This window comes from Coregonus lavaretus (genome assembly GCF_964263955.1).
Source record: "Coregonus lavaretus genome assembly, chromosome: 6".
NCBI classification, from domain to species: domain Eukaryota; kingdom Metazoa; phylum Chordata; class Actinopteri; order Salmoniformes; family Salmonidae; genus Coregonus; species Coregonus lavaretus.
The window spans coordinates 53,805,108-53,855,847 of NC_139993.1; the positions used below are offsets into that span (position 1 = coordinate 53,805,108).

General features: G+C 48.0%; 1 protein-coding gene and 1 pseudogene across 2 annotated transcripts; one reads left to right on the forward strand and one right to left on the reverse strand.

The window, feature by feature from the left end:
* Positions 1-426: 426 nt before the first annotated feature.
* On the forward strand, positions 427-9,604 carry LOC311130214 (TBC1 domain family member 7-like; annotated as a pseudogene). Its single transcript has 7 exons — positions 427-539; positions 740-820; positions 7,628-7,819; positions 8,522-8,659; positions 8,900-9,035; positions 9,266-9,395; positions 9,518-9,604. The product of its transcript is annotated as a TBC1 domain family member 7-like (transcript).
* Positions 9,605-10,190: 586 nt separating this feature from the next.
* On the reverse strand, positions 10,191-43,392 carry LOC311130213 (phosphatase and actin regulator 1-like). Its single transcript, XM_084162912.1, has 13 exons — positions 42,817-43,392; positions 41,069-41,233; positions 21,589-21,669; positions 21,201-21,326; positions 20,722-20,928; positions 17,977-18,250; positions 15,662-15,825; positions 14,647-14,803; positions 12,986-13,041; positions 12,807-12,868; positions 12,312-12,452; positions 12,066-12,142; positions 10,191-11,956 (listed from the first exon to the last, which is right to left on the reverse strand). The coding sequence occupies exons 1-13, from the start codon at positions 43,097-43,099 to the stop codon at positions 11,941-11,943; spliced, it is 1,809 nt and encodes a 602-aa protein (XP_084019038.1). The 5' UTR covers positions 43,100-43,392; the 3' UTR covers positions 10,191-11,940.
* Between the last annotated feature and the right edge of the window lie 7,348 nt (positions 43,393-50,740).

Consider the following 50,740-nt stretch of genomic DNA (forward strand, 5'->3'; position numbering starts at 1 on the left):
CGCAATCTATATCACTTTTAATTGTAGAGGTAGATTCAATGTTGATCAGTGTTTTCTTTAATATTCAAGCTTTTAGACGAGGGACGTAAAAACCGTCATACCGGTCGATATGCAGAAGGTGGCGGAAAAAGCAAGCCAGCAGGAATGTATGCGTTGCTATCGTGATTTCAGTAAACAAACAGTGCAAATCTACATCCGGTAGAAAACAACGCTACGGCAGAAGGCAAAAGTTGAAATATTTGAAATCAATTCCCGTCTAACGTCGTGCTCTCGTTAAAAACAATGACATCCGGTTTGCCGTCTACCTCCTACCATCTAAACGCAGCATTACTGTCAATTAGCCTGCCTGATAAACTGTGCTGTGATGTTGATGTGATTTTCAGGAGACACATCATTACCCTTCTGTGATTTGTCTAGGTTGTCTGTATGGAAGAAGACCCCCAGAGGAACTTCCGTTCTGCATATTATGAGAAGGTGGGCTTCAGAGGGATGGAGGAGAAGAAATCACTGGAGATTTCTGCTGAAGGAAAACCCACTGTGTATGGGCAACATGGACATAGGATTATTACAACAGTGACATTACAGTATTACTGTTACAACAAGTGCACCATAACAACTGCTAGTACTGATGCTTCCACCTTCTACCTTTATTGTTATGTAGGCCTATGCCATTAACCTTGCCTTGCATGTGTGTAATTTGCTTACCTTGTGCTTTTTTACTTGTGTATTTCTCTGTCAGATGTGGAGAAGCTGAGCACATTCAGTCAGAGGTTCCCTCTGCCCTCCATGTACAGGATTCATGTATGGAAGGTACTGCTGGGTAAGTCTCACACACAAACTACATCCAAAACAGGTGAAACTCTGGAAGACTAAGCTTTTAACACCTCTCACTATTAAACCCATAGACACCCTGTCTCTCACCAGACAGACAGTAGAGAAGAGAACACACCAAAAGCACAGCTATGCCTAGGGCTGTTACGGTGACTGTATTACCGCCAGACTGGCAGTCACGAGTCATGACGGCAGTCAAATTCCACGTGACCATTTAGTCACAGTATTTAGGCTTCTCCAAGCTCTGATGCTGCTGATGGTCATTAGTAGCCTATCAAACGTACTAACCGCCTGGTACTCAGCACTCTATTGTCCCTCTAATCACTCTGACATCAATGCAAATGTGATCGAACATCTAATCAAACACAACAGCGCCGGAGAAGATGGCTGCCGTTTTACAGCCCTCTAACCAATTGTACTATTATGTGTGTTTTTCCGCGTTATTTGTAATTTATTTTGTACATAATGTTTCTGCCATCGTCTCTTATAACCAAAAAGAGCTTCTGGATATCAGGACAGCGATTACTCACCTCGTATTGGACAAAGATTTTTTCTTCAACGAGGCGGCCGCGAAGGATATCATACAGACACCCGACAAGGCCCAAATCCCCGTCATTCGCGTGAGGAAGAGACGGAGATATCGTGGACGTAGATCGGGGTGCCTTGTAAGGATCCGACGGCGAGCGAGTAAACTGCCTCTTCCATCAATCCTATTAGCCAACGTTCAATCTTTTGAAAATAAAGTGGACGACTTAAGATTACGGTTATCCTACCAACGGGACATTAAAAACTGTAATATCTTATGTTTCACCGAGTCGTGGCTGAACGACGACAATGATAACATTCAGCTAGCAGGCTATACGCTACATCGGCAGGACAGAACGGCTGACTCCGGTAAGACAAGGGGTGGCGGTCTGTGTATATTTGTAAACAACAGCTGGTGCACAAAATCAAATACTAAGGAAGTCTCGAGGTTTTGCTCGCCTGAGGTAGAGTATCTTATGATAAGCTGTAGACCACACTATTTACCAAGAGAGTTTTCATCTATATTTTTCATAGCTGTCTATTTACCACCACAAACCAATGCTGGCATTAAGATTGCACTGAATGAGTTGTACAAGGCCATTAATCAACAGGAAAACGCTCATCCAGATGCAGCGCTCCTAGTGGCCGGGGACTTTAATGCAGGGAAACTTAAATCCGTTCTACCTAATTTCTACCAGCATGTTAAATGTGCAACCAGAGGGAAAAAAACTCTAGACCACCTTTACTCCACACACAGAGACGCATACAAAGCTCTCCCTCGCCCTCCATTTGGCAAATCTGACCATAACTCTATCCTCCTGATTCCTGCTTATAAGCAAAAACTAAAGCAGGAAGCACCAGTGACTTGGTTAATAAAAAAGTGGTCAGATGACGCAGATGCTAAGCTACAGGACTGTTTTGCTAGCACAGATTGGAACATGTTCCGGGATTCTTCAGACAGCATTGAGGAGTACACCACATCAGTCACTGGCTTCATCAATAAGTGCATCGATGATGTCGTCCCCACAGTGACCGTACGTACATACCCCAACCAGAAGCCATGGATTACAGGAAACATCCGCACTGAGCTAAAGGGTAGAGCTGCCGCTTTCAAGGAACGGGACTCTAACCCGGACGCTTATAAGAAATCCCGCTATGACCTCCGACGAACCATCAAACAGGCAAAGAGTCAATACAGGACTAAGATTGAATCGTACTACACTGGCTCTGACGCTCGTCGGATGTGGCAGGGCTTGAAAACTATTACAGACTACAAAGGGAAGCACAGCCGCGAGCTGCCCAGTGACACAAGCCTACCAGACGAGCTAAACCACTTCTATGCTCGCTTCGAGGCAAGCAACACTGAAGCATGCATGAGAGCACCAGCTGTTCCGGACGACTATGTGATCACGCTCTCCGTAGCCGATGTGAGTAAGACTTTTAAGCAGGTCAACATTCACAAGGCCGCAGGGCCAGACGGATTACCAGGACGTGTACTCCGAGCATGTGCTGACCAACTGGCAAGTGTCTTCACTGACATTTTCAACATGTCCCTGACTGAGTCTGTAATACCAACATGTTTCAAGCAGACCACCATAGTCCCCGTGCCCAAGAACTCTAAGATAACCTGCCTAAATGACTACCGACCCATAGCACTGACGTCTGTAGCCATGAAGTGCTTTGAAAGGCTGGTCATGGCTCACATCAACAGCATTATCCCAGAAACCCTAGACCCACTCCAATTTGCATACCGCCCCAACAGATCCACAGATGATGCAATCTCTATTGCACTCCACACTGCCCTTTCCCACCTGGACAAGAGGAACACCTACGTGAGAATGCTATTCATTGACTACAGCTCAGCATTCAACACCATAGTGCCCTCTAAGCTCATCACTAAGCTAAGGATCCTGGGACTAAACACCTCCCTCTGCAACTGGATCCTGGACTTCCTGACGGGCCGCCCCCAGGCGGTAAGGGTAGGTAACAACACATCTGCCACACTGATCCTCAACACGGGGGCCCCTCAGGGGTGCGTGCTCAGTCCCCTCCTGTACTCTCTGTTCACCCATGACTGCATGGCCAGGCACGACTCCAACACCATCATTAAGTTTGCCGACGACACAACAGTGGTAGGCCTGATCACCGACAACGATGAGACAGCCTATAGGGAGGAGGTCAGAGATCTGGCCGTGTCGTGCCAGGACAACAACCTCTCCCTCAACGTGACCAAGACAAAGGAGATGATTGTGGACTACAGGAAAAAAAAGAGGACTGAGCACGCCCCCATTCTCATCGACGGGGCTGTAGTGGAACAGGTTGAGAGCTTCAAGTTCCTTGGTGTCCACATCACCAACGAACTATCATGGTCCAAACACACCAAGACAGTCGTGAAGAGTGCACGACAAAGCCTATTCCCCCTCAGGAGACTAAAAATATTTGGCATGGGTCCTCAGATCCTCAAAAAATTCTACAGCTGCACCATCGAGAGCATCCTGACTGGTTGCATCACCGCCTGGTATGGCAACTGCTTGGCCTCCGACCGCAAGGCACTACAGAGGGTAGTGCGTACGGCCCAGTACATCACTGGGGCAAAGCTTCCTGCCATCCAGGACCTCTATACCAGGCGGTGTCAGAGGAAGGCCCTCAAAATTGTCAAAGACTCCAGCCACCCTAGTCATAGACTGTTCTCTCTGCTACCGCACGGCAAGCGGTACCGGAGTGCCAAGTCTAGGTCCAAAATACTTCTCAACAGCTTCTACCCCCAAGCCATAAGACTCCTGAACAGCTAATCATGGCTACCCGGACTATTTGCACTGCCCCCCCACCCCATCCTTTTTACACTGCTGCTACTCTGTTAAGTATTTATGCATAGTCACTTTAACTCTACCCACATGTACATATTACCTCAACTACCTCAACTAGCCGGTGCCCCCGCACATTGACTCTGCAACGGTACCCCCCTGTATATATAGCCTCCCTACTGTCACTTTATTTTACTTCTGCTCTTTTTTTTCTCAACACTTTTTTTGTTGTTGTTTTATTTTTACTTTTTTTGTTTAAAATAAATGCACTGTTGGTTAAGGGCTGTAAGTAAGCATTTCACTGTAATGTCTGCACCTGTTGTATTCGGCGCATGTGACCAATAAAATTTGATTTGATTTAATGAGAGCTCATGTAGCGCAACATTTCTATAGGCTGCAATTGCATGAGAAAACAGAGTGATGGCCTCTATTAAAAAGAGGAGGATCCCATCAGCTTTCTATAGGCTAGGCCTACTATATTTATTTAAAAACTTTCCTAATATTAAGCACATTGCTTCTCTTTACAACAGGCTACCTGGCTGGCTGAAATGAAAATGAACCACGGGAAAAGCGTCCTCCATTCGCTATTTAAGTGCATAGATGACATGTATTTTTTTCCGCTGCCCCTGTTTCGAGACAGGTGCATGATAATGGTCCATTCTAAATCAAAACAAATTTCACACATGTTATTTAGTATATGTAAAGACAAGATTAAATCAAGAATAGTGTGATGGGTGACAATATTAGGTTATCACTTGTGAATGATATACTGTATTATCACTTGAGAATGATGCCCAGCTTAAGGCAAGAAACAGCGATATGCTTTTTTGCGACTTTTTCAAATCATAGTCGCACACCTCATGTAGCCTAGCACATAGGCCTAAGGTTTGTATCACAACTAAAGTGGCCAAATAACTTGTTAAAATGAAGCACATTAATCCGCTTTACAACGGGTGTAGAGCCTAACTGGAATACATACGCCGCGTGTGAGTTTCAAGTTTGGGGAAGATAATTTTCATCATAGAAATTCATCTTTATATTAAAAGCATTAGATGCATAATCGCATTTGTGGTCACTTTTGAGAATGGTGTTTTCCTGCAAATGGAACATTCATGCTTATAGCCTTCTGCCGTGTGTGCATTGCTGCGCTTATAATGTGAAGAAATAGCCTAATCGTTTATCAATGTTTTAAGCTAAACGTTCTCATCTGTTGCGTCAGGCTCATTGCTCTTAAGGATCGCACCCTTTTTTTTCAATTTTCACCTAAAATGGTATACCCAAATCTAACTGCCTGTAGCTCAGGACCTGAAGCAAGGAAATGCATGTTCTTGATACTATTTGAAAGGAAACGCTTTGAAGTTTGTGGAAATGTAAAATTTATGTAGGAGAATATAACACATTAGATCTGGTAAAAGATAATACAAACAAAAAAACATTTTTTTTAATTTTTGAAATGCAAGAGAAGGCCACAATATACAATTGCAGATTAGGCACAATTTAGATGTTGGCCACTAGATGGCAGCAGTGTGTTTGCAACGTTTCAGATTGATCCAGTGAAGCATTGCAATACTGGACTATTTTGTATCAAGTCTGCCCAAATGTGCCAAATTGGTCAATTGATACATTTTCAAGTACATAACTATAGAGAACATACAAAAATGATATGGTAATACAAAATGTAAGTTTACACACTCCCAGGAATGTCATACATGATGGATCATTAGCTTATACACTAACTTTCACACATCTAGATGCGGGGTGGGTGTGGAGCCAGAGACAGCAGGGGTTCAAACTGTAGAACCCAGTTCCAACATTTAAATATAAAAATGGATTTGATCAAACAAAACTATGCTACATTTTATCTCTGGGACCCTTAGGATGACAAATCAGAGCAAGATTACTGAATGTAAGTACATTATTTACCTTCAGAGGTGAATGTATCAAACCAGTTGCCGTGATACGTTTTGTTGTTGTTGTGCACTCTCCTCAAACAATAGCATAGTATTTTTTTCACTGTAATAGCTACTGTAAATTGGACAGTGCAGTTAGATTAACAAGAATTTAACCTTTCTACCCATATAAGACATGTCTATGTCCTGGAAAGTTTGCTGTTACTTACAACAGTCATGCTAATCACATTAGTGCACGTTAGCTCAACCGTCCCGTATATGGGACACCAATCCCGTAGAGGTTAAAACAGTTTTTTTATGCTAGTGGTTGTATTAATTTGGGATCTATATCATCCCACAACTGTCCCCGACTATGTTTGGAATATTTATTTCTTGCACAGAATAGAATAGGTCAACTTTTGTACTATGGGGGATAGCAGATTGACATAGGCTAGTGCTTTTGTTGTTTGATAGGCCTACTCATCTTGTTGGCTGACGAAAAGTAAATGTGGACAGTTCTTCCAATATCTTCAATATGCACCTCTGAATTGGATAAGGACACGATCAGTTGCGTCCCCGATGTGTCTGTCTTCCCTTGTAGCCTGTGAGAAAGATCTGATCACGTGACGGAGAGCCATGTGAGTGAGAAGTGCTTCGGCACGCAGCCGGGAGAGGGGAATTATAATTATTATATTCAGCCCAAGGGCACATGGGCCACTGGGCGCAAAAGACATTGATATTTTTAGGGGGCATTACGGCCACACAAAGGGGATGCAGACGGGAAATTCAAGGCATTATCAAGTGCTTGTCAAATTGTGAATGAGAGACTGATGAAGTGTGTACAGCCTGCGCAAAAAAACAAAGCAGAGCTCATGCCTTTCATGCAACCTTTTTCAAATCATCATTAGTCATGTCATGCAGCCTTAGAATGTATAAAAAATCCAAACATATAGCCCAACATTTGTATAACAACTACAGTTACATAAATAACTCTAAATTAAGCATATAGGACTACCTGTTTCTTTGTTAACCGCTCAACACAGAATAGCCGGATGTGCAAACTCCCTCAAATCGTTTGGAGAAAATATCCTTTCTATATTATTCAGCTATGTTCAATTGTATTCTTCATACTATAAAATAATGCCATGGAATTTTAAGCAAATCTTGTCTTTTAAATGAACTAGTATAGCCCACAGCCATATGGCATAGCCAGATCAGGGCCTAACATAAGGACAACTTAGAGTATGCTATTCTGTTCTTCTGAATAGACTACATTTTCTTCATATCATGTTTCTTTAGACCTGTCTAAAATAAATAATGGGTTTATTTTGTAATGGGTTTATTTTGATGGTGTAGGCTATATTACATTGATTTATTAGACTTTAAAAAAAGTAGATGTTATAAAGGTCTGCATCAGTGGCTTGTAGGCTATGAGTGGAAGCCAGGAGATGCTAAATGTGTTTTATGTTATTTAACGGTCAATTACCGTGAGACCGGCAGTTATTTGCTTGACAATCACCGGCTGCCAAAATTTCATGACCGCCACAGCCCTAGCTAAGCCCTGTGTCTTCTCTCTAGGCATCCTGCCTCCCCATGGTGACTCCCACGCCCTGGTGGCATGGTACAGACGGGAACAGTAGAAGGACGTGTTGGAAGCCCTGAAGGTGATGAGGTTCGTCCACATGGCCACGCCCCCACACGCAGGTGTATCTACACATGTTCCAGCTGGAGAGCCATGTGCTGCCCCGACGCTCTGAGACCATACCCCTGGTAAGAAGAGAGAGAGAGAGGAAGATACCTGATTTGGATAGAGAGAGAACCTGGGGGGCTTTTTTAAATTATTTTTTTATTGTATTTTTATGATTTTCCTGTACTTTTGTATACTTTTTTGCCAGTAGTTCTGAAAGTAGTGCTCATGAGACAAAAGTGGCCCCCAAAAATGTTGTACTATGTCACATATATGCAGATATGTGCACCATATCATTGCTCTCTTGCTCTGCTGTGTGTGCGTCTTGCTAGCTGTCACTCAAATGGCGAAGGGCTGAAGCTCATTGGCTAGAACTCGAATTGCTAGGGGGCTGGCCCACATGGGAGGAAATGTAGGGAAAATGGCGCTGCACAGCTTCCAGAAAACTAGGGATTTCACACTAGGGATTTCATGGCTAATTGAGGTAAGACAGTATTTCTGCTAATAGATTATGCATGTATGAACTACACATTGCCACATCCAGCCCAAAGTGGGAGATTTAAAAAATAGTTACTAGTCGCCAAAGTTTCGAAGTATGTCTTTAACAGAACATACAAACATTTGGAGAGAGGTGAAAGAATCAGATCCTTGTCCTGAACGTATAACTTACCTCTGCCTGGTCCAACTCAGAAACTTGATTTATCTTATTCTTTGTTCTTAGTAGAATCATTAGGTTAGGTTACTTAAGTGTGAGACTGACAGGTGTGTCACTGTGTTGGTTTAAGGGAGAGGAAGATGAGGACTTCCTGTCCATAGCTCAAGCCATGGAGGAGATCGTAGAGGACCCTGTGGACTGTTATTGGATGATCAAATGCTTTGTCAACCAGTTCAACAACAAGTTTGGAGATTCCATACCCCATCTGGTGAGTAGTGGAGTGGGTAAGGGGATGGAAGGAATGGGCTGGACTACACTTTTGTGGTATTACCTTGCTTGTTGTTGCTGCTGCTACTCTTATTGTTGTTGTTTTGATTGAGTCAAATAACCAACAAAGATTCGTACATGTAGCAGATGTGTGTGTGTCTACACTTCATCTATCTTTCAACACATCTAACCCTGTGTCCTGACTCTCTCTACCCCCTCTTTCTGTGGCTTGTTGGTTTAGCCCAAGAGTCTGGAGCACTATTTGTGTGTGGAGGAGTCTCGGCTACTGAACCATCTGAAGAATACAGGGGCCTGCCATACAGCCTATGGTTCAGACGCTGCTTCGCTGGCTGCCTGCCCGAGTCTAGTCTGCAGAGGTTAGACACACTGATGCTTATTTCTCTCAACAACCCAGCTGCGCAGGCGTGAGAGGTGTGATCTTTGTATATGCAAACAAAATTTGTCAAATGACGCACTTTGCTGTTCTGTGAGTGGCGTGGGACTGGGACTTGGTTAGAGAAGTAACGTACCATGTTAGCTATGATGTTTGTTAAATTCATCGCTGTTCGGTTCTGATGTGTCTCTGGACTGAATGTTGGTCTCTCAGGGTGTGGGATAAGGTCATCAGTGGATCCTTTAAGATCCTGGTCTTCGTTGCTGTGGCGATCCTTCTCAGCTACACGATCATGGTGATGGGAACCAGCCGGCCGGAGGGCGTGGTCAACTTCCTGTGCAAGGTGAGTGATGTCATCCTCATGGGACGATCTGTTTTATTGGTCACGGTCTCAAACCTGCAGCCAATCAAAATGATTTATCTCCTTTCTCTTCCAATCACATTGATTTGTCCTTCCTCTAGCAGGTGCCACAAGAGAACACAGATGCCATAGTGACTAAAGCCATTGAACTGTGGCACAAATACTGTTGCACTCGCATGCACTCTGTATAGAATCCCAGACCTCCAGATCCCCTGCCAGCCACTCTTGATGGGGGTCATTGACATTGGGATACGCTTGGACTCTCCCTCCTCTCAACTGGAGAACATCCAGAACTCTGCCATTACCAAAACATCCAATGAGTTTGGACTCAATGGATAGAATGACTGTACGGTACTAAGGACTGGTCCAGGGCCTGTCATATGGTTGGGGAGGCTTACTAAGCAGACTGTGATTTTGGATCACAGCAGCAGTCCACTTTGTTTTTTATAGCCTGGTCCCAGATCTGTTTGTGTTGTCTTGCAAACTCCTCCAACCTACTCCAAATGAAGCCCCTTTCCTTGAACATGTCCTGAAGGAAGGAAGTTGGAGGTGGCTTTGCTTTGCATGTGAACATCTAGCTGAAGAGCACAGTTGAATCATGTATTTATGTCAATAAACATACATTTATTGACAGAATGTTGAATGCATTAAAACCACACAGATATACTGTTCTACTTCTATTATGAAAACAGTATGGTTTCATTTAGTAAAGGTGAGTTAAGTTCTCACTGTTCGTGATGCTATGTATGTATGGAACAGAGATGTTTGAGGAAAAGTAGTTTTGAATGTTTTTTAATAAGTTTCCTTTAGATAAGAAACTGCATACATGATAGAAGACAAACAATAAGTTAACAATCACATGCAGTTTCCCTCTACAAAAAAGAAAAACATGTAGTTTATTTTGTATTATGTACATATAATTCCCAAAGAACGTCCTCTTTCTTTTCTTAGTTTGGACACGAGAGGCACAGGGAGACAGTCCTGGGTCGTGTTTGGTAAGCACTCCGTTGTAAAACATTTTCCATGTTTTGTGCCTTAAGAACACGTCCCTGTACAAACACACATACCAGGATACACCACAAGTCAAAGGGTTCTGACTAAACGATCAAGACCATCAACTGCATGTGTTTATTGTAAAAGAACAAGAATGTTTTCCTCGTATTTTGAGATGTCTGTCTCCTGTCTCATTCACAGCCAAAGGGTTGTCTAATGTGTCGGTTCTCCATTATGAGGCTGAACCAGGCGGAACCATGAGAACAGTGAGAAATCTAACAATTCCATTCCCTTCATAACTATTGACCGTTAACTTGCCAGTCTATGGAGCACTCTGCTGAAGCATTGTATAGACAACATACTTTATCAAATGTAATTCAAACAAAGTACATTTGGCAACGTTTTCATCCCTGTAAACAATATGATAGGCACAGTGACACTAAACAGAGGGTTGCAGAACTCTCAACAATAATAATGGTGATCTGGGTTGCATTCAAGATCACAACTCACAACAGCGTTTCAAAGTGTATTTGGTATTGAGCAGGCAGCTCTCTGAAACGTTACCAGTAATTGTTCACTTGAATGCAGCCCCGGAAGAGAGACAGACGGAGGAAAAATATATATTATTGCTAGGTTCATATTTCTAGACTGTATCACAACATGGACAGGAGGGTTTTGTGTTGTATTTCAACATTTTTAAGGGTATATATTCTGATCATATTCTCATACTACAGTTTCTTTCAGAGTAGCACATAGCGTATATGGTATTGTAAGTAGTACTGCAACACACTTATTACAGAATCCTATCTGCAGTCCTATCTGATTGAAAGGGCTTGGTCCCTCTGTTTTGGAAACAACAGCCCACAATGGAAAACAGGAAAAATAAGAATGTATTAAAAAGGCAGGAACACAACAACCCTTGGAGGATAATAATTTTTCCCAATCAGTTGTAGGAGGTCTCTGTATTTTTTTACAGATGCCCTCCCAAACTCAATCTCCCACAATCCCAAAGTCCCATTGGCACAGATATAGGAGCAGAGTTCTATAACCCCTCGGTAGAGTACTGTCAAAAACCAAAGTGCAATAAAGTAAATTTCATTATTAACAATTATAATAAAAGGCTGTTAAAAAACAATACTTTTTAGTCCATATAATCTCAGTTTAGAGATAAGTCAGTCAAGTGCCTTCTGTCAGTTTCTCTCCATGTGTATGATGGTCCCTCTCCCCAACCCGACCACACTGTGACCGCTCTCTGACCACTGGACCAAAATACTGTTGTGGTTGGTCCAGTCTGCCCTTTCCATTCATTGGCAGCCATTTTGGGTCAACACTGGAGCCTGTAGCAGTGTAAATTGCCAAGTTCTGTACACACCTCTCCAGGTTCAGATTAAGTTTATGGTCAGGTTCAGATCACGTTCTACTCTGGTTCTAGTGTAGTTCTGGTCTGGAAGGGGAGGGGTGTGGTGTGGTACACAGAGGCAGCAGTTTTGAGGTCCAGCACTTGAGGTTCTTGTAAAAGATGGCATAAGAATAACTATGGTCGATGAAACCTACAGGACAGAGAGAGGGAGAGAGATAATTAGTTACTGTATACACTGCTTGAAGTATGGGCAAGTGTCTCTGTGTTGTGTTGCAGAGTGTAGTATGGCTGTGACATACCTGGTTAGATGGCGACTACCCTCATGCACTTCCATCTCTGTGCTTTTAAATTCATTGAGTTCTTTACGTATGGCAGCCTACGAGGGACAAACAGAACCGGAGATCAGTCAGAGAAAACACGCATGTATATACGCATGACTGCATTTGTGTATGTGTGTGAGTGAATAAAGTGTTTGTGTGTGAGTGTATATGTGTGTGAGTGTATATGTGTGTGCGGTGTGAGCACCTGCTTGTGAGTGTTATTACCTTATCAGCAGCTGTGAGTCGCGTCCACGGTTTGTCTGCTCTCCTGTCGTAGTCCTGGGCGTCAGCTACCTCTACATAGTCACTGAAGCGGGTCAGGATCTTAGCATCCCTCAGCTCCTCCACTGTAGGCCTCTGACTCAACTGGAGACGGGAGAAAAGGGTTGTCAGAGTGTGTGCAGGTGTGTGTGTGTGGTGACTGAGGGTCTCGGGGGCAGCAGATCTGGATTATTGTGGTAGCTGTCCTCAACCGAAAGACAAAGATGGCCTCGCAGGCAATCATCCAAACTGTTAGAGATATAGACACACACACAACCGTTAGAGATATATACACACACACAGACACACACACACACACACGGCTTATGTTACACAACAGAGGATGAGATAGCATTACCTGTTATGACATCAAGTTATCATATTTCAAATAGACTGCCATCTAATGGAAAGTGATACCCTATTCCCCTCTCTCACCCTCCTCCTCCTCCCCTCTCTCACCTTTCTAGACAGGCGTTTCTTGAGCTCTCTCATCTCATCCAGCTCCTCCAGCTCATTGCGTGCTGAGAGAGGGAGGGACAGGTTAGAATGGAATAAAACAAAATAGAGAAGTCACTTTATTGTCCATTTTGTGAGAAACTGGAAATGTGTCTTCTGCCTATCTAGTCTGTTCTACTTACGTTTGAGTATGTTTCTCTGTTCCAGCTCCTCTGTAGTTGGCCGTTGACTCAACCTCCTGAGAAAATAGAACTAGAGTCAGTCACCAGCTCCTCTGTAGTTGGCCGTTGACTCAACCTCCTGAGAAAATAGAACTAGAGTCAGTCACCAGCTCCTCTGTAGTTGGCCGTTGATTCAACCTCCTGAGAAAATAGAACTAGAGTCAGTCACCAGCTCCTCTGTAGTTGGCCGTTGATTCAACCTCCTGAGAAAATAGAACTAGAGTCAGTCACCAGCTCCTCTGTAGTTGGCCGTTGACTCAACCTCCTGAGAAAATAGAACTAGAGTCAGTCACCAGCTCCTCTGCAGTTGGCCGTTGACTCAACCTCCTGAGAAAATAGAACTAGAGTCAGTCACCAGCTCCTCTGTAGTTGGCCGTTGACTCAACCTCCTGAGGAAATAGAACTAGAGTCAGTCACCAGCTCCTCTGTAGTTGGCCGTTGACTCAACCTCCTGAGGAAATAGAACTAGAGTCAGTCACCAGCTCCTCTGCAGTTGGCCGTTGACTCAACCTCCTGAGAAAATAGAACTAGAGTCAGTCACCAGCTCCTCTGTAGTTGGCCGTTGACTCAACCTCCTGAGGAAATAGAACTAGAGTCAGTCACCAGCTCCTCTGCAGTTGGCCGTTGACTCAACCTCCTGAGAAAATAGAACTAGAGTCAGTCACCAGCTCCTCTGTAGTTGGCCGTTGACTCAACCTCCTGAGGAAATAGAACTAGAGTCAGTCACCAGCTCCTCTGTAGTTGGCCGTTGACTCAACCTCCTGAGGAAATAGAACTAGAGTCAGTCACCAGCTCCTCTGCAGTTGGCCGTTGACTCAACCTCCTGAGGAAATAGAACTAGAGTCAGTCAGGACCATTTCCTAACGTATTTTATTGTGTTTTGTTCTATTGTGTTTTATTTTCTGACCTCAGAGCAGTCTCCTCTGTGAGCCATGACTCCCTCAGATTTATATGTATTTACTTACCACCTCAATAGTCTGACACAGTGATTCATTCAGCAAGGAGAGGGAGGGAATGAGATGGTGGGAGGGGGGAATGAGAGAGAAGAAAAATTGAGAGAGGGGAGGGAGGAAGGAGAAGGAAGAGAGGGAGGAGGCAAGAAGCATGAGTGTAACAAATGAAAGTGGGAGGCGAAAGAAAGGAAGGAAATTGTTTGTGAATTCCTGTATTGCCACATCCCTCCTGCATTTATGTTCTGTACTCTGTGAAGGTAAAATCCCACTTGAAGCTGTCTGCCCTCTCACTGACATATTCAAGATAATAATGTGACAGGCTCTCTTTTACTCTCCCTCTCATCCGTTTCCTTCCATCCTCTGTCCCTCTCCCCTTTCTTACTTCCTCGCGTCTCATCTCCTCTCCCCAGGTCACGTCTCCCCCAGGTCACGTCCCCCCCCCCAGGTCATGTCCCCCCCCCCCAGGTCATGTCTCCCCCAGGTCTCCTCTCCCCCAGGTCACGTCTCTCACAGGTCACGTCTCCCACTCCCACAGGTTTCCTCTCCCCCAGGTCACGTCTCCCCCTGGTCTCCACTCCCCCAGGTATCCTCTCCCCCAGGTCTCGTGTGTTTCTATACAGGCACCAAGTGCCCTCCTAGCCATTGCTATAGGGAGGGTGTGTGTCTCACCGTGTGAGCTTGGTGCCTATCTGCTGCCTGAACTCCAGTCTTTCCTGGTCTGACTGTCTGGGCAGGATGTTCTTCTCCTCCAGCTCTCTCACAGACGGACGGTTACTGATCTTAATGGCCAAGGAGTCCTTCCTCAATACCTTCAGAGCCAGGGTACCTACACACACACGGACAAATTGGTTGTTGGAGAGGACAGAATAAGATAAGTAAAGTAAACTTTATTGTCCATTAAATGTTTATAAAATTGAGTTACTAACACCACAGTAGCTAACTCATGCACTAGCAATTAAACTGTCACAACGGTTACCCTCTCCAGTGAGCGCTACAGGATGGGAGTGTGTGTGTTTACTGTTTCCAACCCACTCCTCTGTTTACATAACCAGATAATATAATAATAATAATATGCCATTTAGCAGACGCTTTTATCCAAAGCGACTTACAGTCATGCGTGCATACATTTTTTGTGTATGGGTGGTCCCGGGGATTGAACCCACTACCTTGGCGTTACAAGCGCCGTGCTCTACCAGCTGAGCTACAGAGGACCAGATTACAGAGAGGAGAGAGGTGTGTGTGTTTACTGTTTCCAACTCACTCCTCTGTTAACCAGATTACAGAGAGGGAGGTGTGTGTGTAGAAATACTTCATAAGTATAATGGGCCGCAAATCAATAATTCACACAACTGCTGAAGGGAACAGAGTGAAGGGAACTACTGGAACTTGGGACCTGAGGACCAGCCAGCGTGTGTGTGTTTCATGACATAAAAGACAGAGGTTACGCAACAGCTCTCATTCACACACCACTGTCACCTCGGTGCTTTGATTGGTCACGTTCAACACTCAAATCAGGGAGGCGAACCAATGGGATTCACAGCTCTTAATGGAGGGGTCCAATGAAAGGAGAGCTCTTAAACTACATATCCCAGTAGCCATTGAGGCTGTTACTTGGAAGAATGGCCACTAAGCAGAGACCAAACAGCCACTCCAGTCCCAAACCTATGGATATACAAACACTTACTTGTAAACAGTGTTTCATCGTCATCTTCATCCTCCTCTTCTTCCTCCTCCTCCTCCTCGTCCCTGTACGACCCAGGTATGTCTTGGTAGTCTTCTTCGTTGGAGAGGTTCTCTTTGTTGTCGTCACATGCTATCATCACCGTGGGAACCACGTGGTGCAGGGAGCTGAGGTCAGTGAGAAAGGTCAAAGGTTAGCGAGAGATGGTGGCCTTGCGTGGGTGGTGTTAGAAAGACAGGAGTAGTAAGGTAACGTCAGGTTATATTTCCACCATAAGTTGTTATGAAAGAAACGTAAAACAGCCAATTGTAAACGGCACCTCAACTCAACTGACAAAACAAGACTGAAACACTGTAGAAAACGGCCTGACTCAACCATAAGGGAGACATGAGCCCAGCAAAAACAAACTGCAGACCAATCAGAAACTAGCAGCATTCCCCAATCAGGAAAACAGCACAGGAGCAGACAGGAAAATAAGCAGCAATCTAGTAACTGTGGAGCTCTCATACTGGAGAATAATTATTCCTGTTGCTTTTACAAACTAACATCACATTTAGACAAATTCAGGCAGCAATAGAGTAAAAAAAATAAAGACTTTAAAAAGACTAGGATACCTATAACCATGTTGTGCTTGAGACCAAACAGAAAAATGAAAGGGGGAGAAAAAAGGAGAGGAAAGGAAGGAGGAAATAATTGTATCCCGGGAGTACAGCTGACTGACAGGAAATCAACACCCTGGACGGCCCACCAATCAGTGTGATGGATCATGGGGGGGTCAATCTGGTACTGGCACATCAGTCACGGAGTGTTGGGGTCAATTTCAAAGCGTTTTCCCCTTGTGTGATGTGTCTGTAGACTGATGGAGATTGTGTGTGTGTGAGTGTCTGTGTTTCTGGTGGTGCTCTAAATTGGTCTAAACTGGTTAGACACCAGCCCATGATACACATACACCCAGAGAGGTAAAGTTAAGGTAAGGCTCTGGGAACTAGTGCAGCTCTTTATCCAAAGCTGAACTCAACAACAGCCAGAGGAGGTTAAAATTAAATGGTCGCTCTACTGAGATGTGTATGACTGACCAGACGTTTCAAATGCTGCCTAGAGGATTGTGGTATTGGATTCCACACAAACAGAAACATTTTAACATTTACAATTTAGTTATTTAGCAGACACTCTTTTCCAGAGCGACTTACAGGAGCAATTAGGGTGAAGCGCCTTGCTCAAGGTCACATTGACACATTTTTCACCTAGTCGGCCCGGGGATTCGAACCGGCAACCTTTCGGTTACATTCTATAACCTATGATCAGACTTCAGAAAGCTGACCTTTTGCCGATCTTTCACTGGGATAGAAAGAAGGGCTCTTATCTCTACTCTGTTGACACAAAGGCACAAAGAGACAGAGACCTCCACAAAGACCTCCCAACAGCAAACCGTACTCTCTAAAGCCAGACTGTCTGCTAACAGTGCTCCTCTTTCCTCTCTCCCATAGACCCGGGCATCCATCTTTACTCCCAATTTAACCCCACTAATTAGAACACGTTTTGTCAAATGATTAACGAGCTACTTAACGACTCTATCCCACAATCCATCACACTGCTGTAGTGTAGGCACAGGCCAGGGCCAATGGGAAGGGAGTACAGGGCAGGCTGGATATATATACTGAGTGTACAAAATATTGAGTTACACCCCCTTTTGCCTTCAATTCGTCGGGGCATGGACTCTACAAGGTGTCGAAAGCGTTCCACAGGGATGCTGGCCTATGTTGACTCCAATGCTTCCCACAGTTGTGTCATGTTGGCTGGATGTCCTTTGGGTGGTGGACCATTCTTGATATACACAGGAAACTGTTGAACGTGAAAAACCCAGCAGAATTGCAGTTCTTGACACCCTCAATCCAGTGTGCCTGGCACAGGGGTTGGGTTAAATGCATTCAGTTGTACAACTGACTAGGTATCCCCCTTTCCCTACTATCATACCCCGTTCAAAGGCATTTCAATATTTTGTCTTGCCTATTCACCCTCTGAATGGCACACATACACAATCCATGTCTCAGTTGTCTCAAGGCTTAAAAATCCTTGTTTAACCTGTCTCCTCCCCTTCATCTACACTGATTTAAGTGTATTTAAGAAGTGACATCAATAAGGGGTCATAGCTTTCACCTGGTCAGTCTGTCATGGAAAGAGCAGTTGTTCCTAATGTTTTGTACACTCAGTATATACAGTATTATGAACCCCTGCATCCACATTATTTTTCATGCACACACATGCACTCAAACACATGGAGGCAAGGACACACACACACACACACACTGTGTCCTCACCTCTCGTATCGCTTCATGGTGAGGGCCAGGGTCTTATTGAGTTCCTCTATGATGCGGCTGGGGGGGTGTAGGGGCACAGGGAGGGTCCCGTAGTGTAGGGAGTGGCCCCCAAGGGACCCCACATGGTGAGAGGGAGGGGGGCACTTCTGGAAGGTGAGGGCCGAAGGCTCCATGTTCCCCCCTGCTCCCACAGGCACACAGATCATCAGCTTCTTAGGAGGTAGAGGAGGAGACAGCTTCATGGACATACAGGGCATCTTCACTGGCATACCCTCTACAGAGGGAGGGAGGGAGGGAGGGAGACTTTACTAGTGTTTCATTATGGGGAAACACTAAAACAGTACAGAAATACACTAAGAAAAGATAAGGAACAGCATGTCAGAAAACATCTCAATGTGATTGAAGAATCCATAGAATCAAATCCCTTCTGGGAAAATTGGAACACACTAAACAAACAACCTGAAGAGCTACCTATCCAAAATGGAGATGTATGGATAAAACACTTCTCCAACCTTTTCGGCCATATAACAAAGAACCAAGAACAAAAACATATACGTGACCATTTACAAAACTTAGAATCTGTTATTAAAGACCACCACAACCCATTGGATTCTCCAATTACATTGGATGAGCTACAGGACAAAATACAAACCCTCCAACCCAAAAAGGCCTGTGGTGTTGATGGTATACTAAACAAAATGATAAAATATACAGACCACAAATTCTAATAGGCTATTCATAAACTCTTCAACAGTATCCTCAGCTCTGGCATCTTCCCCAATATTTGGAACCAAGGTCTGGTCACCCCAATCCACAAAAGTGGAGACAAATTCGACTACAATAATTACCCTGGAATCTGCATCAGCAGCAATCTCTGAAAAATCCTCTGCAGTATCATCAACAGCAGACTCCAACATTTCCTCAGTGAAAACAATGTCCTGAGCAAATGTCAAATTGGCTTCTTACCAAGATACTGTATGACAGACCACGTATACACTCTGCACACCCTAACTGACAAACAAACAAAAACAAAAGCAAAGTCTTCTCATGCCTTGTTGATATCAAAAAAGCTTTTGACTCAATTTGGCATGAGAGTCTGCTATACAAATTGATGGAAAGCGGTGTTCGGGGAAAAACATTTGACATGATAAAATCCATGTACACAAACAACAAGTGTGCAGTTAAAACACACAGATGTCTTTCCTTTGGGCCGTGGGGTGAGACAGGGATGCAGCTTGAGCCCCATCCTCTTCAACATATATATCAACGAATTGGTGAGGGCACTTGAACAGTCTGCAGCAGCCGGCCTCGCCCTACTGGACTCGGAAATCAAACGTCTACTGTTTGCAGACAATCTGGTGCTTCTGTCCCCAACCAAGGAGGGCCTACAGCAGTACCTAGATCTTCTGCACAGATTATGTCAGACCTGGGCCCTGACAGTGAATCTCAGTAAGACAAAAATAATGGTGTTCCAGAAAAAGGTCCAGTTGCCAGGACAATAAATACAAATTCTATCTAGACACTGTTGCCCTAGAGCACACAAAAACTATACGTACCTCGGCCTAAAAATCAACACCACAGGTAACTTCCACAAGGCTGTGAACAATCTAAGAGACAAAGCAACAAGGGCCATCTATTCCATCAAAAGGAAGATAAAACTCGACATCCCAATTAGGATCTGGCTAAAAATACTTCAATCAGTTATAGAACTCATTGCCCTCTATGGTTGTGAGGTCTGGGGTCAAAATGGGACAAAAGTCCAATTGAGACTCTGCATGCAGAACCCCAAACAATGCATGCAGAGCAGAATTAGGACCATATTTATCAAAATCCAGAAAAGAGCTGTTAAATTCTACAACCACCTAAAAGGAAGCGATGCCCACACATTCCATCAAAGCCCTCACCTACAGAGAGATTAACCTAGAGAAGAGTCCCCTCAGCCAGCTGGTTCTGGGGCTCTGTTCACAAACACAAACAGACCTCACAGTGTCCCAGGACAGCAACATAATTAGACCCAACCAAATTATGAGAAAGCAAAAACATAACTATTTGACACACTGAAAAGAATCAACCAAAAAACTGAGCAAATTGGAACGCTATCTGGCCCTAAACAGAGATCCTTGACTATATTCACATACTCAGTGAGCATAGCCTTGCTATTGAGAGAGGTAGCCAAGAGAAGACAGGATATGTGCCCATTGTCCACAAAATGAGGTGGAAAGTGAGCTGTACTTCCTAACCTCCTGAGAAATGTAAGACCACAGTAGAGACATATATTTCCCACAGATCACACAGACCCAAATCAAACATTGCTAAACCTCCATATCTGTACCACAGTGTGCAATCACAGCAGCAAGATGTGTCCCATTTCCATGAGAAAAGGGCAACCAGTGGAGTACAAACAAAACTGTAAATACCACCAATATCCCTTTATTTATCTTCCCCCACTATTCATACTCCCACTATTTGCACATTGCTAAAACACTGTACATACTGTAGCTGATAATATAACATATGAAATGTTGATCTTTTTTAGACCTTTTTGAGCGCAATGTTTACTGTTAATTTCAGATATTGTTTTGTTGATGTTGTTAGTTTGTTTCTTATCACTTTTGTTTATTTATCAGAGTCAGATATACCCACACAAGCAGCAAGCTGGTGGTCAGAGAAAACAGAAAGCAAAGTAAAAGCAAAGATTAACACACGGATACCTGCAATTACACATAGAGGAGTACAGGGCTCTACCTGTGATGTGGTTGGGTAGTCTGTTGAAGGGTTTCGGGGGTAGCGCCGGGGGTTGTTTGGGTTGTTTTATGATGTGATGGGATGACTCTGCCACACCGCCGTCGCCTGGATACACCATGATCTTCTTAGTGGGTGGACCCTGGCTGGGCTTCTGTGTGTGGTCTTGTGGACACGTCCCCTCTCCAGACAACTGGAACTCTACTGTTCCTGGGGACAGAATAAACCAATCAAGTGTCACGTTACAACAGGGTGAGAGGAGATTAACTAATGGGTGAGTTTGTTGGGACAGGGCCTGAGATGAGAGAATTGACCAATCAGATGTTATATTAGAAAAAGGTGAATGGCAATGAAACAATGGGTGAGTGTGTTGGGAAGCCTGAGGTGTGAGAACAAAATTGACCAATCAGATGTTATGTTACAGCACAGTGAGTGATGATGAGCCAATGGGTGAGTGTGTTGATAGAAGGCCTGAGACGCACCTATGGCTGACCCTGCTCCATCCATCAGCTCAGCTCCATCACAATGTGATGGATCAGACCCTCCTAACGCTGGAGACCTCCCGTTCTCCATCTTGACCTCCTCTCCTCTTGTTACTACCGTTCCGTCTGCAGAGAGAGAGAAGGGGGGGAGAAGGAGGAGAGAGAGACAGAGACAGAGAGAGAGAGATGGAAACAGAGATAACATGTTCCCAGTACATATCTGGCCTGGATTCAATACAGGTGGGTACTGTGATGCTGACTGTGTGACTTGATTTTGCCTAAAGGATGTTAGATTACGCAACAACAACAACGTTTTGCCATCAGTCTCTGCTCTCTAACCTCCCACTGCTGTCTTCTCCTCTATACCCTCTGACCTCTAACCTCTCACCTTTGTCGTAGATGTCCTTCAGCACTCCTCTCTTGATCAGCTCCTCTCTGCTCTGCCGGGTTGACATCTTTCTCTCCAAGACTGAGGGGACAGGATATGACGTCGCAACAACATTAGGTGGCATTATACATGACAATACTATATTCACTGTGCTCATAACTGGCCCACAGAGCAGGCACAGGGTACTGATCTGTTAAATTATGTAACACTGGTCACTACCTGTCTGAATCATAACCCAGTTATGGCCATGGTGCAGTGATAACATAAGGTTTGTATGGGGTAAGATAATATATATATCTGTGTGTGTGTGAGGATATGTGTGTGTGTTGATCACATTTCTGAACATATGTGGTGTTCAGAAAAAAAGCAGAAACTGCACCGACAGCTGGGGGAGCAGCATGAGATTAGAAAGACAGGGCAGCACCCAACTGGTGTGTGTATGTGTGTGTTTATTTGCGGGCCGAAAGCAGCTAGAATGATGCAACCTAGGGCATAGCCTCTCTATCCAAAATATATCAATGTCCTACTGTAGGTTTAACCTGGACACATGGCTCAGGACTACCTTGCATAACAAACTAGATATTATATCATAACGACGGTATAACATTATCAGATATCTTACATAATTCCAGAACATTATTCAATTAAAGAGACGATATTAGCTGAACTTCAGTAACTGCTATCTAGGGTCAAACTTAATCTGCAGGGAATTTTATCTGTCAACACTTTCACAGCTGTTCTCTGCATTTATGATGAACAAGACTGATCTTGTATAAATGTTCTAAAGCAATATTTGGTATTTTTCATTTCAGATCATTTATAAAAGGCTTAAGGGGACCTATGCTCTCAGAATCTGCCTAATCTTGCTGATGTCTAACGTGCACACACACACACCTCCTGTGGTATCTTTGGCCCTAGCCACCTGGCTCGGGGGCATCATGGCACCTAACTGCTGATCCCCTGTTTACATAATATAATCATCATACAATACAGCATCTAGCTGCCCAGCGCTGCTGCCCCGCAGTACCTACAGCACATGACCTAGCTGCCGAGCTCTGCAGCCCCTCAGTACAGCGTCTAGCTACCCAGCTCTGCTGCCCCACAGTACCTACAGCACATCACCTAGCTGCCGAGCTCTGCTTCCCCACAGTACCTACAGTACAGCACCTAGCTGCCCAGCTCTGCTGCCCCACAGTACCTACAGTACAGCACCTAGCTTCCCAGCTCTGCTGCCCCACAGTACCTACAGTACATAGCTGCCCAGCTCTGCTGCCCCACATTACCTACAGTACAGCATATAGCTGCCCAGCTCTGCTGCCCCACAGTACCTACAGTACAGCACCTAGCTGCCCAGCTCTGCTGCCCCACAGTACCTACAGCACATCACCTAGCTGCCCAGCTCTGCTGCACCACATTACATCACCTAGCTGCCCAGCTCTGATGCCCCACAGTACCTACATTACATCACCTAGCTGCCCAGCTCTGCTGCCCCACAGTACATACAGTACAGCATATAGCTGCCAAGCTCTGCTGTCCCACAGTACCTACAGTACAGCACCTAGCTGCCCAGCTCTGCTGCCCCACAGTACCTACAGTACAGCATCTAGCTGCCCAGCTCTGCTGCCCCACAGTACCTACAGTACAGCACCTAGCTGCCCAGCTCTGCTGCCCCACAGTACCTACAGTACAGCACCTAGCTGCCCAGCTCTGCTGCCCCGCAGTACCTACGGTACAGCACCTAGCTGCCCAGCTCTGCTGCCCCGCAGTACCTACGGTACAGCACCTAGCTGCCCAGCTCTGCTGCCCCACAGTACAGCACCTAGCTGCCCAGCTCTGCTGCCCCACAGTACCTACAGTACATCACCTAGCTGCCCAGCTCTGCTGCCCCACAGTACCTACAGCACATCACCTAGCTGCCGAGCTCTGCTGCCCCACAGTACCTACAGTACAGCACCTAGCTGCCCAGCTCTGCTGCCCCACAGTACAGAATCTAGCTGCCCAGCTCTGCTGCCCCACAGTACCTACAGTACAGCATCTAGCTGCCCAGCTCTGCTGCCCCACAGTACCTACAGGACAGTACAGCACCTAGCTTCCAGCTCTGCTGCCCCAAAGTACCTACAGCACAACACCTAGCTGCCGAGCTCTGATGCCCCACAGTACCTACAGTACAGCACCTAGCTGCCTGCTCTGCTGCCCCGCAGTACCTACAGCACATCACTTAGCTGCCCAGCTCTGCTGCCCCACAGTACCTACAGTACATCACCTAGCTGCTGAGCTCTGCTGCCCCACAGTACCAACAGCACATTACCTAGCTGCTCAGCTCTGCTGCCCCACAGTACAGCACCTAGCTGCCCGGTTCTGCTGCCTCACAGTACCTACAGTACAGCACCTAGCTTCCCAGCTCTGCTGCCCCACAGTACACCACCTAGCTGCCGAGCTCTGCTGCCCCACAGTACCTACAGCACATCACCTAGCTGCCGAGCTCTGATGCCCCACAGTACCTACAGTACAGCACCTAGCTGCCAGCTCTGCTGCCCCGCAGTACCTACAGCACATCACTTAGCTGCCCAGCTCTGCTGCCCCACAGTACCTACAGTACATCACCTAGCTGCCCAGCTCTGCTGCCCCACAGTACCTACAGCACATCACCTAGCTGCCGAGCTCTGCTGCCCCACAGTACCTACAGTACAGCACCTAGCTGCCTATCTCTGCTGCCCCACAGTACAGAATCTAGCTGCCCAGCTCTGCTGCCCCACAGTACCTACAGTACAGCATCTAGCTGCCCAGCTCTGCTGCCCCACAGTACCTACAGTACAGCATCTAGCTGCCCAGCTCTGCTGCCCCACAGTACCTACAGTACAGCACCTAGCTGCCCAGCTCTGCAGCCCCGCAGTACCTACGGTACAGCACCTAGCTGCCCAGCTCTGCTGCCCCACAGTACAGAATCTAGCTGCCCAGCTCTGCTGCCCCACAGTACCTACAGTACAGCATCTAGCTGCCCAGCTCTGCTGCCCCACAGTACCTACAGTACAGCACCTAGCTGCCCAGCTCTGCTGCCCCACAGTACCTACAGTACAGCACCTAGCTGCCCAGCTCTGCTGCCCCACAGTACCTACAGCACATCACCTAGCTGCCCAGCTCTGCTGCCCCACATTACCTACAGTACATCACCTAGCTGCCCAGCTCTGATGCCCCACAGTACCTACAGTACATCACCTAGCTGCCCAGCTCTGCTGCCCCACAGTACCTACAGCACAGCACCTAGCTGCCCAGCTCTGCTGCCCCACAGTACCTAAAGCACATCACCTAGCTGCCAAGCTCTGCTGTCCCACAGTACCTACAGTACAGCACCTAGCTGCCCAGCTCTGCTGCCCCACAGTACCTACAGTACAGCATCTAGCTGCCCAGCTCTGTTGCCCCACAGTACCTACAGTACAGCACCTAGCTGCCCAGCTCTGCTGCCCCACAGTACCTACAGTACAGCACCTAGCTGCCCAGCTCTGATGCCCCACAGTACCTACAGTACATCACCTAGCTGCCCAGCTCTGCTGCCCCACAGTACCTACAGCACAGCACCTAGCTGCCCAGCTCTGCTGCCCCACAGTACCTAAAGCACATCACCTAGCTGCCAAGCTCTGCTGTCCCACAGTACCTACAGTACAGCACCTAGCTGCCCAGCTCTGCTTCCCCACAGTACCTACAGTACAGCATCTAGCTGCCCAGCTCTGCTGCCCCACAGTACCTACAGTACAGCACCTAGCTGCCCAGCTCTGCTGCCCCACAGTACCTACAGTACAGCACCTAGCTGCCCAGCTCTGCTGCCCCGCAGTACCTACGGTACAGCACCTAGCTGCCCAGCTCTGCTGCCCCACAGTACAGCACCTAGCTGCCCAGCTCTGCTGCCCCACAGTACCTACAGCACATCACCTAGCTGCCCAGCTGTGCTGCCCCACAGTACATCACCTAGCTGCCCAGCTCTGCTGCCCCACAGTACCTACAGCACATCACCTAGCTGCCCAGCTCTGCTGCCCCACATTACCTACAGTACATCACCTAGCTGCCCAGCTCTGATGCCCCACAGTACCTACATTACATCACCTAGCTGCCCAGCTCTGCTGCCCCACATTACCTACAGTACAGCATATATCTGCCCAGCTCTGCTGCCCCACAGTACATCACCTAGCTGCCGAGCTCTGCTGCCCCACAGTACCTACAGTACAGCACCTAGCTGCCCAGCTCTGCTGCCCCACAGTACAGAATCTAGCTGCCCAGCTCTGCTGCCCCACAGTACCTACAGCACATCACCTAGCTGCCAAGCTCTGCTGTCCCACAGTACCTACAGTACAGCACCTAGCTGCCCAGCTCTGCTGCCCCACAGTACCTACAGTACAGCATCTAGCTGCCCAGCTCTGCTGCCCCACAGTACCTACAGTACAGCACCTAGCTGCCCAGCTCTGCTGCCCCACAGTACCTACAGTACAGCAGCTAGCTGCCCAGCTCTGCAGCCCCGCAGTACCTACGGTACAGCACCTAGATGCCCAGCTCTGCTGCCCCACAGTACAGCACCTAGCTGCCCAGCTCTGCTGCCCCACAGTACCTACAGCACATCACCTAGCTGCCCAGCTCTGCTGCCCCACATTACCTACAGTACATCACCTAGCTGCCCAGCTCTGATGCCCCACAGTACATCACCTAGCTGCCCAGCTCTGCTGCCCCACAGTACCTACAGTACAGCACCTAGCTGCCCAGCTCTGCTGCCCCACAGTACCTACAGCACATCACCTAGCTGCCCAGCTCTGCTGCACCACATTACATCACCTAGCTGCCCAGCTCTGATGCCCCACAGTACCTACATTACATCACCTAGCTGCCCAGCTCTGCTGCCCCACAGTACATACAGTACAGCATATAGCTGCCAAGCTCTGCTGTCCCACAGTACCTACAGTACAGCACCTAGCTGCCCAGCTCTGCTGCCCCACAGTACCTACAGTACAGCATCTAGCTGCCCAGCTCTGCTGCCCCACAGTACCTACAGTACAGCACCTAGCTGCCCAGCTCTGCTGCCCCACAGTACCTACAGTACAGCACCTAGCTGCCCAGCTCTGCTGCCCCGCAGTACCTACGGTACAGCACCTAGCTGCCCAGCTCTGCTGCCCCGCAGTACCTACGGTACAGCACCTAGCTGCCCAGCTCTGCTGCCCCACAGTACAGCACCTAGCTGCCCAGCTCTGCTGCCCCACAGTACCTACAGTACATCACCTAGCTGCCCAGCTCTGCTGCCCCACAGTACCTACAGCACATCACCTAGCTGCCGAGCTCTGCTGCCCCACAGTACCTACAGTACAGCACCTAGCTGCCCAGCTCTGCTGCCCCACAGTACAGAATCTAGCTGCCCAGCTCTGCTGCCCCACAGTACCTACAGTACAGCATCTAGCTGCCCAGCTCTGCTGCCCCACAGTACCTACAGGACAGTACAGCACCTAGCTTCCAGCTCTGCTGCCCCAAAGTACCTACAGCACAACACCTAGCTGCCGAGCTCTGATGCCCCACAGTACCTACAGTACAGCACCTAGCTGCCTGCTCTGCTGCCCCGCAGTACCTACAGCACATCACTTAGCTGCCCAGCTCTGCTGCCCCACAGTACCTACAGTACATCACCTAGCTGCTCAGCTCTGCTGCCCCACAGTACCAACAGCACATTACCTAGCTGCTCAGCTCTGCTGCCCCACAGTACAGCACCTAGCTGCCCGGTTCTGCTGCCTCACAGTACCTACAGTACAGCACCTAGCTTCCCAGCTCTGCTGCCCCACAGTACACCACCTAGCTGCCGAGCTCTGCTGCCCCACAGTACCTACAGCACATCACCTAGCTGCCGAGCTCTGATGCCCCACAGTACCTACAGTACAGCACCTAGCTGCCAGCTCTGCTGCCCCGCAGTACCTACAGCACATCACTTAGCTGCCCAGCTCTGCTGCCCCACAGTACCTACAGTACATCACCTAGCTGCCCAGCTCTGCTGCCCCACAGTACCTACAGCACATCACCTAGCTGCCGAGCTCTGCTGCCCCACAGTACCTACAGTACAGCACCTAGCTGCCTATCTCTGCTGCCCCACAGTACAGAATCTAGCTGCCCAGCTCTGCTGCCCCACAGTACCTACAGTACAGCATCTAGCTGCCCAGCTCTGCTGCCCCACAGTACCTACAGTACAGCATCTAGCTGCCCAGCTCTGCTGCCCCACAGTACCTACAGTACAGCACCTAGCTGCCCAGCTCTGCAGCCCCGCAGTACCTACGGTACAGCACCTAGCTGCCCAGCTCTGCTGCCCCACAGTACAGAATCTAGCTGCCCAGCTCTGCTGCCCCACAGTACCTACAGTACAGCATCTAGCTGCCCAGCTCTGCTGCCCCACAGTACCTACAGTACAGCACCTAGCTGCCCAGCTCTGCTGCCCCACAGTACCTACAGTACAGCACCTAGCTGCCCAGCTCTGCTGCCCCACAGTACCTACAGCACATCACCTAGCTGCCCAGCTCTGCTGCCCCACATTACCTACAGTACATCACCTAGCTGCCCAGCTCTGATGCCCCACAGTACCTACAGTACATCACCTAGCTGCCCAGCTCTGCTGCCCCACAGTACCTACAGCACAGCACCTAGCTGCCCAGCTCTGCTGCCCCACAGTACCTAAAGCACATCACCTAGCTGCCAAGCTCTGCTGTCCCACAGTACCTACAGTACAGCACCTAGCTGCCCAGCTCTGCTGCCCCACAGTACCTACAGTACAGCATCTAGCTGCCCAGCTCTGTTGCCCCACAGTACCTACAGTACAGCACCTAGATGCCCAGCTCTGCTGCCCCACAGTACCTACAGTACAGCACCTAGCTGCCCAGCTCTGATGCCCCACAGTACCTACAGTACATCACCTAGCTGCCCAGCTCTGCTGCCCCACAGTACCTACAGCACAGCACCTAGCTGCCCAGCTCTGCTGCCCCACAGTACCTAAAGCACATCACCTAGCTGCCAAGCTCTGCTGTCCCACAGTACCTACAGTACAGCACCTAGCTGCCCAGCTCTGCTTCCCCACAGTACCTACAGTACAGCATCTAGCTGCCCAGCTCTGCTGCCCCACAGTACCTACAGTACAGCACCTAGCTGCCCAGCTCTGCTGCCCCACAGTACCTACAGTACAGCACCTAGCTGCCCAGCTCTGCTGCCCCGCAGTACCTACGGTACAGCACCTAGCTGCCCAGCTCTGCTGCCCCACAGTACAGCACCTAGCTGCCCAGCTCTGCTGCCCCACAGTACCTACAGCACATCACCTAGCTGCCCAGCTGTGCTGCCCCACAGTACATCACCTAGCTGCCCAGCTCTGCTGCCCCACAGTACCTACAGCACATCACCTAGCTGCCCAGCTCTGCTGCCCCACATTACCTACAGTACATCACCTAGCTGCCCAGCTCTGATGCCCCACAGTACCTACATTACATCACCTAGCTGCCCAGCTCTGCTGCCCCACATTACCTACAGTACAGCATATATCTGCCCAGCTCTGCTGCCCCACAGTACATCACCTAGCTGCCGAGCTCTGCTGCCCCACAGTACCTACAGTACAGCACCTAGCTGCCCAGCTCTGCTGCCCCACAGTACAGAATCTAGCTGCCCAGCTCTGCTGCCCCACAGTACCTACAGCACATCACCTAGCTGCCAAGCTCTGCTGTCCCACAGTACCTACAGTACAGCACCTAGCTGCCCAGCTCTGCTGCCCCACAGTACCTACAGTACAGCATCTAGCTGCCCAGCTCTGCTGCCCCACAGTACCTACAGTACAGCACCTAGCTGCCCAGCTCTGCTGCCCCACAGTACCTACAGTACAGCAGCTAGCTGCCCAGCTCTGCAGCCCCGCAGTACCTACGGTACAGCACCTAGATGCCCAGCTCTGCTGCCCCACAGTACAGCACCTAGCTGCCCAGCTCTGCTGCCCCACAGTACCTACAGCACATCACCTAGCTGCCCAGCTCTGCTGCCCCACATTACCTACAGTACATCACCTAGCTGCCCAGCTCTGATGCCCCACAGTACATCACCTAGCTGCCCAGCTCTGCTGCCCCACAGTACCTACAGTACAGCACCTAGCTGCCCAGCTCTGCTGCCCCACAGTACCTACAGTACAGAACCTAGCTGCCCAGCAATGCTGCCCCACAGTACCTACAGTACATCACCTAGCTGCCGAGCTCTGCTGTCCCACAGTACCTACAGTACAGTACAGCACCTAGCTGCCAGCTCTGCTAACCCAAAGTACCTACAGCACATCAACTAGCTGCCGAGCTCTGATGCCCCACAGTACCTACAGTACAGCACCTAGCTGCCAGCTCTGCTGCCCCGCAGTACCTACAGCACATCACTTAGTAGCTGCCCAGCTCTGCTGCCCCACAGTACCTACAGTACATCACCTAGCTGCCCAGCTCTGATGCCCCACAGTACCTACAGTACATCACCTAGCTGCCCAGCTCTGATGCCCCACAGTACCTACAGTACAGCACCTAGCTGCCCAGCTCTGCTGCCCCACAGTACATCACCTAGCTGCCGAGCTATGCTGCCCCACAGTACATCACCTAGCTGCCGAGCTCTGCTGCCCCACAGTACCTACAGTACAGCACCTAGCTGCCCAGCTCTGCTGCCCCACAGTACCTACAGTACACCACCTAGCTGCCGAGCTCTGCTGCCCCACAGTACATCACCTAGCTGCCGAGCTCTGCTGCCCCACAGTACCTACAGTACAGTACAGCACCTAGCTGCCAGCTCTGCTGCCCCAAAGTACCTACAGCACATCACCTAGCTGCCGAGCTCTGATGCCCCACAGTACCTACAGTACAGCACCTAGCTGCCAGCTCTGCTGCCCCGCAGTACCTACAGCACATCACTTAGCTGTCCAGCTCTGCTGCCCCACAGTACATCACCTAGCTGTCCAGCTCTGCTGCCCCACAGTACCTACAGTACATCACCTAGCTGCTCAGCTCTGCTGCCCCACAGTACCTACAGTACAGGGCAGCACCCAACTGGTGTGTGTATGTGTGTGTTTATTTGCGGGCCGAAAGCAGCTAGAATGATGCAACCTAGGGCATAGCCTCTCTATCCAAAATATATCAATGTCCTACTGTAGGTTTAACCTGGACACATGGCTCAGGACTACCTTGCATAACAAACTAGATATTATATCATAACGACGGTATAACATTATCAGATATCTTACATAATTCCAGAACATTATTCAATTAAAGAGACAATATTAGCTGAACTTCAGTAACTGCTATCTAGGGTCAAACTTAATCTGCAGGGAATTTTATCTGTCAACACTTTCACAGCTGTTCTCTGCATTTATGATGAACAAGACTGATCTTGTATAAATGTTCTAAAGCAATATTTGGTATTTTTCATTTCAGATCATTTATAAAAGGCTTAAGGGGACCTATGCTCTCAGAATCTGCCTAATCTTGCTGATGTCTAACGTGCACACACACACACCTCCTGTGGTATCTTTGGCCCTAGCCACCTGGCTTGGGGGCATCATGGCACCTAACTGCTGATCCCCTGTTTACATAATATAATCATCATACAATACAGCATCTAGCTGCCCAGCGCTGCTGCCCCGCAGTACCTACAGCACATCACCTAGCTGCCGAGCTCTGCAGCCCCTCAGTACAGCGTCTAGCTACCCAGCTCTGCTGCCCCACAGTACCTACAGCACATCACCTAGCTGCCGAGCTCTGCTTCCCCACAGTACCTACAGTACAGCACCTAGCTGCCCAGCTCTGCTGCCCCACAGTACCTACAGTACATAGCTGCCCAGCTCTGCTGCCCCACATTACCTACAGTACAGCATATAGCTGCCCAGCTCTGCTGCCCCACAGTACCTACAGTACAGCACCTAGCTGCCCAGCTCTGCTGCCCCACAGTACCTACAGTACAGCACCTAGCTGCCCAGCTCTGCTGCCCCGCAGTACCTACGGTACAGCACCTAGCTGCCCAGCTCTGCTGCCCCACAGTACAGCACCTAGCTGCCCAGCTCTGCTGCCCCACAGTACCTACAGCACATCACCTAGCTGCCCAGCTGTGCTGCCCCACAGTACATCACCTAGCTGCCCAGCTCTGCTGCCCCACAGTACCTACAGCACATCACCTAGCTGCCCAGCTCTGCTGCCCCACATTACCTACAGTACATCACCTAGCTGCCCAGCTCTGATGCCCCACAGTACCTACATTACATCACCTAGCTGCCCAGCTCTGCTGCCCCACATTACCTACAGTACAGCATATATCTGCCCAGCTCTGCTGCCCCACAGTACATCACCTAGCTGCCGAGCTCTGCTGCCCCACAGTACCTACAGTACAGCACCTAGCTGCCCAGCTCTGCTGCCCCACAGTACAGAATCTAGCTGCCCAGCTCTGCTGCCCCACAGTACCTACAGCACATCACCTAGCTGCCAAGCTCTGCTGTCCCACAGTACCTACAGTACAGCACCTAGCTGCCCAGCTCTGCTGCCCCACAGTACCTACAGTACAGCATCTAGCTGCCCAGCTCTGCTGCCCCACAGTACCTACAGTACAGCACCTAGCTGCCCAGCTCTGCTGCCCCACAGTACCTACAGTACAGCAGCTAGCTGCCCAGCTCTGCAGCCCCGCAGTACCTACGGTACAGCACCTAGATGCCCAGCTCTGCTGCCCCACAGTACAGCACCTAGCTGCCCAGCTCTGCTGCCCCACAGTACCTACAGCACATCACCTAGCTGCCCAGCTCTGCTGCCCCACATTACCTACAGTACATCACCTAGCTGCCCAGCTCTGATGCCCCACAGTACATCACCTAGCTGCCCAGCTCTGCTGCCCCACAGTACCTACAGTACAGCACCTAGCTGCCCAGCTCTGCTGCCCCACAGTACCTACAGTACAGAACCTAGCTGCCCAGCAATGCTGCCCCACAGTACCTACAGTACATCACCTAGCTGCCGAGCTCTGCTGTCCCACAGTACCTACAGTACAGTACAGCACCTAGCTGCCAGCTCTGCTAACCCAAAGTACCTACAGCACATCAACTAGCTGCCGAGCTCTGATGCCCCACAGTACCTACAGTACAGCACCTAGCTGCCAGCTCTGCTGCCCCGCAGTACCTACAGCACATCACTTAGTAGCTGCCCAGCTCTGCTGCCCCACAGTACCTACAGTACATCACCTAGCTGCCCAGCTCTGATGCCCCACAGTACCTACAGTACATCACCTAGCTGCCCAGCTCTGATGCCCCACAGTACCTACAGTACAGCACCTAGCTGCCCAGCTCTGCTGCCCCACAGTACATCACCTAGCTGCCGAGCTATGCTGCCCCACAGTACATCACCTAGCTGCCGAGCTCTGCTGCCCCACAGTACCTACAGTACAGCACCTAGCTGCCCAGCTCTGCTGCCCCACAGTACCTACAGTACACCACCTAGCTGCCGAGCTCTGCTGCCCCACAGTACATCACCTAGCTGCCGAGCTCTGCTGCCCCACAGTACCTACAGTACAGTACAGCACCTAGCTGCCAGCTCTGCTGCCCCAAAGTACCTACAGCACATCACCTAGCTGCCGAGCTCTGATGCCCCACAGTACCTACAGTACAGCACCTAGCTGCCAGCTCTGCTGCCCCGCAGTACCTACAGCACATCACTTAGCTGTCCAGCTCTGCTGCCCCACAGTACATCACCTAGCTGTCCAGCTCTGCTGCCCCACAGTACCTACAGTACATCACCTAGCTGCTCAGCTCTGCTGCCCCACAGTACCTACAGTACAGGGCAGCACCCAACTGGTGTGTGTATGTGTGTGTTTATTTGCGGGCCGAAAGCAGCTAGAATGATGCAACCTAGGGCATAGCCTCTCTATCCAAAATATATCAATGTCCTACTGTAGGTTTAACCTGGACACATGGCTCAGGACTACCTTGCATAACAAACTAGATATTATATCATAACGACGGTATAACATTATCAGATATCTTACATAATTCCAGAACATTATTCAATTAAAGAGACAATATTAGCTGAACTTCAGTAACTGCTATCTAGGGTCAAACTTAATCTGCAGGGAATTTTATCTGTCAACACTTTCACAGCTGTTCTCTGCATTTATGATGAACAAGACTGATCTTGTATAAATGTTCTAAAGCAATATTTGGTATTTTTCATTTCAGATCATTTATAAAAGGCTTAAGGGGACCTATGCTCTCAGAATCTGCCTAATCTTGCTGATGTCTAACGTGCACACACACACACCTCCTGTGGTATCTTTGGCCCTAGCCACCTGGCTTGGGGGCATCATGGCACCTAACTGCTGATCCCCTGTTTACATAATATAATCATCATACAATACAGCATCTAGCTGCCCAGCGCTGCTGCCCCGCAGTACCTACAGCACATCACCTAGCTGCCGAGCTCTGCAGCCCCTCAGTACAGCGTCTAGCTACCCAGCTCTGCTGCCCCACAGTACCTACAGCACATCACCTAGCTGCCGAGCTCTGCTTCCCCACAGTACCTACAGTACAGCACCTAGCTGCCCAGCTCTGCTGCCCCACAGTACCTACAGTACATAGCTGCCCAGCTCTGCTGCCCCACATTACCTACAGTACAGCATATAGCTGCCCAGCTCTGCTGCCCCACAGTACCTACAGTACAGCACCTAGCTGCCCAGCTCTGCTGCCCCACAGTACCTACAGCACATCACCTAGCTGCCCAGCTCTGCTGCCCCACATTACCTACAGTACATCACCTAGCTGCCCAGCTCTGATGCCCCACAGTCCCTACATTACATCACCTAGCTGCCCAGCTCTGCTGCCCCACAGTACATACAGTACAGCATATAGCTGCCAAGCTCTGCTGTCCCACAGTACCTACAGTACAGCACCTAGCTGCCCAGCTCTGCTGCCCCACAGTACCTACAGTACAGCATCTAGCTGCTTAGCTCTGCTGCCCCACAGTACCTACAGTACAGCACCTAGCTGCCCAGCTCTGCTGCCCCACAGTACCTACAGTACATCACCTAGCTGCCCAGCTCTGCTGCCCCACAGTACCTACAGCACATCACCTAGCTGCCGAGCTCTGCTGCCCCACAGTACCTACAGTACAGCACCTAGCTGCCCAGCTCTGCTGCCCCACAGTACAGAATCTAGCTGCCCAGCTCTGCTGCCCCACAGTACCTACAGTACAGCATCTAGCTGCCCAGCTCTGCTGCCCCACAGTACCTACAGGACAGTACAGCACCTAGATTCCAGCTCTGCTGCCCCAAAGTACATACAGCACAACACCTAGCTGCCGAGCTCTGATGCCCCACAGTACCTACAGTACAGCACCTAGCTGCCAGCTCTGCTGCCCCGCAGTACCTACAGCACATCACTTAGCTGCTCAGCTCTGCTGCCCCACAGTACCAACAGCACATTACCTAGCTGCTCAGCTCTGCTGCCCCACAATACAGCACCTAGCTGCCGAGTTCTGCTGCCTCACAGTACCTACAGTACAGCACCTAGCTTCCCAGCTCTGCTGCCCCACAGTACCTACAGTACAGCACCTAGCTGCCCAGCTCTGCTGCCCCACAGTACATCACCTAGCTGCCGAGCTCTGCTGCCCCACAGTACCTACAGTACAGTACAGCACCTAGCTGCCAGCTCTGCTGCCCCAAAGTACCTACAGCACATCACCTAGCTGCCGAGCTCTGATGCCCCACAGTACCTACAGTACAGCACCTAGCTGCCAGCTCTGCTGCCCCGCAGTACCTACAGCACATCACTTAGCTGCCCAGCTCTGCTGCCCCACAGTACCTACAGTACACCACCTAGCTGCACAGCTCTGCTGCCCCACAGTACCTACAGCACATCACCTAGCTGCCGAGCTCTGCTGCCCCACAGTACCTACAGTACAGCACCTAGCTGCCCAGCTCTGCTGCCCCACAGTACAGAATCTAGCTGCCCAGCTCTGCTGCCCCACAGTACCTACAGTACAGCATCTAGCTGCCCAGCTCTGCTGCCCCACAGTACCTACAGTACAGCATCTAGCTGCCCAGCTCTGCTGCCCCACAGTACCTACAGTACAGCACCTAGCTGCCCAGCTCTGCAGCCCCGCAGTACCTACGGTACAGCACCTAGCTGCCCAGCTCTGCTGCCCCACAGTACAGAATCTAGCTGCCCAGCTCTGCTGCCCCACAGTACCTACAGTACAGCATCTAGCTGCCCAGCTCTGCTGCCCCACAGTACCTACAGTACAGCACCTAGCTGCCCAGCTCTGCTGCCCCACAGTACCTACAGTACAGCACCTAGCTGCCCAGCTCTGCTGCCCCACAGTACCTACAGCACATCACCTAGCTGCCCAGGTCTGCTGCCCCACATTACCTACAGTACATCACCTAGCTGCCCAGCTCTGATGCCCCACAGTACCTACAGTACATCACCTAGCTGCCCAGCTCTGCTGCCCCACAGTACCTACAGCACAGCACCTAGCTGCCCAGCTCTGCTGCCCCACAGTACCTAAAGCACATCACCTAGCTGCCAAGCTCTGCTGTCCCACAGTACCTACAGTACAGCACCTAGCTGCCCAGCTCTGCTGCCCCACAGTACCTACAGTACAGCATCTAGCTGCCCAGCTCTGCTGCCCCACAGTACCTACAGTACAGCACCTAAATGCCCAGCTCTGCTGCCCCACAGTACACCACCTAGCTGCCCAGCTCTGCTGCCCCACAGTACAGCACCTAGCTGCCCAGCTCTGCTGCCCCACAGTACCTACAGTACATCACCTAGCTGCCCAGCTCTGCTGCCCCACAGTACCTACAGCACATCACCTAGCTGCCCAGCTCTGCTGCCCCACATTACCTACAGTACATCACCTAGCTGCCCAGCTCTGATGCCCCACAGTACCTACATTACATCACCTAGCTGCCCAGCTCTGCTGCCCCACAGTACCTACAGTACAGCACCTAGCTGCCCAGCTCTGCTGCCCCGCAGTACCTACGGTACAGCACCTAGCTGCCCAGCTCTGCTGCCCCACAGTACAGCACCTAGCTGCCCAGCTCTGCTGCCCCACAGTACCTACAGTACATCACCTAGCTGCCCAGCTCTGCTGCCCCACAGTACCTAAAGCACATCACCTAGCTGCCAAGCTCTGCTGTCCCACAGTACCTACAGTACAGCACCTAGCTGCCCAGCTCTGCTGCCCCACAGTACCTACAGTACAGCATCTAGCTGCCCAGCTCTGCTGCCCCACAGTACCTACAGTACAGCACCTAAATGCCCAGCTCTGCTGCCCCACAGTACCTACAGTACAGCACCTAGCTGCCCAGCTCTGCTGCCCCACAGTACCTACGGTACAGCACCTAGCTGCCCAGCTCTGCTGCCCCACAGTACAGCACCTAGCTGCCCAGCTCTGCTGCCCCACAGTACCTACAGTACATCACCTAGCTGCCCAGCTCTGCTGCCCCACAGTACCTACAGCACATCACCTAGCTGCCCAGCTCTGCTGCCCCACATTACCTACAGTACATCACCTAGCTGCCCAGCTCTGATGCCCCACAGTACCTACATTACATCACCTAGCTGCCCAGCTCTGCTGCCCCACAGTACCTACAGTACAGCATATATCTGCCCAGCTCTGCTGCCCCACAGTACCTACAGTACAGCACCTAGCTGCCCAGCTCTGCTGCCCCGCAGTACCTACGGTACAGCACCTAGCTGCCCAGCTCTGCTGCCCCACAGTACAGCACCTAGCTGCCCAGCTCTGCTGCCCCACAGTACCTACAGTACATCACCTAGCTGCCCAGCTCTGCTGCCCCACAGTACCTACAGCACATCACCTAGCTGCCCAGCTCTGCTGCCCCACATTACATCACCTAGCTGCCCAGCTCTGATGCCCCACAGTACCTACATTACATCACCTAGCTGCCCAGCTCTGATGCCCCACAGTACCTACAGTACAGCATATATCTGCCCAGCTCTGCTGCCCCACAGTACCTACAGCACATCACCTAGCTGCCCAGCTCTGCTGCCCCACAGTACAGAATCTAGCTGCCCAACTCTGCTGCCCCACAGTACCTACAGCACATCACCTAGCTGCCAAGCTCTGCTGTCCCACAGTACCTACAGTACAGCACCTAGCTGCCCAGCTCTGCTGCCCCACAGTACCTACAGTACAGCATCTAGCTGCCCAGCTCTGCTGCCCCACAGTACCTACAGTACAGCACCTAGCTGCCCAGCTCTGCTGCCCCACAGTACCTACAGTACAGCACCTAGCTGCCCAGCTCTGCAGCCCCGCAGTACCTACGGTACAGCACCTAGATGCCCAGCTCTGCTGCCCCACAGTACAGCACCTAGCTGCCCAGCTCTGCTGCCCCACAGTACCTACAGCACATCACCTAGCTGCCCAGCTCTGCTGCCCCACATTACCTACAGTACATCACCTAGCTGCCCAGCTCTGATGCCCCACAGTACATCACCTAGCTGCCCAGCTCTGCTGCCCCACAGTACCTACAGTACATCACCTAGCTGCCCAGCTCTGCTGCCCCACGGTACATACAGCACATCACCTAGCTGCCCAGCTCTGCTGCCCCACAGTACCTACAGTACAGAACCTAGCTGCCCAGCAATGCTGCCCCACAGTACCTACAGTACATCACCTAGCTGCCGAGCTCTGCTGTCCCACAGTACCTACAGTACAGTATAGCACCTAGCTGCCAGCTCTGCTAACCCAAAGTACCTACAGCACATCACCTAGCTGCCCAGCTCTGCTGCCCCACAGTACCTACAGTACAGCACCTAGCTGCCCAGCTCTGATGCCCCACAGTACCTACAGTACATCACCTAGCTTCCCAGCTCTGATGCCCCACAGTACCTACAGTACAGCACCTAGCTGCCCAGCTCTGCTGCCCCACAGTACATCACCTAGCTGCCGAGCTATGCTGCCCCACAGTACCTACAGTACAGTACAGCACCTAGCTGACAGCTCTGCTGCCCCAAAGTACCTACAGCACAACACCTAGCTGCCGAGCTCTGATGCCCCACAGTACCTACAGTACAGCACCTAGCTTCCAGCTCTGCTGCCCCGCAGTACCTACAGCATATCACTTAGCTGCCCAGCTCTGCTGCCCCACAGTACCTACAGTACATCACCTAGCTGCTCAGCTCTGCTGCCCCACAGTACCAACAGCACATTACCTAGCTGCCCAGTTCTGCTGCCTCACAGCACCTAGCTGCCCAGCTCTGCTGCCCCACAGTACCTACAGTACAGCACCTAGCTGCCCAGCTCTGCTGCCCCACAGTACCTACAGTACACCACCTAGCTGCCGAGCTCTGCTGCCCCACAGTACATCACCTAGCTGCCGAGCTCTGCTGCCCCACAGTACCTACAGTACAGTACAGCACCTAGCTGCCAGCTCTGCTGCCCCAAAGTACCTACAGCACATCACCTAGCTGCCGAGCTCTGATGCCCCACAGTACCTACAGTACAGCACCTAGCTGCCAGCTCTGCTGCCCCGCAGTACCTACAGCACATCACTTAGCTGTCCAGCTCTGCTGCCCCACAGTACCTACAGTACATCACCTAGCTGTCCAGCTCTGCTGCCCCACAGTACCTACAGTACATCACCTAGCTGCTCAGCTCTGCTGCCACACAGTACCTACAGTACAGTACAGCACCTAGCTGCCCCAAAGTACCTACAGCACATCACCTAGCTGCCGAGATCTGATGCTCCACAGTACCTACAGTATAGCAGCTAGCTGCCAGCTCTGCTGCCCCGCAGTACCTACAGCACATCACTTAGCTGCCCAGCTCTGCTGCCCCACAGTACCTACAGCACATCACCTAGCCAAATTTGCTCCATTCATTAAAATCACAATTTAACCAACACTCATCTATTTTTGTGACTACCTGGACCTACCATTTGGTTTTGAAGTATTGAAACCAAACCATTTGATCTGAATGAAAAGTATTTTAATAAACAACATGAAAAGGTGACTGTAAGAAGCGCTCATCATTTCAAATAAGCTACATGTCATATTAAACAGCATATAAACACTCTAAATAGGTCAGGAGCCAGACAGGTAGCCTAAGAAGGAACAAAAATGAATTATTTAGGCTAATAATATCGAGGCTATAGCCTACAAATAAATTAATTGTGAAGCATTTGCAAGTGCAACACACTAGGTTGGCGGAACATTAAGAGCTCAGCAGTTAAACAACATTTTGTTGTATTAAATCATTATAGTCTATAAATTGCACATATAGGCTGGGACTTAGAATTAAATAAAAATAAAACGAGAAATGCCTTATTAGGCAGTGCCTTTGAATTCACTTTTAGAAACTTGAGTTTGGCCAGTCTGTGGCTTCAGGCTCATGCGATGGTGCCTGGAGAGCAGGCCAGAAGTGGAGAATACCCTCTCCGCGCTTGCAGAGCCACTCGATGCTAAACACCCTTCGGGCCACTCTTGCCAGGCAGGGCAGGGATGCGGAGTTGTTGTTTTATTTTTCTATAGGCAGGCCTAAAGGTTTTTAGGCAAAATAACCCTATCAAAATGGAGAGCTCCTTGAAAGAGGTAATATGTGAGGCCTATTGGGCCAAAATCAATGATAGCCTATTGTATAGACAATAGAACGAAAATGAACTAAACTTTTAAGAGATACTATTTTTTGTTTATAAATACTTTGATACAATGACACACTTAGCTAGCTACCCACCTCGTTCCTTTCTGTATGCATGTGTACCATCATGCTTTTGGGATACGTGTCTTTTCAGATTCCACAATGATTATTTAGTTGTGGACACTACATCACCACACTCCCTCTCTTGCTCTTGGTCCTCATCTTAGTAAGTCACCTTGATTTTGAACCTGTGTGTTTTATTAGTTTCTTTATGAAAATATCTAACTCCATGACAGTAGCTAAAGCAAGGGGCTATAGCAGCACAGAAGTAGCCTAGAAATGCATGCTGGGCCGGGCCTGCCCTGAGCTCGTGAAGTGAGCGCTACTGGAGTGGTACTGAAACTAAATTTGAGCGGCCGAGAAGGCAGACGCTCCAACCTTTGTGAAACTTGCTCCGTGCTCCAGTCCCCGCTACGCTCACATACTCTGGTACAGTCTACAACCAACTTATAGCACATAGCTACCTAGCAATGCCTTCTGCCTCATAGCACCTACAGCCCTACATTCATCAACATAACACCATTACACTGTCCCTGCTAGGGGTGAGCTGCTGAGACAGTGATCTATTCTACAACTGCAGGTTGTAGCTTGCCTTGAGGACATAAGACTACAGCTACTGTGGGGTAGGGGCAGTGCTTAGGTGGCAAACGGAGAGGTAGAATACAAGCAGTTAAGGCTAAGGGGTTAGATCTTAGGGTGTTAGACTAGGGTCAGGGGAGAGGTAGCAAGCAAGGCTTATGGTTTAGGGGTAAGGGTTGAAGGTTAGATAGGGGTCTCACCAGCAGATGTCTGCTTGAACTTCTCGCTCTTCTTCTTCCTCCATTTCCACGGTTTGAACAGACGCCCCAGGGTGGCAAACTTGCTCCGCCTGCGAATGGGAGGGGTGTGTGTGCCAGGGACAAGCGAATCAGATCGCATTGCCGCCAGTCGCTCCACCTCCTCAACTGAGAGAGAGGAGAGAACAAAAGAGGAGATGAAGAACAGAGGAGAGGAAGAACAGAGGAGAGATGAAGAACAGAGGAGAGATGAAGAACAGAGGAGAGATGAAGTGGAGAGAAACCAGTCAATAACATAATCCATAAAACAGTAAAATAATGAGATTCAAAGTATGTGGAATTCAGAGGAGCAATTGAACTGAATCCTTCTAATTAATAGATAAGGAAGAAACCATGGTAATATAAATCATTACACAAGGAAGGATGAAGAGGGAAGGTTTACAGATGAGAGTTTAAAAAACTTTCTCCACATGATACACAGCCCAGTTTGGCACCATTTACTCCTCTCTCTCCATCCCTCACACACACACACACTCTCTCTCTATACATCTCTCTCTCCCTGAGCTTTGATATGCTCTGCCCTGTAAGAGAGATATCAGACTGTTCTAAAGTAATTACACTAGATGCTCTGCTCTCCTTACTCCATTTTCTCATAATTTTTCCATCTCCAAACTCCCCTCTCCTTCCCATAACACCGGTCTTCCTACCAGGCGGGACTCTGCTTGGAAAAAAGGCATGGTGCCCGGATCAGAGGGACAGGGGGAAAATATTATAATTCAAATGAAAATACTAACTCAAACTCACAGCTCACGTTTTACATTTTAGTCATTTAGCAGACGCTCTTATCCAGAGCGACTTACAGTTAGTGAGTGCATACATTTTTCATACTGGCCCCCCGTGGGAAACGAACCCACAACCCTGGCGTTGCAAGCGCCATGCTCTACCAACTGAGCTACAGGGGACACTATTATTACTATCGGGTAGTGCAGCATCAGTTTTCCTCTTGTCATGTAAGTCATTGCATGCCTTAAAGAGCTATTTATAACTTGTCAGGATGTTCCCCCAATGCTGGAAGGGGGGCTTGGGTGAAAAAGTTTGGGAAGACCTTATATGCCTTCAACATCACTGCATCCTGACCTCACATCACACCTCATCAGGAGAGAACAACATTGTTGCATAATAAAATAGTCTATGTGCAAAGGAGAGAGACCTATCAACTGAATTAACTATGGATTGCATTTAAATAATGTATGCTTTTCATCTGCACTTGTGATAGTAAATATAACGGTAACTCTCAGGCTTGTAGCCTACCGGAGCCAGGGGGTGTTTGAACAGCTCCATCACCACCAGATTCAAAACACAGCATAACAATACAAATACTATTCTAATAGCCTAATGTTTAAAGAACACCATATACTAGTACATCCACAGAAATATTCTGACTCAGAGTAGTATTATTTATTATTATGATTTGAAAAGTCCTCAGCAGCCAGTCCACAGAGAAAAACAGCCCGCGGTGGGGCAAGCAAAGGCAAGCGAGCAAGGCAAGGGAGCGGTCGTTTGGAGGAGCTGCGCGAACATGGAATGGGAGAAGATGATCAAAAACATCTCTCACTGGGCACACACTGGTTGAATCAACGTTGTTTCATTGAAATTACGTGGAAACAATGTGAAATAGACGTTGAATTGACGTTTGTGCCCAGTGGGCTCTTCCTGCTGCTGTGAAAACCTCAAACCTCCTCTCCACTCACCTTCATGTGGGTCTGCGCCGCGGCAGTTGCTGCATATGTGCTTGATCTCCTTCCCGATCTGGCAGTGGATCATGAAAGGCATGTTATTGTTGTTTGCCGCGGGTTGCTGCTGCTGTTGTTGCTTACCGCTACCGCTGCGGTTCTTGGACGTCTTCCGAAGCAGGCAAAACGCTCTCCTCTTCGGCGGCTTCTCCTCGGTAACGGCTGGGAGTGGGGAAGGAGCGTCGTTCCTAGACCCAGACGCATACCAGGAGTTCATAACGGCGTATGCAGGACCCGCCATGGTCAGGCAATGCAGTGCTATGGCTGTGTGGGGTGGATCTGCTGATCCTGATTCCCTCTCGCTCTCAGAGATGCAGGCAGGGGGGCTTTAAACGGTCTCTACTCTCTACTCCACTGCTGATGACCTCCGCAGACCTAAAATAACAGCTGGCCAATCCCTGGCTTTGTGCAAGGGGGCCAACGACTTCAGAGTTAGAGCTATGAAAATTCGTCAATCTTTGTATTATATGGATCTGTTCTGTTCATGTCCAGTTATTCAGAGGTTCTTCTCCATTTCTTTAGGGGTCCAATCCCTGTTTATGTATCCTCGTACGTCATCACATTTGAATCTGCCTCTCAACTGCATGGGCGGGGTTTACCGTCTCGCTAAATACTGGTTTCCACTAGTTACCACAGACACAAAGTCCATATCATAAAAATTCATGAAAACAAAAATGAGCTTTTTTGGTCTTAATTTAAGGTTAGGGTTAGCAGTGTGGTTAGGGTTAGACATTAGGGTTAGCAGTGTGGTTAAGGTAAGGGTTAGACATTAGGGTTAGCAGTGTGGTTAAGGTTAGGGTTAGGCATTAGGATTAGCAGTGTGGTTAAGGTTAGGGTTAGACATTATGGTTAGCAGTGTGGTTAAGGTTAGGGTTATACATTAGGGTTAGCAGTGTGGTTAAGGTTAGGGTTAGACATTAGGGTTAGCAGTGTGGTTAAGGTTAGGGTTAGACATTAGGGTTAGCAGTGTGGTTAAGGTTAGGGTTAGACATTATAGTTAGACTTGTGATTAAGGGTTAAAGTCATGGTTAGGCTTAAAATCAAATTTTAAGTTTATGACTGTGGCTGTGGTAAATATTGACGACCCAAAATAATCTCCACCCACTACTGAGAACTGACCTTGTTATTCTGTAGCTACAGCCAGCCTACACAATATTCAATATGAATATCACTATAAACACCAAAAGCCCTGATATGAAATGAAATCTTAACAACAGTGGAGGCATACCTATAAGGTCATAAACATATAGCCTATAGGCCCCTCAAACTCAACTCTGGACCTCGAAGCCAGTTCCACTGCATTTTTTCATTGTTCCCCCCTAATCAGGGACTGGTTTTGGTGGGTGCAATTAATGATCAGTTAGAACAGAAAACCAGCAGGCTCCGGGCCTCGTAGGGTAAGAGTTGAATCAAATCAAATACGCCTGCTATACACCTAATCTCTCATTGCACAGACACATATTCACTACACCGGCATAGGAGCCTGAACTGCCAAATGGCAGATTTACACACACACACACACACACACACACACACACACACACACACACACACACACACACACACACACACACACACTAAATAGCTTTACAGCCCACTAGGAAGCTAGAAATACTATACTGCCAAGCTAATGAGACTATGTGCATGTGTGTGTGCTGCATGTGTGTGTGCTGCATGTGTGTGCGCTCTTGTGTGTGTGTGTGTGTGTGTGTGCATGTGCATGCGCACATGCCTGTGTGTAAGTGTAGGTTTAGAAGGTTATCCATTAAGTCACAGTACTGATTTGGCTCAGTGTGCTACAAGCTGGTGTTTCATCTGGATAAGAAACACACTTTAATGACTTACTAGAATAGAGAGAAAAAGAGAAGAAGACAGAGAGAGAGAGAGAGAGAGAGAGAGAGAGAGAGAGAGAGAGAGAGAGAGAAAATTATCAAAATCCAGAAAAGAGCCGTTAAATTCTACAACCACCTAAAAGGAAGCGATTCCCAAACCTTCCATAACAAAACCATCACCTACAGAGAGATGAACCTGGAGAAGAGTCCCCTAAGCAAGCTGGTCCTGGGGCTCTGTTCACAAACACAAACAGACCCCACAGAGCCCCAGGATAGCAACACAATTAGACCCAACCAAATCATGAGAAAACAAAAAGAGAATTACTTGACACATTGGAAAGAATTAACAAAAGAACAGCGCAAACTAAACAGAGAGTACACAGTGGCAGAATACCTGACCATTGTGACTGACACAAAATTAAGGAAAGCTTTGACTATGTACAGACTCAGTGAGCATAGCCTTGCTATTGAGAAAGGTCGCCGAAGGCAGACCTGGCTCTCAAGAGAAGACAGGCTATGTGCACACTACCCACAAAATGAGGTGGAAGCTGAGCTGCACTTCCTAACCTCCTGCCAAATGTATGACTATATTAGAGACACATATTTCCCTCAGATTACACAGACCCACAAAGAATTCGAAATTGATAAACTCCCATATCTATTGGGTGAAATACCACAGTGTGCCATCACAGCAGCAATATTTGTGACCTGTTGCCACAAGAAAAGGGCAACCAGTGAAGAACAAACACCATTGTAAATACAACCCATATTTATGTTTATTTATCTTCCCTTTTGTACCTTAACTATTTTCACGTAATATGACATTTGAAATGTCTTTATTCTTTTGGAACTTAATTGTTATTGTTGATTTCGCTTTTGTTTATTATCTACTTCACTTGCTTTGGCAATGTTAACATATGTTTCCCATGCCAATAAAGCCCTTAAATTGAAATTGAATTGAAATTGAAATTGAAATTGAGAGAGAAAGATAGAGAGAGAATGTGTAATGTTTATTGTTCATTTTTGATTGTTTATTTCAGTTGAGTTTATTATCTATTTTACTTGCTTTGGCAATGTTAACATAGGTTACTCATGCCAATAAAGCCCTTTGAATTGGAAAACATAGGTTTACATTGCCAAAGCAAGTGAAATAGATAAACAAAAATGAAATAAAAAATAAAAAATAAAAAATAAACAGTAAACATTACACTCACAAAGGTTTCAAAGGAATAGAGACATTTCAAATGTCATATTATGTCTATGTACAGTGTTGTAATGATGTGCAAATAGTTAAAATACAAAAGGGAAAATAAATAAACATAAATATGGGTTGTATTTACAATGGTGTTTGTTCTTCACTGGTTGCCCTTTTCTTGTGGCAACAGGTTACAAATCTTGCTGCTGTGATTGCACACTGTGGTATTTCACCCAATAAAAATTTGATTTGTTTTCGGCTCTCTGTAATCTGAGGGAAATATGTGTCTCTAATATGGTCATACATTTGGCAGGAAGTTAGGAAGTGAAGCTCAGTTTCCACCTCATTTTGTGGGCAGTGTGTACATAGCCTGTCTTCTCTTGAGAGCCAGGTCTGCCTTCGGCTGCCTTTCTCAATATCAAGGCTATGCTCACTGAGTCTGTACATAGTCAAAGATTTCCTTCATTTTGGGTCAGTCACAGTGGTCAGGTATTCTGTAAGGGCGATTTGACCAAGAAGGAGAGTGATGGAGTGCTGCATCAGATAACCTGGCCTCCACAATCACCCGACCTCAACCCAACTGAGATGGTTTGGGATGAGTTGGACCGCAGAGTGAAGGAAAAGCAGCCAACAAGTGCTCAGCATATGTGGGAACTCCTTCAAGACTGTTGGAAAAGCGTTCCTCATGAAGCTGGTTGAGAGAATGCCAAGAGTGTGCAAAGCTGTCATCAAGGCAAAAGGTGGCTACTTTGAAGAATCTAAAATATTACATATATTTTGCTTTGTTTAACACTTTTTTGGTTATTACATGATTCCGTATGTGTTATTTCATAGTTTTGATGTCTTCACTATTATTCTACAATGTAGAAAAACCCTGGAATGAGTAGGTGTGTCCAAATGTTTGACTGGTAGTGTATATGTTGAAGAGGGTGCGGCTTAAGCTGCATCCCTGTCTCACCCCCGGGCCCTGTGGAAAGAAATGTGGTCCTCTGTAGCTCAGCTGGTAGAGCACGGCGCTTGTAACGCCAGGGTAGTGGGTTCGATCCCCGCGACCACCCATACACAAAAATGTATGCACGCATGACTGTAAGTCGCTTTGGATAAAAGCGTCTGCTAAATGGCTATTATTATGTTTTTGGCCAATTTTAACCGCACACTTGTTGTTTGTGTATATGGATTTTATAATGTATGTTTTCCCCCCAACACCACTTTCCATGAATTTGTATAGTAGGCCTTCATGCCAAATTGAGTCAAAGCATGAGAAGACTTTACCTTTGTTTTGGTTTGTTTCTTTGTCAATTAGGGTGTGCAGGGTGAATACGTGTTCTGTCGTACGGTAATTTGATAAAAAGCCAATTTGACATTTGCTCAGTACATTGTTTTCGCTGAGGAAATGTAAGAGTCTGCTGTTAATGATAATGCAGAGGATTTTCCCAAGGTTGCTGTTGACGCATATCCCACGGTTGTAAATTGGGGTCAAATTTGTCTCCACTTTTGTGGATTGGGGTGATCAGTCCTTGGTTCCAAATATTGGGGAATATGCCAGAGCTGAGGATGACGTTAAAGAGTTTAAGTATAGCCAATTGGAATTTGTGCTCTGTATATTTTATCATTTCATTTAGGATACCATCAACACAACAGGCCTTTTTTGGTTGGAGGGTTTGTATTTTGTCCTGTAGTTCATTCAATGTAATTGGAGAATCCAGTGGGTTCTGGTAGTCCTTGATAGTTTATTGTAAGATTTGTATTTGATCCTGTATATGTTTTTGCTGTTTCTTCTTTGTTATAGGGCCATAAAGATTGGAGAGGTGGTTTATCCATACATCTCCGTTTTAGATAGATAACTCTTTGTGTTGTTGTTTGTTTAGAGTTTTCCAATTTTCCCAGAAGTGGTTAGATTCTATGGATTCTTCAATTACATTGAGCTGATTTGTGACATGCTGTTCCTTCTTTTTCCGTAGTGTATTTCTGTATCGTTTTAGTGATTCACCATAGTGAAGGCGTAGGCTCAGGTTTTCTGGAACTCTATGGTTTTGGTTGCATAGGTTTCTAAATTTATTTCTTAGGTTTTTGCATTCTTCATCAAACCATTTGTCATTGTTGTTAATTTTCTTAGGTTGTCTGCTTGACATTTTTAGATTTGATAGGGAAGCTGAGAGGTCAAATATACTGTTTAGGTGTTCTACTGCCAAGTTTACACCTTCACTATTACAGTGAAATATTTTGTCCAGGAAATTGTCTAGAAGGGAATGAATGTGTTGTTGCCTAATAGTTTTTTTGGTAGATTTCCACACTACTCTCTCTCTCTCTCTCTCTCTCTCCTCTCTCTCTCTCTCTCTCTCTCTCATCTCTCTCTCTTCCTCTCTCTCTCTCTCTCTCTCTCTCTCTCTCCTCTCTCTCTCTCTCTCTCTCTCTCTCTCTCTCTCTCGCTCTCTCTCTCTCTCTCTATTTCCCTCTTTCTCTATTTCCCTCTTTCTCTGTTCTTTTTTAATGTAAATCTCAACCCCTTCCTCCAGGCCTGACAACTTCACAGCATGCAGCACTGTTATCCCTGCTGGACGCTTACAGTAAAATTGGGATTTTCACTGCCCAGTGTGTGTGTGTGTGTGTGTGAGAGAGAGAGAGAGAGAGAGAGAGAGAGACGAGAGAGAGAGAGAGAGAGAGAGTGAGAGAGAGAGAGAGAGAGAGAGAGAGGAGAGAGAGAGAGAGAAGAGGAGAGAGAGAGGAGAGAGGAGAGAGAGAGAGGGAGAGGGAGAGGGAGAGGGAGGAGGGAGAGGGAGAGAGAGAGAGAGAGAGAGAGAGAGAGAGAGAGAGAGAGAGTGTGACATAATTTATGATTCATACTTCAGTCACCCTCTATCTTCTCCTCTATACAAGTTCACACTGGAGATGAAGAGAAAAGGACAGTGTTTGAGAGAGGGAGTGAGAACCGACCGACCGGCAGACAGACAGACAGACAGACATACAGACAGACACAGTTAGAGGAAGATAGAGAGAAATATCATGTATGATTCATCCTTTAATCAGAAGATGGAGGAGAGAAGAGGAGAGGAAGAGGATGGTGCAACATGGATGATTCATCAGCTATTGATTTGGCGAAGGCCATTTGAAGGTAATAATTGCAATGTATACGTCCAATACATATCACCAAACAGGAAAATATGGTTCAATCTGACTTACACACCATGGTATCTTGTGATGCTGTTGCCCTGGTTGATGCTAGAGCAGGGATGGCAACTCCAGTCCTCGGGGGCCTGATTGGTGTCACACTTTTTGCCCCAGCCCCAGCTAACACACCTGACTCAATAATCGACTAATCATGATCTTCAGTTTAGAATGCAATTAGTTTAATCAGCTGTGTTTGCTAGGGATTGGGAAAAGAGTGACAACCTCTCTGGGCCCCCAAGGACTGGAATTGCCCGTCCTTGTGCTAGAGGTTTATTTATCATGGAGCGATAGGTGTGCCGGTATTAGTTTATTTATGCAGCGCTACTGCCCCCTGCTGACCAACATAGAAATCACTTATTGGAGCAGTAGTTTCCTGTTATCAACAGCAGGTGGCGATAGCTAATAAGAGCTGGAAGTTACAATCACAGTAGTGGCTCATTCTGCAGTAGAGTATCAATAAACTGACAATGCAGCCACTCTAACACACATTAACATGCAAACAAGCGCATACTCACATACTTATTCTCTCTCTCTCGCTCTCTCTCTCCTCTCTCTCTCTATCTCTCTCTCAATTCAATTTCAATTTAAGGGCTTTATTGGCATGGAAACGAATGTTAACATTGTAAAAGCAAGTGAAGTAGATAGTAAACAAAAGTGAAATAAACAATAAATATTAACAGTAAACATTACACTCAGAAGTTCCAAAAGAATAAAGACATTTCAAATTTCATATGATGTATATATACAGTGTTGTAACACTCTCTCTCTCTCTCTCTCTCTCTCTCTCTCTCTCTCTCTCTCTCTCTCTCTCTCTCTCTCTCTCCTCTCTCTCTCTCCCTCTCTCTCTCTCTCTCTCTCTCTCTCTCTCTCTTCTCCATATCCCTCTTCTGTCTCTCCCTCTTTACCTCTTTCCCTCTCCAACCCAGTCATGGTGCTGAGTTTAGCAGTCAAAGGTACACAGTCAGTCAGGGAGGACTTTCATGTAAAAGGTCAAGATGGGATAGTTAAACAGCACACCTGAGGAGATCAAACCATGTGCTGCAGGTGTTATGAATGTGTATGTGTGTGTGTGTGTGTGTGTGTGTATGAGTATGTGTCCAAATGCTTGTGTGACATTTATCACAGTGTGCAAACTATGTGCTGTGTGTGTGTGTGTGCGTCTGTTCATATGCGATTCCATAATAACATGTAAAAGTCCCCCCTCCTGACTGATGCAAACAGACCGTGTAGATTGTAGAAGCAGACTGTGTCATAGAAATCTTTAACCCAGCCAGTGATGAACAGCAACCACAACACTCTGCAGCGCTCAATACAACTGGGTTTGGGGCTATATGACATCATCATCTTCACCGTCATCTCTCTCCTGTCTTGATAACATCACTGTGTGTGTGTAGTGCAAGTAGGTAGCATAGCGAAACGCACATCGTTTGTTAGTGCAAGGGCAGCTCATGGAAGTCAAATATACTGCTAGAGTAGAAAGTGGTAGAGAAGTATAGTGATTTTGCTTATAACAGATGTCTATGTAATTTCATTACTAGGCCTGCATAATATACATTTAATTTGCTCCAAATACTTGCTGGAACTTCTTATTATAACTGAGACATAGATGGGACAGGGAAATTGACCTCAGGACACAACATACAGTAACCTCTTGTAAGTCTTTTAAAATTACCAACCCAAATGAAAC

What these genes read in the sequence shown, in the direction of transcription:
- LOC311130213 (XM_084162912.1), bottom strand. Translation starts at nt 43,099, where the DNA reads ATGGCGGGTCCTGCATACGCCGTTATGAACTCCTGGTATGCGTCTGGG. An exon ending in TGGAGCAGGGTCAGCCATAG is followed by an intron (nt 20,929 to 21,200) that starts GTGCGTCTCAGG and finishes TTCTGTCCCCAG; the next exon opens with GAACAGTAGAGTTCCAGTTG. An exon ending in ACAGAGAAACATACTCAAAC is followed by an intron (nt 12,869 to 12,985) that starts GTAAGTAGAACA and finishes TCCCTCTCTCAG; the next exon opens with CACGCAATGAGCTGGAGGAG.